This window comes from Arachis ipaensis, chromosome B6 (assembly GCF_059453495.1).
Source record: "Arachis ipaensis isolate K30076 ecotype BB chromosome B6, ASM5945349v1, whole genome shotgun sequence".
In the NCBI taxonomy this organism is placed as follows: Eukaryota; Viridiplantae; Streptophyta; class Magnoliopsida; order Fabales; family Fabaceae; genus Arachis; species Arachis ipaensis.
In genome coordinates this window covers 112,458,190-112,530,278 of record NC_142441.1, presented here as the reverse complement: position 1 = coordinate 112,530,278, position 72,089 = coordinate 112,458,190, and the positions used below count along the sequence as shown (strand labels likewise).

At 38.2% G+C, this 72,089-nt stretch overlaps 2 non-coding genes across 2 annotated transcripts; one reads left to right on the top strand and one right to left on the bottom strand.

The window, feature by feature from the left end:
- Positions 1–28,859: 28,859 nt before the first annotated feature.
- On the top strand, positions 28,860–28,967 carry LOC148562336 (small nucleolar RNA R71). Its single transcript, XR_015887553.1, has one exon. It is a non-coding gene; the product is annotated as a small nucleolar RNA R71 (small nucleolar RNA).
- A 13,122-nt stretch (positions 28,968–42,089) lies between these two features.
- Positions 42,090–42,193, bottom strand: LOC148562335 (small nucleolar RNA R71). Its single transcript, XR_015888218.1, has one exon. It is a non-coding gene; the product is annotated as a small nucleolar RNA R71 (small nucleolar RNA).
- Positions 42,194–72,089: the final 29,896 nt, after the last annotated feature.

The following is a 72,089-nucleotide window of genomic DNA, read 5'->3' as shown; positions in this document are numbered from 1 at the left end:
ATGTGATTTTTGAATAAAAACTAATAAAAATATAATAAAAAGTAACTAAAATATACTAAAAACTAAGTAAAAACAATGCCAAAAAGGGTATAAATTATCCGCTCATCACAACACCAAACTTAAATTGTTGCTTGTCCCCAAGCAATTGAAAACAAAATAGGATAAAAACAAGAGAATATACAATAAATTCCAAACTTATCAATGAAGATTAGCTTCAATTAGATGAGCGGGACTTGTAGCCTTTTTGGCTTCTGAACAGTTTTGGCATCTCACTTTATCCTTTGAAGTTCAGAATGATTGGCATCTATAGGAACTCAAAATTTAGATAGTGTTATTGATTCTCTTAGTTCAGTATGTTGATTCTTGAACACAGCTACTTTATGAGTCTTGGCTAGTATTACCACCGGATACATAAATGCCACAGACACATAACTGGGTGAACCTTTTCAGATTGTGACTCAGCTTTGCTAGAGTCCCCAGTTAGAGGTGCCTAGAGCTCTTAAGCACACTTTTTTTTGCTTTGGACCACGACTTTAACTGCTCAGTCTCAAACTTTTCACTTGACACCTTCACGCCACAAGCACATGGTTAGGGACAGCTTGATTTAGCCGCTTAGGCCAGGATTTTATTCCTTTGGGCCCTCCTATCCATTAATGCTCAAAGCCTTGGATCCTCTTTACCCTTGCCTTTTGGTTTGAAGGGCTATTGGCTTTTTCTGCTTGCTTTTTCTTTTTCTTTCTTTTTTTTTTATTTTTTCGCCAATTTTTTTTTGCAAGCTTTGTTTTCACTGCTTTTTCTTGCTTCAAGAATCAATTTTATGATTTTTCAGATTATCAATAACATTTCTCATTTTTCATTATTCTTTCAAGAGCCAACAATTTTAATATTCATAAACAATAAATTCAAAAATATGCACTATTCAAGCATTCATTTAGAAAACAAAAGGTATTGCCACCACATTAAAATAATTGAACTAATTTCAAGATAGAATTCAAAATCATGTACTTCTTGTTCTTTTGCAATTAAAACATTTTTCATTTAAGAAAGGTGAAGGGTTCATAGGACATTCATAGCTTTAAGATATAGACACTAATGATCATGTAATAAAGACACAAACATAGACAAAACATAAAGCATATATTTCGAAAAACAGAAGAATAAGAACAAGGAAATTAAAGAACGAGTCCACCTTACTGATGGCGGCTAGTTCTTCCTCTTGAAGATCTTATGGAGTGCTTGAGCTCCTCTATGTCTCTTCCTTGCCTTTGTTGCTCCTCCCTCATGGCTCTTTGGTCCTCTCTGATTTCATTAAGGATAATGGAGTGCTCTTGGTGCTCCATCCTTAGTTGCCCCATGTTGGAACTCAATTCTCCTAAAGAGGTATTGATTTGCTCCCAATAGTTTTATAGAGGAAAGTGCATCCCTTGAGGTATCTCAGGGATTTCTTGATAAGGAATTTCCTCATGCTCTTGTTAAGGTCCATGAGTGGGCTCTGTTGTTTGCTCCATCCTTTTCTTAGTGATGGGCTTGTCTTCTTTAATGAGAATGTCTTCCTCTATGACAATTCCAGCTGAATTGCATAGGGTACAGATGAGATGAGGGAAGGCTAACCTTGCCAAAGTAGAGGGCTTGTCCGCCACCTTATAGAGTTCTAGAGATATGATCTCATGAACTTCTACTTCTTCTCCATTCATGATGCTGTGGATCATGATAGCCCGGTCTATTGTAACTTCAGACCGGTTGCTAGTAGGAATGATAGAGCGTTTGATGAACTCCAACCATCCGCTAGCCACGGGTTTGAGGTCAAGCCTTCTTAGTTGAACCGGCTTACCTCTTGAGTCTCTCTTCCATTGAGCTCCTTCCACACAAATGTCCCTAAGGACTTGGTCCAACCTTTGATCAAAGTTGACCCTTCTAGTGAAAGGATGAGGATCTCATCTCATCATTGGCAAGTTAAATGCCAACCTTACATTTTCCGGACTAAAGTCCAAGTAATTCCCCCGAACCATTGTGAGCCAATTCTTTGGGTTCGGGTTCATACTTTGATCATGGTTCCTAGTGATCTATGCATTAGCATAGAAATCTTGAACCATTACGATTCTGATTTGTTGGATTGGGTTGGTGAGAGCTTTCCAACCTCTTCTTTGAATCTCACGTCGGATCTCCGGATATTCACCCTTTTTGAGCATGAAGGGGACTTCGGGAATCACTTTTTTCTTGGCCATAACTTCATAGAAGTGGTCTTGATGGGCCTTTAAGATGAATCTCTCCATCTCCCATGACTCAGAGGTGGAAGCAATTGCCTTCTCTTTCCTCTTTCTAGAGGTTTTTCCGACCTTAGGTGCCATTAATGGTTATAGAAAAATAGAAAAGCAGAGCTTTTTCCACACCAAACTTAAAAGGTTTGCTCGTCCTCGAGCAAAAGAAGAAAGAAAGGAGTAGAAGAAAAAGAAATAATGGAGATGGAGGGGGTGATGGTTTCGGCCAAGGGGAAAGAAGTGTTTGTGATGTGTGAAAGTGAAGGTAGTGAGGAGGGGTATTTATAGGGTAGGAGAGAGAGGGGATTCGGTCATGAAGGGGTGGGTTTGGGCGGGAAATGGTTTGAATTTGAATGGTGAGGTAGGTTGGGTTTATGATGGATGGATGTGAGTGGTGAAGAGGATTTGGGGAAGAGGGTAGGATTTGATAGGTGAAGAGTATTTGGGGAAGAGTTATTGATGGGGTTGGTCAAGGGTATTTGGGGAAGATTGTTATGGAAAGGTGTGAAGAGGAGAGAAGAAGAGGTGGGGTAGGTGGGGATCCTGTGGGGTCCATAGATCCTGAGGTGTCAAGGAATTCTGCTCCCTGCACCAATCTAGCGTTTAAACGTCTACTGTGTGCCAATCCTGGCGTTTAACGCCAACTTTGCTACCTTTCTTGGCGTTAAACGCCAGTCTGCTGCCCCTTTCTGGCATTTAACACCAGCCAGATGCCAGACACCCCTTTCTGGCGTTAAACGCCTAGAGTGCTGCCCATTCTGGCATTTAACGCCCAGAATGCTGCCAGGCTGGGTGTTAAACACCCATTCTGCTATCTTTACTGGCGTTTAAGTCTGTCCTCCAGGGTGTGCTATTTTTGATTCTGTTTTTCATTTTGCTTTAATTCTGCAGCTGTTTTTATGACTTCACATGATCATCAACCTAAAGAAAACATAACAATAAATAAATATAATTAAATAACATTGGGTTGCCTCCCAACAAGCACTTCTTTAATGTCAATAACTTGACAGTGAGCTCTTAAAGAGCTTCACAGAGACTCAGAGCTTGCTTGTGGCCTCCCAACACTAAATTTAGAAGTTGAGTGTGAGGGCTCTGTTTGACTCTGTATTGAGAGAAGCTTTTCATGCTTCCTCTCCATGGTTACAGAAGAAGATCATTGAGCCTTAAACACAAGGTAGTCCTCATTCAATTGAAGGACTAACTCTCCTCTGTCCATGATAAACCATTATTTTATGGTTTATATTATGTTTAATTGTGTGGTTTTATCAAATCTTTACCCACTTATTGGTGCACGAAATTACAATCACACTTTTGTAACTACGCACAACTAACCAGCAAGTGCACTAGGTCGTCCAAGTAATACCTTACGTGAGTAAGGGTCGATCCCACGGAGATTGTCGGCTTGAAGCAAGCTATGGTTATCTTGTAACTCTTAGTCAGGATATCAATAATTCTCAGATTTGATTGTAAAAAGTAAAAGAACATGAATAAATACTTGTTATGCAGTAATGAAGAACAGGTTGAGGTTTTGGAGATGCTTTGTCTTCTGAATCTCTGCTTTCCTACTATCTTCTTCTTCATGCACGCAAGGCTCCTTCCATGGCAAGCTTTACGTTGGGCATCACCGTTGTCAATGGCTACTTCCTGTCCTCTCAGTTAAAATGTTCAAAATGCGCTGTCACCGCACGGCTAATCATCTGTTGGTTCTCCATCATGTTGGAATAGGATCCATTGATCCTTTTGCGTCTATCACACGCCCAACAATCACGAGTCTGAAGCTCGTCACAGTCATCCCTTCCCAGATCCTACTCGGAATACCACAAACAAGGTTTAGACTTTTCAGATCTCAAGAATGACTGCCAATAATTCTAGCCTATACCACGAAGGTTTCAATCTTAGATTAGAAACCCAAGAGATACACATTCAAGCTTGATTGCATGTAGAACGGAAGTGGTTGTCAAGCACGTGTTCATAGGTGAGAATGATGATGAGTGTCACGGATCATCACATTCATCAGGTTGAAGTGCGAATGAATATCTTAGAATAGAAGCAAGCGTGATAGAATGGAAAACAGTAGTAATTGCATTAATTCATAGAAACACAGTAGAGCTCCTCACCCCCAACAATGGGGTTCAGAGACTCATGCCATAGATGATACAATATGAAATGTGTAAAGTGTCATGAGGTACAAGATGAATCACTAAAATTAGTTTTTATAGTAAACTAGTGACCTAGGGTTACAGAAAATGAGTAAGCTAGGGTGTTTAGTGTAAAAATCCACTTCCGGGGCCCACTTGGTGTGTACTTGGGCTGAGCATTTAAGCTTTCATGTGTAGAGACTTTTCTTGGAGTTAAACGCCAGCTTTTGTGCCAGTTTGGGCGTTTAACTCCAGCTTTTGTGCCAGTTCTGGAGTTAAACGCCATAATTCTTGAGCTGACTTGGAACGCCTATTTGGGCCATCAAATCTCAGGCAAAGTATAGACTATTATATATTGCCGGAAAGCCCAAGATGTCTAATTTCCAACGCAATTGAGAGCGCACCAATTGGGCTTCTGTAGCTCCAGAAAATCCACTTCAAGTGCAGGGAGGTCAGAATCCAATAGCATCTGCAGTCCTTTTTCAGCCTCTGAATCAGATTTTTGCTCAGGTCCCTCAATTTCAGCCAGAAAATACTTGAAATCACAGAAAAATACACAAACTCTTAGTAAAGTCCAGAAAAGTGATTTTTATTTAAAAACTAATAAAAACTAACTAAAATATACTAAAAACATACTAAAAATAATGCCAAAAAGCGTATAAATTATCCGCTCATCACAACACCAAACTTAAATTGTTGCTTGTCCCCAAGCAACTAAAAATCAAATAGGATAAAAAGAAGAGAATATACAATGAATTCCAAAAGCATCTATGAAGATCAGTATTAATTAGATGAACGGGGCTTTTAGCTTTTTGCCTCTAAATAGTTTTGGCATCTCACTTTATCCTTTGAAGTTCAGAATGATTGGCTTCTATAGGAACTCAGAATCCAGATAGTGTTATTGTTCTCCTAGTTAAGTATGTTGATTCTTGAACACAGCTACTTTATGAGTCTTGGTCGTGACCCAAACTATTTTGTTTTCCAGTATTATCACCGGATACAGAAATGCCACAGACACATAACTGGGTGAACCTTTTCAGATTGTGACTCAGCTTTGCTAGAGTCCCCAATTAGAGGTGTCCAGAGCTCTTAAGCACACTTTCTTTTTGCTTTGGACCACGACTTTAATCGCTCAGTCTCAAGTTTTCACTTGACACCTTCACGCCACAAGCACATGGTTAGGGACAGCTTGGTTTAGCCGCTTAGGCCAGAATTTTATTCCTATGGGCCCTCCTATCCACTGATGCTCAAAGCCTTGGATCCTTTTTATTTTACCCTTTCCTTTTGGTTTAAAGGGCTATTGGCTTTTTCTGCTTGCTTTTTATTTTTTTTCTTTTTTTTCGCATTTTTTCTTCTTTTCTTTTTTTTATTCACTACTTTTTCTTGCTTCAAGAATTATTTTTATGATTTTTCAGATCATCAATAACATTTCTCCTTTTCCATCATTCTTTCAAGAGCTAACAATTTTAACATTCATGGCCAAAAAATTCAAAAATATGCAATGTTCAAGCATTCATTCAGAAAAACAAAAAGTATTGCCACCACATCAAAATAATTAATCTGTTTTAAAATTTGAAATTCATGTACTTCTTTTTCTTTTGTAATTAAAAACACTTTTTATTTAAGAAAGGTGATGGATTCATTTTCATAGCTTTAAGGCATAGACACTTAGACACTAGTGATCATGTAATAAGACACAAACATAAATAAACATAAAGCATAAAAATTTGAAAAAAAGAAAATAAAGAACAAGGATATTAAAGAACGGGTCCACCTTAGTGATGACGGCTTGTTCTTCCTCTTGAAGATCATATGGAGTGCTTGAGCTCCTCAATATCTCCTCCTTGCCTTTATTGCTCCTCTCTCATAATTCTTTGGTCTTCTATAATTTCATGGAGGATAATGGGTTGCTTTTGTTGAGGTCCATGAGTGGGCTCTCTTGTTTGCTCCATCTTCTTTTTAGTGATGGGCTTTTGAGATGAATCTCTCCATTTCTCATGACTCGGAGTTAGAAGCCATTGCCTTCTCTTTCCTCTTCCTAGAGGTTTCTCCGGCCTTAGGTGCCATAAATGGGTATGGAAAAATGAAAAGCAACGCTTTTACCACACCAAACTTAGAAGGTTTGCTCGTCCTCAAGCAAAAGAAGATGGAAGAGAGTAGATAAAGAAAAAATAGAGGAAATGGAAAGGGGGTTAGTGTTTCAGCCAAGGGGGAGAAGTAGTGTTTAAGATGTGATAGGTGAGGGGTTTTTGGGGAAGAGGTATTGAAGTGATTGGTGAAAGGTATTTGGGGAAGAGTATTATGAAAATGTGTAAAGAACAGAGAGAGTGAGTTGAGGTTTATGGGGATCCTGTGGGGTCCACAGATCCTGAGGTGTCAAGGATTTCTCATCCCTGCACCAATTAGGTTTGCAAAACACCCTTTGCTGCCAATCCTGCCATTAAACGCCAGGTTACTGCCCAGTTCTGGCGTTTAACGCCAGCTTCTTGCCCTTTTCTGGCGTTAAATGCCAGTCTGGTGCCCATTTCTGGCGTTAAACGCCCAGAATGGTGCCAGACTGGGCGTTTAACGCCCATTCTGCTGCCCTTACTGGCGTTTAAATGCCAATAGGCTTCTCCTCCAAGGTGTGCTATTTTTTATTCTGTTTTTCAGTTTGTTTTTGCTTTTTCAATTGTTTTTGTGACTTCACATGATCATCAACCTACAGAAAACATAAAATACCAATGGAAAATAAATATATAATTAAAGAACATTGGGTTGCCTCCCAATAAGCACTTCTTTATTGTCTTTAGCTGGACCTTGACTTGAGCTTTATTCTAGTCTCAGTTTTGAGCATTCTTGCTCAAAATTGCTTTTAAGATAATGTTTGATTCTCTGTCCATTAACAATGAACTTTTTATCAGAGTCAAAATCCTAAAGCTCAACATATCCATATGGTGATACACCTGTAATCAGATATGGTCCCCTCCACCGGGATTTTAATTTTCCGGGGAATAATTTGAGCCTAGAGATAAACAACAGAACCTTCTGTCCTGGTTCAAAGACTCTAGATGATAGTTTCTTGTCATGCCACCTTTTTGCTTTCTCCTTATAAATTTTTGCATTTTCAAAAGCATTGAGTCTGAATTCCTCTAGCTCATTTAGCTGGAGCAGTCTTTTTTCTCCAGCTAACTTAGCATCCAGGTTTAGGAATCTGGTTGCCCAGTAGGCTTTATGTTCCAGTTCCACGGGCAGATGACAGGCCTTGCCATATACAAGCTGGTATGGAGAGGTTCCTATAGGAGTCTTGAATTCTGTTCTGTATGCCCACAGAGCATCATCCAAGCTTTTTGCCCAATCCTTTCTACGGGTAATTACAGTCCATTCCAGGATTCTTTTTAGTTCTCTATTAGAGACTTCAGCCTGCCCATTTGTCTGTGGATGATATGGAGTTGCTACTTTGTGGCTAATTCCATATCGGACCATAGTAGAGTAAAGCTGTTTATTGCAGAAATGAGTGCCCCCATCACTGATTAGTACTCTGGGAACACCAAATCTGATGAAAATATGTTTCTGGAGGAACTTCAGCACAGTCTTAGTATCATTAGTGGGTGTGGAAATTGCTTCTACCCATTTAGATACGTAGTCTACAGCCACCAGAATGTAAGTGTTTGAGTATGATGGTGGGAAAGGACCCATGAAGTCAATGCCCCATACATCAAACAACTCAATCTCTAAGATCCCTTGTTGAGGCATGGCGTAACCATGAGGCAAGTTACCAGCTCTTTGGCAACTGTCACAGTTATGCACAAACTCTCGGGCATCTTTATAGATAGTAGGCCAGTAGAAGCCACATTGGAGGACCTTAGTGGCTGTTCACTCACCTCCGAAATGTCCTCCATACTGTGATCCATGGCAATGCCACAGGATCTTATGTGCCTCCTCTCTAGGTACACATCTACGGATCATTCTGTCTGCACATCTCTTAAAGAGGTATGGCTCATCCCATAGGTAGTACTTTGCATCAGAAATTAGTTTTTTTCTTTGTACCCTGCTGTACTCATTGGGTATAAACCTCACGGCTTTATAATTTGCAATGTCTGTAAACCATGGTGCCTCCTGAATGGCAAAGAGTTGCTCATCCGGAAAGGTCTCGGAGATCTCAGTAGGAGGAAGGGACGCCCCTGCTACTGGTTCTATTCGGGACAGGTGATCAGCTACCTGGTTCTCTATCCCTTTTTTGTCTCTTATTTCTATATCAAACTCTTGCAGAAGCAACACCCATCTTATGAGCCTGGGTTTTGAATCCTGCTTTGTGAGTAGGCATTTAAGAGCAGCATGGTCAGTATACACAATCACTTTTGAACCTACTAAATAGGATCTAAACTTGTCAATGGCATAAACCACTGTAAGTAACTCTTTTTCTGTGGTTGTGTAATTCTTCTGTGCATCATTTAAAACATGGCTAGCATAGTAAATGACATGCAGAAGCTTGTTATGCCTCTGTCCCAACACTGCACCAATGGCATGGTCACTAGCATCACACATTAGTTCAAATGGTAGTGTCTAGTCTGGTGCAGAGATGACTGGTGCTGTTACCACCTTAGCTTTTAGGGTTTTAAATGCCTGCAGACACTCTGTGTCAAACAAAAATGGCGTGTCAGCAGCTAGCAGATTGCTCAGAGGTTTTGCAATTTTTGAAAAATCCTTTATAAACCTCCTGTAAAATTCTGCATGTCCCAGAAAGCTTCTGATTGCCTTAACATTGGCAGGTGGTGGTAATTTTTCAATTACCTCCACTTTAGCTTGATCCACTTCTATTCCCTTATTTGAAATTTTATGCCCAAGGACAATTCTCTCAGTCACCATAAAGTGACATTTTTCCCAGTTTAAAACTAGGTTGGTCTCTTGGCATCTTTTCAGAACAAGTGCTAAATGGTCAAGACAGGAGCTGAATGAGTCTCCAAATACTGAAAAGTCATCCATGAAGACTTCCAAAAATTTCTCTACTATATCAGAGAAGATAGAGAGCATGCACCTCTAAAAGGTTGCAGGTGCATTGCACAGACCAAAAGGCATCCTTCTGTAAGCAAATACGCCAGAGGGACATGTGAATGCTATTTTCTCTTGGTCCTGAGGATCTACTGCAATTTGGTTATAGCCTGAATAGCCATCCAAAAAGCAGTAATAGTCATGACTTGCTAGTCTTTCTAGCATCTGGTCTATGAATGGTATAGGAAAATGATCCTTTCTGGTGGCTGTATTGAGCCTTCTGTAGTCAATACACATATGCCACCCTATAACTGTTTTTGTAGGAACCAGTTCATTCTTTTCATTATGAACCACTGTCATGCCTCCCTTCTTGAGGATAACTTAGACAGGGCTCACCCAGGGGCTATCAGAAATAGGATAAATAATCCCATCCTCTAGTAACTTAGTGACCTCTTTCTGTACCACTTCCTTCATGGCTGGATTTAGCCGCCTCTGTGGTTGAACCACTGGCTTAGCATCATCCTCCAATAGGATCTTGTGCATGCATCTTGCTGGGCTAATGCCCTTAAGATCACTTACGGACCACCCAAGAGCTGTCTTGTGTGTCCTTAGCACTTGAATTAGTGCTTTCTCTTCCTGTGGATTTAAAGCAGAGCTTATGATCACTGGAAAAGTGTCACCCTCTCCCAGAAATGCATATTTCAGGGATGGTGGTAGTGGTTTGAGCTCTGGTTTAGGAGGTTTCTCCTCTTCCTGAGGGATTTTTAGAGGTTCTTTTATTTCCTCTGGTTCCTCCAAATTAGGCTGAACATCTTTAAAGATGTCTTCTAGCTCTGATTCAAGACTCTCAGTCATATTGATCTCTTCTACCAAAGAGTCAATAATATCAGTTCTCATGCAGTCATTTGATGTGTCTGGATGCTGCATAGCTTTGACAATATTTAACTTGAACTCATCCTCATTGACTCTCAGGGTCACTTCCCCTTTTTGTACATCAATAAGAGTTCGTCCAGTTGCTAGGAAAGGTCTTCCTAGAATAAGAGTTGCACTCTTGTGCTCCTCCATTTCCAGCACTACAAAGTCAGTGGGAAAGGCAAATGGCCCAACCTTGACAATCATGTCCTCAATTATGCCTGATGGATATTTAATGGAGCCATCAGCAAGTTGAAGACATATCCGGGTTGGTTTGACTTCTTCAGTCAAGCCAAGCTTTCTGATAGTGGATGCAAGTATTGGGTTGATACTTGCTCCAAGGTCACATAGAGCTGTCTTGGTGCAAGCACCCTCTAATGTGCACGGTATCATAAAGCTTCCTGGATCTGTAAGCTTCTCTGGTAATCTTTTCAGAATGATTGCACTGTATTCTTCAGTGAGAAAAACTTTTTCAGTTTCTCTCCAATCCTTCTTATGACTTAAGATCTCTTTCATGAACTTAACATAAGAGGGTATTTGCTCAAGTGCCTCTGCAAACTGGATCTTTATTTCAAGAGTCCTGAGATAGTCTGCAAAGCGGGCAAATTGTTTATCCTGTTCCGCTTGGCAGAGTTTCTGAGGATAAGGCATCTTGGCTTTATATTCTTCAACCTTAGTTGCTGCAGGTTTATTCCCTATAAAGGTGGTTGGAGAAGCCTTCTTAGAGGGGTTACTATCAGCACTTGTAGGTGTCTGATCCCTCATTGGCGTTTGAACGCCAGAGCTGGGCAGGGAATGGGCGTTTAACGCCAACTTTTCTCCCTTTTCTGGCGTTTGAACGCCAGAAATGGGCATTCATTGGGCGTTTAACGCTAGTCTTTTACCCTTTTCTTGCGTTTGAATGCCAGAATTATTCCTCTCTGGGCTCTTGCTGTCCTGAGAGGGATTTTGGGCAGTGGTTTGGTCATCCTCTGTCAGTTGTTCCTTTCTTGGCTTTCTGCTATTTTGAACTGATTTATTTAATGTCTTCCCACTCCTTAATTGGACAGCTTGGCATTCTTCTGTTATCTGTTTAGATAGATGCTGTCTTGTCTGATTCAATTGCGCTTCCATATTCTTGTTAGCCTTTTTAGTGTCTTGGAACATCTCTTTAATTTTTGCTAATTGTTTTGTCATAAGGAATAATTGCTGATTAAGTTCAACAATCTGTTCTTGAGGATTAGGATCAGTAGTTACTGTTCTAGCCTCTTCTTTTATAGAGGACTCACTGCTTGAGTACAGATGCTGATTTCTAGCAACCGTATCTATGAGTTCTTGAGCTTCTTCAATCATTTTCCTCATGTGTATAGATCCACCAGCTGAGTGGTCTAGAGACATCTGAGCTTTTTCTGTAAGCCCATAGTAGAAGATGTCTAACTGTACCCACTCTGAAAATATTTTAGAGGGGTATTTTCTCAGCATCCCTCTGTACCTCTCCCAGGCATTATAAAGGGATTCATTATCCTCTTGTCTAAAGCTTTGGATGTCCAGCCTTAGCTGTGTCATCCTTTTTGGAGGGTAAAATTGATTTAGGAATTTGTCTGATAACTGTCTCCATGTTTTTATGCTTGCTGTGGGTTGGTTATTTAACCACCTCTTAGCTTGATCTTTTACAGCAAAAGAAAACAGTAATAATCTGTAGACATCCTGATCCACTTTTTTATCACGTACTGTGTCAGTAATTTGTAAGAACTGTGCCAGCAACTCAGTAGGTTCTTCTTGTGGAAGACTAGAATATTGGCAATTTTGCTGCACCATGATAATGAGCTGAGGATTTAGCTTAAAACTGCTTGCTTTAATGGGAGGTATACAGATGCTACTCCCATATGCAGCTGTAATGGGGTTAGCATATGACCCCAGAGTCCTTCTGGACTGTTCACTTCCACTTAGGTCCATGATGGAGAAAGGGAGATGATATGAATTGCAATTAAATTATATTTTAAAAATTTTTTCTTTTTTTTTAAAAGTAGCCGAAAATAAAATAAAACAAAATAGATGGAAGATAATATAAAACTTTCGAAAATAATGAAATAAAAGCAAATTGAAAACTAAATTAATTAATTAATTAAAAAGATTTTGGAATTAGCAATTAGAAAGATATGATTGAAAATTATTTTGAAAAAGATATGATTGCAATTTATAAAAAAAAAAGATATGATTGAAAAGATATGATTGAAGAAATTAAAAAGATTTGATTTTTTTTTTTTGAAAAAGATTTGAAAAGATCAATTTTTGAAATTAGAATTTTAACTTGACTAAAAAAAAGAAATGATTTTGAAAATCTTTGACTAATTCAATGCAAAATTTCGAAATTTATGAGTAAAATAAGGGAAAGATATTTTTTTAATTTTTGAATTTTAATGAGGAAAGAGAAAAACAACAAAATAACACTAAACTTAGAAATTTTAGATCAAAACAAAGAGAACAAACAAGAAAACTTTGAATGTCAAGATGAACACCAAGAACACTTTGAAGATCAACATGAACACCAAGAACAAATTTTTGAAAAATTTTTAAGTAAATAAAAGCACACGGGACACCAAACTTAAAATTTTTAGAAAATAAAACACAAATTTTCGAAATTTTAAAGGAAAACACAAAGAGGACACCAAACATAGAATTTTTAAAGATCAAGAAGGAACTAAGAACATGCAAATTCGAAAAATTGAAAGAAAATAAAAGCATGCAATTGACACCAAACTTAAAATATGAAACTAAACTTAAATAAAAGACTCTAAACCAACAAAAATAAATTATTCCTAATCTAAGCAACAAAATAAACCATCAGTTGTCCAAACTCGAATAATCCCCGGCAACGGCGCCAAAAACTTGGTGTACGAAATTACAATCACACTTTTGTAACTCCGCACAACTAACCAGCAAGTGCACTGGGTTGTCCAAGTAATACCTTACGTGAGTAAGGGTCGATCCCACGGAGATTATCGGCTTGAAGCAAGCTACGGTTATCTTGTAACTCTTAGTCAGGATATCAATAATTCTCAGATTTTATTCTAAAAAGTAAAAGAACATGAATAAATACTTGTTATGCAGTAATGAAGAACAGGTTGGGGTTTTGGAGATGCTTTGTCTTCTGAATCTCTGCTTTCCTACTATCTTCTTCTTCATGCACGCAAGGCTCCTTCCATGGCAAGCTTTACGTTGGGCATCACCGTTGTCAATGGCTACTTCCTGTCCTCTCAGTGAAAATGTTCCAAATGCGCTGTCACCGCATGGCTAATCATCTGTCAGTTCTCGATCATGTTGGAATAGGGTCCATTGATCCTTTTGCGTCTGTCACACGCCCAACAATCGTGAGTTTGAAGCTCGTCACAGTCATCCCTTCCCAGATCCTACTCGGAATACCACAGATAAGGTTTAGACTTTCCAGATCTCAAAAATGACCGCCAATAATTCTAGCCTATACCACGAAGGTTTCAATCTTAGATTAGAAACCCAAGAGATACACATTCAAGCTTGATTGCACGTAGAACGGAAGTGGTTGTCAAGCACGCATTCATAGGTGAGAATGATGATGAGTGTCACGGATCATCACATTCATCATGTTGAAGTGCGAATGAATATCTTAGAATAGAAGCAAGCGTGATAGAATGGAAAACAGTAGTAATTGCATTAATTCATAGAAACACAACAGAGCTCCTCACCCCCAACAATGGGGTTCAGAGACTCATGCCATAGAAGATACAATATGAAACGTGTAAAGTGTCATGAGGTACAAGATGAATCACTAAAAGTAGTTTTTATAGTAAACTAGTGACTTAGGGTTACAGAAAATGAGTAAGCTAGGGTGTTTAGTGTAAAAATCCACTTCCGGGGCCCACTTGGTGTGTGCTTGGGTTGAGCATTGAAGCTTTCATGTGTAGAGACTTTTCTTGGAGTTAAACTCCAGCTTTTGTGCCAGTTTGGGCGTTTAACTCCAGCTTTTGTGCCAGTTCTGGAGTTAAACGCCAGAATTCTTGAGCTGAATTGGAACGCCTGTTTGGGCCATCAAATCTCGGGCAAAGTATGGACTATTATATATTGCTGGAAAGCCCAGGATGTCTACTTTCCAACGCAATTGAGAGAGCGCCAATGGGGCTTCTGAAGCTCCAGAAAATCCACTTCGAGTGCAGGGAGGTCAGAATCCAACAGCATCTGCAGTCCTTTTTCAGCCTCTGAATCATATTTTTGCTCAAGTCCCTCAATTTCAGCCAGAAAATACCTAAAATCACAGAAAAACACACAAAATCATAGTAAAGTCCAGAAAAGTGATTTTTATTTAAAAACTAATAAAAACATAATAAAAACTAACTAAAATATACTAAAAACATACTAAAAACAATGCCAAAAAGCGTATAAATTATCCGCTCATCACTTATTCATTAAATAAGCATGCATTTATAATTCCTTCCTAAAAATACTTTATGATTAAAAACTTGCTTCCTAGAGACTTTTAACTTTGTATTTTAATTCTCCTTTATTCCATTCGATGCTGTGATATGTGTGTTAAGTATTTCAGGCTCTATAGGGCATGAATGACTTGCAGATTGGAAAGGAAGCTTGCAAAAAAATGGAAGGAACACAAGAAATTAAAGAGATGACCAGCGAGAAGTGATGCGGGCGCATGGCTCACGCGACCGCGCGATATAGAGGAAATTACAGTAACGCGGACGCATGGCTCACGCGACCGCGCGGATTGGAAACTGCACCAATGACGCGAAGGCGTGGACGATGCGCACGCGTGGATAGGCAAAACGCTGGATGACGCGATCGCGTGACATGCGCGATCTGCAGAATCTGCAAAATTCGCTGGGGGCGATTTTGGACCCTGTTTCGACCCAGTTTTCGGCCCAGAAAAGTAGATTAGAGCCATGGAACATGCAGAGACCAAAGGACAACATTCATTCCATCTAGTTTTAGTTTTAGATCTGATTTTACCTCTCCTCTAAGTTTTCTCTCTACACATTCATAGTTCTTAGGATTTGATTTTATTGCATTTTGGATTGGAACATTGAGAAGAGTTATTACCTCCGTCAAGACTTCGTCATTCTAGTTTGTTTCCTTACTTGTCACTTACTCTTTCATGTTCCTTATTTACTCAGAGTTACTCTTGGATTATTTCTAGAATTTATTTATACAAGAATTATTTTTATTTTAATTGATCCTTTTGATTATTATTTATTATGTCTTTCAGTATTTCTCTTCCTTATTTTGTGAAATTTACATTCATAATGAGCGAGTAGTTCCATAACTTGATTGGGAGATGATTGAAAGGAGCCCTTGAGTTGGGTTACTCAAGAGAAAAATTGTAATTGGGTTTATTGTTGGATCACCCTCTAGTTATTGACACTAGTCCTTCCTAAGAGAGAGGATTAGAACTTGTGACTAGAAATAGCTTTCCAACTTGCTTGACTTCCTTCTACCTAGTACAGGGTATCTAAGCAGAATAACCTTCAATTATCAATTGATCTTTAGAGTACTGCAACAAGAATAGGGCTTCCAACTAATCTACTCCTAGTCAAGGCTTTTATTTAAAATTACATAATTTCTATAATTTAAATTCCTGTTTATCAACTCAAACCACTTTTGAAAACATCTGATTAATAAAATAGCACATCTTTCTGCAACTCGTTGGGAGACGACCTGGGATTCATACTCCCAGTATTTTGATTTTAATTTTAATTTTGTGACAACCCTTCTAAATTAATAAGTGGATTTTCGGTTGGTTAAGAATTGTACTTGCAACGTCAATTTTTGGCGCCGTTGCCGGGGAGTTGCAATAGAGTGCTAAGTTATTGATTGGAATTTATTTATTTGCATTTTATTTTATTTTGCTACTATGCGCTACATGTTTCTTTTGTTAAATGACGCATTCACTTCCTGATCCAAGCTTGCCAGTATTTGATCCTGAGATTGAAAGAAATATCTCACGAATAAGGCAAGCTCGGCGTCGGTTAGTCCTCTCCGAGGGCGAATCTGAAACGTCACTTGAGGAAGAAACAAGCTCCCTTTCTGCTGATTCAGTTGATTTACGTGCAGGTGACATGGCAGCACCTAGAAGAATTACTATCCAAGAGGCTGGAGCCCCTGATTTCACAATGCAACCATTTCAAGCGCATCACCCAGCAGTGGCTACAGACTTTGAAATAAAGACTGCACTGCTCAACTTGATGCTTAAGTTTCATGGCTTACCTGCTCAAGAGCCTATCAAGCACCTGAGGGATTTTCAAGCAGCCTGTTCTACTGTCAGGCGCGATGGTGCAGATGAAACTTCTATTCTATTGAAAGCTTTCCCATTCTCTCTTGAGGGAAAAGCAAGAGAGTGGTACTACACTCAACCCGCAGCAACCGTTTTTGACTGGGATACGCTTAGAAGAGAATTTTTGGAAAAATTCTTCCCAGCTGAAGTTACTGACAAACTGAGAAAAGACATTTCCATGATTGTTCAGGATGAATCCGAGACTCTCTATGAATACTGGGAGCGCTTCAACAACCTTCTAGAAGCATGCCCCCACTATATGATTGACAAGATAGTGTTGCTCGACTACGTCACACAAGGCATGAGGCCCCAAGATAAGACCACATTGGAAAGTGCTAGCAATGGGTCTATGAAAAAGTACAAGACCACTAATGAGGCATGGCAATTGATCAGCGACTTGGCTGAGTCTACAAGGAATTACAGGCAGAAACAAGGCCACTCAAAGGCTGTTGCAGAGGTATCTTCTAGCAAAGAAACTACTGCTCTGGCTCAGAGTATATGTGAAATGACCAACTTACTAAAGCAGATGCAGTTGAGTCAACAACAAGCACAGCAAAGTCAATAGTTAGTCCTACAGAGAGTGTGTGGGATCTGTGCTGATTACAGCCATTATACTGATGAATGTCCATAGCTCCAGCAGGAAGACAACACTGTGGCAGCCATTCATAACTTCTATGACTGCCCCAACCAAGGGTACAATCAAGGTGGCAGTTATAGCCATGGATGGCAGGACAACTCTAACCAGAATTGGAGGGACAATTCTAACCCGAATTGGAGGGACAATAATAACAGAGGAGGCAGAGACAATCAAGGATATCAGAGGTGGAATAATAACAACAACAGGCAGCAGAACCAGAACCAGCCTTACAGAGCACCTCACCTGAGGCAGTCCCAAGGACCACAACACAACCAACAACAAGTTCCGCAGATCACTCAACCTAATTCTTCTCCGAGTGACGATACTCTTCAATCCATTGCACAAGGACAAAGGAACATGGAAAGTTCACTTAATGGCCTAGCGTCCGCTATACAAGCTCTCATCTCTCAGCTGGCACCACCCAATACTTCAAACACTCAACAGGTAAGCTCCAGTGGAATTCCTTCTCAACCCTTACCCAATCAAAAGGGTGGCATCAATGCCATTACCCTAAGGTCCGGAACCACATTGCAAGAGAGGAATCAGGAGGAGCTAAACCCACCAAAACACACCTCAGCTAAAGAGGTAGTGGAAATAGAAGATATTGAGGAGGAAGAGGATATACAGGACACGGCTAAAGAAGAAGAAGCTCAATCACAGGATGAAGCACCAAAAGGTGTAGACACTGTAGAAAACGCCATTCCTATTCCATTTCCACAACTTGCAAGGAAGCCCAGGAAGCAGTTGGAACCTGATCCCAAGATGGTAGAAATATTCAAAAAGGTTGAGGTAACTGTTCCCCTTTTTGATGTTATTCAACAGGTACCTAAATACACAAAGTTTCTAAAAGATTTATGCATACATAAAGACAAAATTAATGAATTAGAAAATATTCCTTTAGGTAGTTCTATATCTGCTTTAATGGGAGGTTTACCTAAAAAGTGTAGTAACCCAGGTCCATGTATGGTTAATTGTACTATTGGTGGTGTAGTATTTTCTGACTGCATGTGTGATTTAGGAGCATGTGTGAGTATAATGCCTTTGTCTATATATGATGTTTTGAGGCTCCCTCCCTTAAAAAGGTCGGCAGCTCGTTTTGTGTTAGCAGATAAAAGATTTATTACAATGGCTGGAGTTACTGAAGATGTATTAGTGGGCATTAAGGGGCTCACTTTTCCCATTGATTTTTATAACCTGGAGATGCCCCAAAATGACTCAGAGAAGCCATCATCAATCCTACTCGGAAGACCTTTCCTGAAGACCTCGAAGTTCAAACTGGATGCTTTTTCAGAAACATACTCTTTTGAAATAGACGGCCGAGTGGTAAGCTTCAATCTGAATGGAATTATGAAGCACCCTCCAGAAGATCATTCTTTCCTCCAGTGTGACATCATAGATGAAACCGTAGCTGAAATTCACCTGGAGGAGTTAGAAGAAAAGTACATAGGACAAGGTCTGAGTGTGGGGACACTTTCTGAGGACAATGAAAGTACTTTACCATTGTCACCAACTCCAGACAATCCAGAGCCTGACCATGAGCAGAAGTTAGAATTAAAACCCCTCCATCCACACCTCAAATATGCTTACCTTGAGGACAAGTAGAAGTTTTCAGTTATCATTGCACGGGAACTCACTTCTCAACAAGAAGAGCAGTTACTTAGTGTGCTGAGGAGGCATAAGAAGGCAATTGGATGGAGTTTGGCAGACATAGTAGGCATCAACCCTCAAGTTTGTGAGCACAGAACATTTTTAGAAGAAGGAGCAAGGCCTGTTCATCAACCTCAGAGAAGACTGAATCCCACTATTTTGGAGGTTGTCAAAAAGGAAGTGACCAGACTACTGGAGGCAGATATCATCTATCCCATCTCAGACAGTGAATGGGTAAGCCCAGTATAAGTGGTGCCCAAGAAGTCTGGAGTCACTACAGTGAAGAATGAGCATGGAGAGCTCATAGCAACCAGAGTACAAAACGCTTGGAGGGTCTGCATTGATTACAGGCACCTAAACCAGGCCACTTGTAAGGATCACTATCCTCTTCCATTCATTGATCAAATGCTGGATCGCCTGTCAGGTAAATTGCATTATTGCTTTTTAGATGGTTACACAGGTTATTTCCAAATTCATATAGCTCCTGAAGATCAGGAAAAGACTACTTTTACCTATCCTTTTAGGACTTATGCTTATAAGAGAATGCCCTTTGGCTTGTGCAATGCACCAGCTACTTTCCAAAGGTGCATGATGAGTCTTTTCTCTGATCTTATTGAGGACTGTATGGAGGTTTTTATGGATGATTTTAGCGTTTATAGTGATTCTTTTAGCCTTTGCTTAGATAGTTTATCTAGAGTATTAGATAGATGTGTCAGTACAAACCTTGTATTAAATTTTGAAAAATGTCACTTTATGGTTAAACAAGGGATTGTACTAGGACATGTTGTATCTAATAGTGGCATTTCTGTAGATCCAGCAAAGGTGGATGTTATTTCTAGTTTGCCTTACCCCTCCTCTATGAGGGAAGTCCGTTCATTCCTTGGCCATGCAGTTTTTTACCGAAGATTCATTAAGGACTTCAGTAAGGTAGCACTTCCCTTATCCAGATTACTGCAGAAAGATATTGAGTTCGAGTTCAGTGAGGATTGCAAACAAGCGTTTGATAAATTGAAAACTGCCCTGACTCAAGCTCTAATTATGAGAGGACCCGACTGGAGCCAGCCATTCGAAATCATATGCGACGCCTCCTACCATGCAGTAGGAGCAGCGCTGGCTCAGCGTGAAGGTAAGGACCCCTTTGTAATTGCTTATGTGTCTAAAACTTTAGACACTGCTCAATCTAACTACACTACTACTGAGAAAGAGCTTCTTGCTATTGTTTTTGCTCTGGATAAATTCCGAGCCTATTTACTTGGTACTAAAGTAGTAGTGTACTCAGACCACGCAGCTCTAAAGTATATATTAGCTAAAAAGGAATCCAAACCAAGGCTTATACATTGGATACTGCTACTACAAGAATTTAATTTAGAAATAAAGAATAGGAGTGGAAACCAGAATTTAGTAGCAGACCACTTGAGTCGCCTTGAGCACACTAAGGATGACTCTACTCCTATAGTTGATAATTTCCCTTTTGATAACTTGCAAGCAGTATCTGAGGTAGTCCCTTGGTATGCACCTGTAGCTAATTATCTAGTTAGCCGCACTTTTTCTCCAAACTTTACTAAGCATCAAAGAGACAAGCTGAAAAGCGAGTCCAAATATTATATATGGGATGACCCATATTTATGGAGATGTGGCGCTAACCAGGTAATTAGAATGTGTGTGCCTCAATCAGAATTCCAGTCCATCTTAGAGGCCTGTCACTCATCTGAGAGTGGAGGACATTTTGGCCCTCAAAGAACAGCTAGAAAAATCTTAGACTGTAGATTCTGGTGGCCTACTCTTTTTAGAGACGCTGCTAAATTTTGTAAATCCTGTTTCCCATGCCAAAAATTTGGTAATATATCCAGGAAGGATGAGATGCCTCAACAAATTATGCTTTTCTGTGAAATTTTTGATGTTTGGGGCATTGACTTCATGGGTCCATTTCCAAATTCTAATAGTTATTTTTATATTTTGTTAGCTGTAGATTACATTTCTAAATGGGTGGAAGCCATTCCTACCCGCACTGATGATGCTAACACTGTTGTTTCCTTTGTGAGAAACCACATCATTTGTCGCTTTGGATCACCACGAGCAATCGTGAGCGATCAAGGCACCCATTTTTGTAACAGGAGACTAACAGGATTACTGAAGAAGCATGGGATAATTCATAAAGTAGCAACAGCCTACCATCCTCAGACTAATGGGCAAGCCGAGGTGTCAAACAGAGAGATAAAGCGTATATTGCAGAAGATAGTCAAACCTCATAGAAGAGACTGGAGCACCAGGCTACAAGATGCACTTTGGGCATACAGAACAGCATACAAGACACCCATTGGGATGAGTCCCTTTCGCTTAGTTTATGGAAAAGCCTGTCATCTCCCATTTGAAGTAGAGCACAAAGCCTTTTGGGCAGTAAAAGAGTGCAACATGGGATTTGAGAAAGCCGGAGCTAAAAGGAAGTTGCAATTGCAAGAATTGGAAAGCCTTCGCCTAGAAGCTTATGAGAACTCAAGGCTGTACAAGGAAAAGATGAAGGTTGTACATGATCAACACATCAAGAGGAAAGAGTTCCAACCTGGGGACTTAGTTCTCCTTTACAAATCTAGACTAAGGCTCATGCCAGGCAAGTTGAGATCAAGATGGGAAGGTCCATATAGAGTAGAGAAGGTTGAACCGTACGGAGTTTTTCACCTAAGTCACCCTTCAAACTCTGAACTCATCAAAGTTAATGGACATCGTTTGAAGCTATATCATGGCGAGAAGGTGACGAAAAACAAGGAGCTAGAAATCTTCCTCTTGGAGGATCCACTCACAGCAGAAGACTGAGCTAGTGGAGCGTCTAACTTACGGACGTTAAAGCAAAGTGCTAGGTGGGAGACAACCCACCATGGTATGATCGTTCCTTTCTTTATTCTTAGTTTTCTTTTTCCAATAACTCTTCTCTTTATTAGCACATTTAGTTTGCATCTGCATTTGCTTATTTTTAATTTTGTTTTTTAAAAAAAATTCAAATATTCGCAAACGACGCGACCGCATCGCTGACGCGACCGCATCGCCGACGCGTCCGCGTCGCATGTGGCTTAGAGAGAATAATTAGTCGAACAGAGAGTCACGCGGGAGCGTGGCTGGAGGCGTGCCTTTGGCGCAAATCATCCCACGCGACCGCGTGGGTGACGCGTCCGCGTCACCCACGCGGACGCGTGACTAGAAAATTGACGTAAGAAAGGGTGCACGACCGAAAGTTGTGCTAGAGTGGTGCTAGACTGGTGCTGAACGCACAAACCTTACCACGCGGACGCATGGCTCATGCGTCCGCATCATATCCCTATAGTCACCACTCACACGATCTCGTCGATCACGCGACCGCGTCGATCACGCGACCGCGTCACCCTAGATTTTGGAAAAAATAAGTTTTGAACAGAGAGTTGTGCGGACGCAAGGCTGCCCTCGCGCCAGTAGCACAAAACGAGTCATGCGTCCTCGTGACCAACGCGACCGCGTCAATTCATTTAAGCGAAAGTCGCGCGAACGCGTCTCCCACGCGTCCGCGTCGCCTGCGTCGCACAGCTTCTCCTAATTTGCCAAATATCTTATCTTTCCCTTCCCCAAATCCTACTTTTTCTTTTCCCCCTCATTATTTTCTTTCCTTCTCTTCCTCCTTCCTTCTTTCTCACTTTCTATTCTCTCTCTCATCACCATTAATAAGGTTTTTCTTTTCTTCCCCCTCCTTACTTTTCTATTCTTCTTAATTTATGTTCTCTTCTTCTTTTCTTTTTCTTTTTATCTTCATTATTCATGTTTTCTTTTTCTTTCTTTTTCTCTTTTAATTGGTGTTAGATATTTAGTAAGGGTCGTTATTATTCCTTATGTTTGCTTGTGGATTGTTGCAATATTGTTTGGCAATTATCTATCAATTTTTAAAGGGTTGCTTGCATGTTCAATTTCTTATTTTGAATAGCTTATCTACCATGCATGCTATGTGTTTCTGAAAAAGCCCGTATGGCATTGTGTACTATCTTTGGATTTCTTTTATTCTACTACTTTAAATGCCTGCTTTTCACAAAAATCCTTTTTATATTTTATTAATTTAATATAATTGTTATTACAAACAGGTTGTTAGTTTGAACTCTGTGGTAATTTAACATGGACATTAAATGCTTGATCTATGCTACTCATGTCTTTGTCTGCATGCCAATAAACACCTTGCATTTAATTGTTCTCCTATGCACTCCCTATATTTCTATTTATGATTTTTCACATGTAGTCATGACCATGTGTTAACATCATTTATCTTTTAATGTGCATTACTTACCACCTTTCCCATTCCCTTCCTTGCTCTACCCCTTAACATTTTGACATACTTTCTCTTTGTTCCCTTTCAGGATGGCCACCAAGAAAGGGAAGGAGAAAGCTACGCCCAAACCATCAGCAAGGAGAGGAACAAAACGAGCACTAGTGGCAGAGCCTTCTTCAACTGTAGTTAAACCCTCAACAAAAAGAATTAAGAGGATTATAAAGGTTGATGATAAAGATAAAGCCTTCCCAGCAAAGGACACTGCGCGATTTACCAATCGCTACTGTGAACAGATGTTCTCCATCCTGGCAGAAAGGAGCTACAACAACGAATTCCTTCTTATCCTCCCAAACCATATTGCTGATTTTGTTGAACCACAAATTGCACAGAGACAGTACAATTTCCTACAGAGACAGCCACGGCAGGTTAATCTTTCCTAGGTAGTCGAGTTCTACTCCAACTTCCACCTGCCGACCCTACAGTCTGTCTATGTCCGTCAGAAGCAAGTCCCCGTTACAGAAGAGGCCATTCAACGAACTTTAGATCTTCCCCTTACTCCAGAAGGACTGGACGCATTTCAAGAAGCTGCACTCAAGCGCCAGATGTACCAATTTGACTGGGACGCTGTTCTCAGAGTTATCGCCCTACCTGGCAGCAGATGGATCTACAGATACCATCGTTCCCGTCCTAAGGGAATATCGGCTTCTGCACTTACCTTGGAGGCTCGAGTATGGGCACAGATTATGTCCCATTACGTTTTTTCGAGCACTCACGAATCCTCCTTCACTGCAGACATGGCCGTTCTACTATGGTGCATCCTTACAGACCAGCCTCTGAACCTACCAAGACACATCCGGAGTGCTATGGGACACGTACAAATTGTGGGAAACTTACCTTTTCCCGCCTTAGTTTCAGATCTCGTCTCAGCAGCTGGAGTCTCCTACAGAGCTGGGGACACCAAAGCTATGCTTCCACGGGAAGATCAGTATGTCCCTAACGGGAAATACATCAGACCTCCAGCAGCCACTACAAGCCAGCCTACTGATCAGGCTGAAGAGATTCCTCCTTCAATACCAGAAGCACCTACAACAACTTAACTGCTCCATCAGATACTTGAAAGGTTGGATCGGCAGGAACACAAAGCAAAGCTAAGAGAGCGCCGTAACAAGCGCCGATTCACATACCTCAAGGAGCTACTTAAGGGAAAATACAGAGACTCAGACACCCCGGACTCCACTTCCTTTACCAGCACTAGGAGCCATGACGGTTCCGACTGTGGAGATACTGCTACCAGCCCACCTTTGTTCCTGACAGATGGTACCGAGGACGGTGCAAAGCCTTAAGTGTGGGGAGGTCGGTCAGTACCTGACTTCCAGAGGTAATTTGTCTTCCCTAACACCAATAAAATAGGATATTTAGTTAGTTTTTCTTTTGTAGAATAGGATAAATTGCATAGTAATAGGATAGTCGCATGCATGTTCTACTTGATTGAAAAGACAATAAGTTTCTTCTAAGACCCTATTTTTAGAACAAAATTTCACTAATTTTAATCTGAACATTTATGTTAAATCTGCTTGAAGTTGTATTTGGAACATGGTTTTTGAGCTAAAGAACACACAACCTGTGAGACTTTGAGCCTTTATACATGGTTACATTATTTAAACATAATTATTCTGTTCTTGTGTGTTTACTTCTCTATGATTGTAATCTGTATTTTGTTGCATCCTATATGTCCAATGTTTAATATATTTATATGTTTGCATATGATTGAGGCCATTATTTGTTTAGCTCACTTATCCCAAATTAAGCCTACCCTTTCAATTACCTTTGTTAGCCACTTTGAGCCTTTAAATCCCATCTGTTCTTTATTTTGCCACATTACTAGTCTTAAGCGGAAAAACAATTATACATCCTAATTGAATCTTTGGTTAGCTTAAGATAGAATTGTATATGTTAATTAAGTTTGGGAAATTGTGGGAACAAAAGATAATAAGAGAATGTGTCATGATGATATAATGGAAATTTGGGTACTTACTCATGTAAAATTATAAGAATTAAAAATCTATGTGCATTGATAAGCTATGTTTATTTTTATGTTCAAAAAAAATTTTAATAATTAAATAAGGGGACAAAATTACCCCAACGTTAAGTTAAGAATTCAAAGATCAATGCATGTATGATAAAATTAAAATGAAAGTTGATACATGAGTAAGGAATGTGAAAGAGAAATTTTGGGTAGCTAAGTATGAGATTTAAGTTATATAGAATGTACATATGTGTGGGTTAAAGCTTAGGTTAATTAAAGATTCAATTTATAAAGCTTACTTAACCATATGTGTATCCTTACCCTTACCTTGGCCCCATTACAACCTTGAAAAGACCTCATGATGTTTGCATTGGTATATTAAATGTTGTTGATTGGTTAGGTGAAGAACAAAAATTAGAAAGCATGATTAGAGAAGGATAGAGTAATCACCCTATACACTAGAGAGATTAGAGCATACATACATCATCAGTGAGGGTTCAACGCTTAAATTCTATGTTCCCTGCTTTCATGAGCTACCTTCTTGCATTTTTATATGTTCTTACTGTATAAGAATTGAATTAGTGGAATTTGATTTGTGATTGTCTTGAGAGCTTATTCACTTTTAACCAAGTGGAAAAAAAATCATATAATTGCATTGTATTGCATGAGTTTTACATGTTCCTACTCATTTATTTTATCTCCTTCAACTAAGCATGAGGACATGCTAATATCTAAGTGTGGGGAGGTTGATAAACCATTATTTTATTGTTTATATTGTGTTTAATTGTGTGGTTTTATCAAATCTTTACCCACTTATTCATTAAATAAGCATGCATTTATAATTCCTTCCTAAAAATACTTTATGATTAAAAACTTGCTTCCTAGAGACTTTTAACTTTGTATTTTAATTCTCCTTTATTCCATTCGATGCTGTGATATGTGTGTTAAGTATTTCAAGCTCTATAGGGCATGAATGACTTGGAGATTGGAAAGGAAGCTTGCAAAAAAATGGAAGGAACACAAGAAATTAAGGAGATGACCAACGAGAAGTGATGCGGGCGCATGGCTCACGCGAAAGCGCGATATAGAGGAAATTACAGTGACGCGGACGCATGGCTCACGCGACCGCGCGGATTGGAAACTGCACCAGTGACGCGAAGGCGTGGACGACGTGCACGCGTGGATAGGCAAAACGCTGGATGACGCGAACACCTGGATGACGCGATTGAGTGACATGTGCGATCTGCAGAATCTGTAGAATTTGCTGGGGGCGATTTTGGGCCCTGTTTCGACCCAGTTTTCGGCCTAGAAAAGCATATTAGAGCCAGAGAACATGCAGAGACCAAAGGACAACATTCATTCCATCTAGTTTTTGTTTTAGATCTGATTTTACCTCTCCTCTAGGTTTTCTCTCTACACATTCATAGTTCTTAGGATTTGATTTTATTGCTTTTTGGATTAGAACATTAAGAAGAGTTATTACCTCCGTCAAGACTTCGTCATTCTAGTTTGTTTCCTTACTAGTCACTTACTCTTTCATGTTCCTTATTTACTCAGAGTTACTCTTGGATTATTTCTAGAATTTATTTATACAAGAATTATTTTTATTTTAATTGATCCTTTTGATTATTATTTTTTATGTCTTTCAGTATTTCTCTTCCTTATTTTGTGAAATTTACATTCATAATGAGCGAGTAGTTCCATAATTTGATTGGGAGATGATTGAAAGGAGCCCTTGAGTTGGGTTACTCAAGAGAAAAATTGTAATTGGATTTATTGTTAGATCGCCCTCTAGTTATTGACACTAGTCCTTCCCAAGGGAGAGGATTAGGACTTGTGACTAGAAATAGCTTTCCGACTTGCTTGACTTCCCTCTACTTAGTAAAGGGTAACTAAGCAGAATAACCTTCAATTATCAATTGATCTTTAGAGTACTCCAACAAGAATAGGGCTTCCAACTAATCTACTCCCAGTCAAGGCTTTTATTTAAAATTACATAATTTTTCTAATTTAAATTCTTGTTTATCAACTCAAACCACTTTTGAAAACATCTGATTTATAAAATAGCACATCTTTCTGAAACTCGTTGGGAGACGACTTGGGATTCATACTCCAAGTATTTTGATTTTAATTTTAATTTTGTGACAACCCTTCTAAATTGATAATTGGATTTTCGGTTGGTTAAGAACTGTACTTGCAATGTATCTCTTATAATAATTTCTTAACTCGCCAATTTCTGCCACGTCAGTCCACATCAATCATAGCTCTTGCTGTGGCTAGGAAGGGTCTTCCAAGGATGATGGATTCATCCTCATCCTTCCTAGTGTCTAGGATTATGAAGTCAGCAGGGACGTAAAAGCCTTCAACCTTCACTAAGACATCCTCTACAAGTCCATAAGCCTGTTTCCTTGAATTGTCTGCCATCTCTAGTGAGATTCTTACAGCTTGTACCTCAAAGATCCCCAGTTTCTCCATTACAGAGAGTGGCATGAGGTTTATACTTGAACCAAAGTCACACAGAGCCTTCTTAAAGGTCATGGTGCCTATGATGCAAGGTATTAAGAACTTTTCGGGATCTGATTTCTTCTGAGGTAATTTCTGTTGAACCAAGTTATTCAGTTCATTGATGAGAAATGGAGGTTCATCCTCCCAAGTCTCATTACCAAATAACTTGGCATTCAGCTTTATGATTGCTCATAGATACTGAGCAACTTGCTCTTCAATAATATCTTCATCCTCTTCAAAGGAAGAATACTCATCAGAGCTCATGAATGGCAACAGTAAGTTCAGTGGAATCTCTATGGTCTCTGTATGAGCCTCAGATTCCTTTGGTTCCTCAATAGGGAACTCCTTAGTGGCCAGTGGACGTCTATTGAGGTCTTCCTCAGTGGAAATCACTGCCTTTCCCTCCTCTACAGGTTCGGCCATGTTGGACGTGTTGATGGCCTTGCACTCTCTTTTTCGATTCTCTTCTGTATTGCTTGGGAGAGTACTAGGAGGGATTTCAATAACTCTTTTACTCAGCTGACCCACTTGTGTCTCCAAATTTCTAATGGAGGACCTTGTTTCAGTCATGAAACTGTGAGTGGTCTTACTTAGATCAGAGATTATGGTTGCTAAGTCAGAGAGGCTCTGCTTAGAATTCTCTGTCTGTTGCTCAGAAGATGATGGAAAAGGTTTGCTATTGCTAAACCTATTTCTCCCACCATTATTATTATTGAGGCCTTGATTAGGCTTCTGCTGATCCTTCCATGAGAAATTAGGATGATTTCTCCATGAAGGATTATAGGTGTTTCCAGAGAATTCTCCCATGTAATTCACCTCTTCCATTGCAGGATTCTCAGGGTCATAAGCTTCTTCTTCAGAGGAAGCTTCTTTAGTACTGCCGGATGCAGCTTGCATTCCAGTCAGACTCTGAGAGATCATATTGACGTGCTGAGTCAATATTTTATTCTGATCCAATATGGCATTCAGAGTATCAATCTCAAGAACTCCTTTCTTCTGAGTTGACCCATTATTCATAGGATTTCTTTCAGAAGTATACATGAACTGGTTATTTACAACCATCTCAATGAGTTCCTGGGCTTCTGCAGGCGTCTTCTTCAGATGAAGAGATCCACCAGCAGAGTGGTCCAATGACATCTTGGATAATTCAGACAGACCATCATAGAATATACATAAAATGCTCCATTCTGAAAGCATGTCAAAAGGACACCTTCTGATCAATTGCTTGTATCTTTCCCAAGCTTCATAGAGGGATTCACCTTCCTTCTGTCTGAAGGTTTGGACTTCCACTCTAAGCTTGCTCAATTTTTGAGGTGGAAAGAATTTGGCCAAGAAAGCATTGACCAACTTTTCCAAAGAGTTTAGGCTTTCTTTAGGTTGTGAGTCCAACCATGTCCTAGCTCTGTCTTTTACAGCAAAGGGAAAAAGCATAAGTCTGTAGACCTCAGGATTAACCCCATTGGTCTTAACAGTGTCACAGATTTACAAGAATTCAGCTAAAAACTGATGAGGATCTTCCAATGGAAGTCCATAAAACTTATAATTCTGCTACATTAGAGAAACTAATTGAGGCTTAAGCTCAAAGTTGTTTGCTCTAATTGCAGGAATTGAGATGCTTCTTCCATAGAAGTCAGAAGTGGGTGCAGTAAAGTCACCATGCATCTTCCTTGCATCTCTACCATTGTTGTTATTTTCGGCTGCCATGTCTCCTTCTTTTTCGAAAATTTCTGTTAGGTCCTCTCTAGAGTGTTGTGCTTTAGCTTCTCTTAGCTTCCTCTTCAGATTTCTTTCAGGTTCAGGATCAGCTTCAACAAGAATGTTCTTATCCTTGCTCTTGCTCATATGAAAAAGAAGAGAACAGAAAAGAATAGGAATCCTCTATGTCATAGTATAGATATTCCTTTATGTGAGTAGAAGAATAGAAGAAATAGAATGAAGAAGGGAGAAGAAGAATTCGAACACAGAGAGAGGGAGAGGGTTCGAATTATAAGAAGAAGAGAAGTGTTAGTAATCAAATAAATAAATAGAAAGAGATGAGGGAGGAAGGAAATTCGAAAGTTAATTAAAAGAAAAGAAAGATATTTTTATTTTTATTTTAATTATTGGTTAGTATTCAAAAATATTAAAAGAAATAAAATAAAACTAAAACTTAAAACAATTAGTTAATTAAAAAGAATTTTGAAAAAAAAGGTTAGTTATTTTCGAAAATTAAGTAGTTAGGTGATTTTGAAAAAGATAAGAAATAGTAAAACAATCAAAAAGTCAAGTAGTTAATTGAAAAAGATTTGAAAATCAATTTTGAAAAGATAAGAAGTTAGAAAAAGATTTAAAATTAAGTTTTGAAAAAGATATGATTGGAAAAAAAGATTTGAAAAGGAAATTATAGTTGATTACTTGACTAACAAGAGACTAAAAGATATGATTCTAGAATTTAAGGATTGAACATTTCTTAATAGGCAAGTAACAACTTGAAACTTTTTGACTCAAAACATTAATTGTTAGCATTAATTTCGAAAATATGAAATAAAAATAAGAAAAAGATTTTGAAAATTAATTTTGAAATTTTCGATAATATTTAGAAGAAAAATGAAAAAGATTTGATTTTTGAAAAATATTTGAAAAGATAAAAATTTTTAAATTGAAATTTTGACTTGACTAATAAGAAACAACTAAATTTTAAAAATTTTTGACCAAATCAACTCAAAATTTTGAAATTTATTAGTAAAATAAGGGGAAGATATTATTTTTTATTTTTGAATTTTTAATGAGGAGAGAGAAAAATACCTAACAAACACAAGATATAAGAAATTAAAATAAAAACAACTAATGCATGCAAGAACACCTTGAATGTCAAGATGAACACCATGAACACTTTGAAGATCATGATGAACATCAAGAACATATTTTTAAAAATTTTTAAACTTTGGACACTATGAACTCGAAAATGCATAAGAAAAACAAGACACAAAACAATAAAAATCAAAGATCAAACAAAGAAAATCATCAAGAACAACTTGAAGATCAAGAAAGAACACATGCATAAATTTTCAAAAATTTAGAAAATTAAAAAGATGCAATTGACACCAAACTTAAAAGTTGACACAAGACTCAAACAAGAAACACAAAATATTTTTGGTTTTTTTTATGATTTTATTAAAATTTTTTGTAATTTCTTTCAAAAATTATTTTGGAAAAAGAAAATAAAGGGATACAAAATTTTTAATAAGAATTCCAGGAATCATGCAATGTTAGTCTAAAGTTTCGGTCCAAAAGAATTAGACATGGCCAATGGCCAGCCAAGCTTTAAGTGAAAGCTTCGGTCCAAAAGATTTAGACATGGCCAAATAGCCATCCAAGCTTTAGCAGAGCATTACATACAACAGCCAAATTGATCGGAACCAAAAGGCTCTTGCAAAGATAAGTGGAAACCTCAGTCCAAAAGATTAGATATGGCTAAATAGCCAGCCAGGCTTCAACATATCTTATGAAACTCTAGAATTCGTTCTTAAAAATTCTGAAGAACATATTTAAATAATTTTTTTGAATTTTTCGAAAACTATATATTTTTTTGTAAATTTTATTTCGAAAAGAAAATTAAAAAGCTTAAACATAAAATAAAATTACCTAATCTAAGCAACAAGATGAACCGTCAGTTGTCCAAACTTGAACAATCCCTGGCAACGGCGCCAAAAACTTGGTGGACGGAAATTGTGATTCACACTTTTCACAACTCCGCACAACTAACCAGCAAGTGCACTGGGTTGTCCAAGTAATAAACCTTACGTGAGTAAGGGTCGATCCCACGGAGATTGTCAGCTTGAAGCAAGCTATGATCATCTTGTAAATCTCAGTCAGGCGGATTCAATTGGTTATGAGATTTTGATAATTAAAATATAAATAAAACATAAAATAAGATAGAGTTACTTATGTAATTCACTGGTGGGAATTTCAGATAAGCGTCTGGAGATGCTTTGTTGCTTCTGAACCTCTGCTTTCCTATTGCCTTCTTCCAACCATGCGTTACTTCCTTCCATGGCAAGCTGTAAGATCCTCTCAGTGAAAATGGTCCTCTACGGTTTCTGCATGGCTAATCAAATGTCGAATTTCTCGTTTCGGATGAAAAATACCAGGTACAGCTACCGCATGGCTAATTATCTGTTGGTTCCTGCTAGCATCGGAATAGGATCCATTGATCCTTTTGCACACTGTCACTGCGCCCAACATTCACAGTTTTGAAGCTTGTCACAGTCATCCCTTCCCGGATCCTACTCGGAATACCACAGACAAGGTTTAGACTTTCCGGATCCCAGAAATGCTGCCAATAATTCTAGCCTATACCACGAAGATACTAATCTCACGGACTCGGTCCGTGTATTAGATATCCAAGAGAATATACTCTAACTGTCGTCCAATGACTACGTTGAACATCATGTAGACCGCTTTGTGGTTGTAAGACCCAGAGCTTTTAAAAGAGAGCTATCATGAGCTAATTTCAAATTCAGTATTTCTGTAGCCTTAATTTCAGAAATTATTTTTATTAAAGATAACTAAGGCAAGGTTTGATTTATTGAATTTGAAATAAGTTATAATTATTATTATCCAATTTTACAATTATTGGATTATTTTCTATATTTTAATTATAAAGTTGATAGTTATGAAATAATAAGGATTTTATATGATTTGGATTAGATAAGTAATATTTTAAATATTAATACTGCTATTTTGGAAAATAAAAAAATTAAGTATATTATTTCTAATTATTTGATTTGGGCATTTTATTGAAAGTAATTTGTAAAATTGATGAGCAAATAGTATTTTCTATGTACTAATAGTGTTGGATTTAATTTGGATTTCAATTACTAAATTATTTCCAATTTTATTTGAAATTACCAAAGTACCCTTAATCCTTAGTTTCAAAAACATGAAACCCTAATAGCCACCGAGCCTTTCCCCCCAAACACCCAGCAGTGGCAGCACACACACTCAAAGTTTTCTTTTTCTCTGAAAGAATGAAAAAGAAAGAAGAATGGGGGTAAGGGGAAAGGGGCCGTGGAATAAGGGAGAAGGAGAGGAAGACTCGCGCCGGCGTGCTGGTCTCACCGCCGCCATCGCGCCGCCGTCCTACTCAACGTTGCCATCCCATCTTTCCACGCCGTCGTGCTACGCCTTGAGGGCTGTCACGCAAGGGAAGAGAGAAGAGAGTGTGCCGACGTGTCCTGCTGTCGACCCACGTCTCGCCGTCGCACCACCGTCCCCGTGCCGCTGTCATTCGGTCCATCCACGAGTCGCCGAACCAGGCTGAGAGAAAGGGAGACGCGCGAAGGAGAGAACGGATCTGAGGCCGAGCTGAGGTCCAACCACCGCGTCGGAGTCCTATCGAGTTGCCGTCGTACGCGCCATGACCTGCAGCCGCGCCGTTGCCAGTCGTGCTTACTCTGCCGCCATGAAGCCCAGCTGCTGTTGGGAACCTTGTCGCCGCTCATGGGGTGCGCCGGTAAGCCTCTGCCACCAGAAAACATCACTTCTGCTGCGTCGCCAGAGTTCTGGCCGCCGGAAAGACCTCGCTGCCGTAGTGGTTGTGGTCCACTGTATGGCCGCCGGAGAAAACCGCCTTGGCCGCTGAAACCACCGCCGGTAAGGGTCTTTGCAGTTGGTTCTCAATCCTTCCTGTTCCTGGGTCTCATGGTCATGACGTTGTTATGCAGTCACGGTTATCATGATCGGAAGTCGTCACCGCTGCCGCTTGAGGTGGCTGCCGCCGAACCTGTTCGGAGGCTGCCACTGTTCTGGTTCAGCCGTTCCTCTTTTGGTTCGGTAAGCATTTTCGATTTTAAAGCCCTTTAGTTACTATTCTGTTATCATACGCTGAGGTTTGTGGCGTTAATTGCTATACGATTGAGTTTCGGTTCTTGTATGTTACGATTAGAGTTGTTGAGATTGTTGCGAAAGTGGCTTGGAACCGAGGTTTTGGCTGCCGGGATTTTGATTGTTGATTTCGGGTCGAGGCGGAAAGGATTATGTGATGCGTTTGGGCTATGCTTTTGCGTTTTGAGGTAGGGGTGCTTTCCAAAAACTATATTCTTGTATATTGGAATTATTACATATGGGTACTGATGTGAGGATGTGTATTTGGTGATTGTATCAGTCCTATGTATTGTTTGGTTGTTTTGTATGATTATGGGTGTTTATTTGACTCGACTGTTGTGTGGCTTTGTGAAACAAAATGCTTTTGAAATTGATTCTTTTAAAGCTTTGAGATCGAGTTGAATCCGTTGGAAATTGATTTGAATCGAATGGATTTTCTTGAGAATGTGTAAAACAGAATACACTATTGATTCCAGCCTAGCTGGCTTTAAATGATCTGGTTTTTGATAAATGATTGTTGCTGAATCGTTTCTTTAAAGCTTTAGAAATGAGTTTATTCGGCTGATAATGAGTTGATTTTGAAACGGTTTTCTGGAAATATGGTATTGAGGTTGACTGTTGAATTTTGGCTTGCCTTTGAATTGATTTTGGATTTTTGGGCTGTTGGAAAAGGATTGTGGAATGGTTTGGTTGGAACCCAAATCAGGTGGCAAAGTCCAAATTTTAGGGGAGATGCTGTCGAAATTTCTATAAAATCCGAGTCTTTACTGAAATGTTGTTTGGAGAAATGATGATTTAAAGACTTCTACTATTTTATTTGAATTATCAAGAAAAGGATGATTCATGCTTTTGAAATGAATTACTAAAGAGGAAATTCTAATTTAGTCTTGCTTCTTAAGAAAAGCATTGTATCTCCTTTGGGAGGAAGTTATTTAGATGAAATTTATGTTTTAAAGCTGTTTTAAGTGTGACAAGGGCTATGCCTTTGAATTTGACTTGAGGATTTCAATTAGAGGAGTTTCAATGACTTTGAAAGAACCCGAATGTCTATTGACAAGTTTCATTTTGAAATGTTTTGAGAAAGGTTTTAAGTACTCTTTGAATTCTAAATTCTTGCAAGACTAAAACAATTTTGAACAGTTGAAACGTTCTAGAATTTATCATAGGAGTTGAAGCTGGTTTTGCCTAAGTAAAGGAAACGGCTTGAAAGAAGTAAATGATTACGTGACTCGGTTTTGCTTAGATCCTATTTTATTACTCAAATCGAAAATCCAAGGTTTTAATGATTTTAAATGAATTTGGCGAAATGAGTTATGCTATTCTCCCCTAAGGACTTGGGACCTTGCCGAGAAACTTTGTTATAAAATCCCATTGTTGGATGGATGATTTTGAATGTTTCAAAATGAATCTTTAACTTTTTATGGTTATGGAAGTTTTGAAAAGAGGATGCCGAGAGTAGCATGGTTTTAAAAGGGGAATTTACCTTGAGTAAAAGTGGCTTATGAGCCTGAGATGATTTGAGAAATGAGATCTTTAAAGCCAAGGCTGAAAAGAGTTGGAACTTGATTTCAAAGTGAAATGATTTGGGAAAAAGTGATTTATGTCTTAAATGCCGATTTTATGAATTGATGATGTTGAAGGTGGAAGTGCCATTTTGTTGTGAGCCGGAATGGCTGTGTATGATTATAAATATTGGTTGGTTCTGGATTGAACCGTGAGCCGGAATGGCTGTGTATGATATGAATATTGGCTGGTTCTGGACTGAACTGTGAGCCGGATGGCTGAGATGGATGTTGATCCATGGAAGAGATTGAATGCATGTATATGCTGAATCATTGATAAATGTGAATGTTGCACTTCCACTATCGGAGATGAGGGTTTCCTTGGAAGGAAGCAGTGGCTAGCCACCACGTGCTCCAGGTTGAGACTCGAAGCTCTTTTGACCTTATGTCGTAAGTGTGGCCGGGCACTGTGAAAGTCCCGGATGAGCTCGCCCCCGTAAATATTCACCAGTGAGGGTGATGGATATGGATCATGATTATGATCAAGTTTATGATGAGTATAACTCGAGTTGGGGATGCGCGACAGAGGGACAGTCCAATGGTTAGCTACCAGGACTTGTCGGGTTAGCTTTATAACCGACAGATGATATCATCAGCCACTAGGGACAGGCATGCATCATATGCATCTATGTGACATTGCTTGGGCGTGCATATCATACTTGGTTTGCCTGTGTGATTAATTGCTAATTGTTCTACTTGTAATAACTGTTTGTTTGTGCTTGCATCTTCCTATTTGTGTTTGCTACTGGGACTCTGTTGAACTGTGGTGATTGGTTGATAGTTGAATTGTTTGGGCCTAGGGCCGTCGTTGGAATGAGATGAACCGAGGGTTGATTTCGGTTTTGTGTTTCTGGTTTGGAACAAAATATGAAAGGCTATTTTGTTTCAGCATAGATAAATCGTTTTGAAAGGCTTTTGAGTTTTTGAGAATTGAATGGTTCCTCTTTCAGAAAAGATTTCCGACTTTACTTTTATTGTAAACCATTGTTTTTGAAAAGAGGCATAAGACAGTTATTAGTCACTGGTACGGTTTATCTTCATGTATCCTATTACAGTAATTCCCAAAAAACCCTCTACTGAGAACCCTTTCGAGGATGATGTTCTCACCCCCCCTACATTTTTCCCCTTTCAGGATATGGCGCAGAAGGTATGAAGAGTTCATTTAGTTGTTATTGAGATGCTCTGTATTGCTTTAGTATATTTTTGTTCCCTCGCCTTTATCTTGATACATTCTGTAAGAGGGATAGGAATTGTATTGGGTAATGGTTGTAATATTATATATATATATATATATGGATGTACTCTTTATGAGTTTTTGTAAGTTGTATGGTATCTATGGATGTATATTATCGGATGAAAGTATTTTTGGGAGCAGTATTGCGGTTTAAAGTTTCAAACAGGCTCATATTTTAGTATTAAATAGCATCAGTGTTGTCGTCATGTCCGAGTTATCAAAGTTGCGCAGCCGGAAGCGTGAGCTTTGGTAGCTAGGGTGTTACAGTGGTTGACAGGCACGCGGATCTTGGCTAAGCGAGTAACGAAGATTGGGTGATTGTCACGGGTCACCCCTTCATTCTGACTTAACTGAATTAAGTACGAGAGTATATATTGGAGAAGAAGTAGGCGTGAATTGAAAGAAAAACAATAGTACTTGCATTAATTCATGAAGAACAGCAGAGCTCCACACCTTAATCTATGGGGTGTAGAAACTCCACCATAGAAAATACATAAGTGAAAAAGGTCTAGGCATGGCCGTGAGGCCAGCCCCCAAACGTGAACAATGGTCTATGATAGAATAAGAGCGAAAAGTCTTCTAATACAATAGTAAGAAGTGTTATTATACTAAACTAGCTACTAGGGATTACAGAAAATGAGTAACTAAGTGCATATAGTGCAGAAATCCACTTCCGGGGCCTACTTGGTGTGTTCTTGGGCTGAGCATTGAAGCTTTTTCTTGCATAGGCTGTTCCTGGAGTTAAACGCCAGCTTTGGTGCCAGTTTGGGCGTTTAGCTCCAATTCTGGTGCCAGTTTGGGCGTTTTATGCCAAGATGTTTTAGGCTGGATTTGGACGCCAGTTTGGGCCATTAAATCTCAGAAAAAGTATGAACTATTATATATTTTTGGAAAGCCCAAGATGCCTACTTTCCAATGCAAGAGGGTCAGAATCCAACAGCATCTGCAGTCCTTTTTCAGCCTCTGAATCAGATTTTTGCTCAGGTCCCTCAATTTCAGCTAGAAAATACCTGAAATTACAGAAAAATACATAAACTCATAGTAAAATCCAGAAATATAATTTTTGAATAAAAACTAATAAAAAATAACTAAAACATACTAAAAACTAAGTAAAAACAATGCCAAAAAGGGTATAAATTATCTGCTCATCAAACCCCTTTTTCTTTATGTTTACCATATTAGTCTTATACTTTATTCATAAATAACCCTTTTGTCCTTGTACTCATAATTATTTGTTTTATCATGCTCTTTTTTTTAAAATGACTGTTTTACTCCTAGACCTCATAACTAAGTAGCTTCACTCTTATATTTTTCAAAATTATCAATTTGCCTTTTCTATCTCCTAACTTACTATTTTGACCTGAAACTTTTTATTAATGAAGGTTTTATCCTTCCTAGCCTATTTTACCATTTTAACCCCAAATTTTTTATCCTTATCCTAGAGATTTGTCATTTTTATACTTTTATCCCTAGACTTTACTACCTTTGTTAATTATGCCCGAAACTTTATTTTATTTACACTTTAGGTCCAAATCTTTTATAATTTCATTTTTATCCCTAAGCCTTCTATGTCCATATTTTTAAACCCAATATTTTACTAATTACAATTTTAACCCACTTTTATCCCAAGTTACATATTGATCCAAAGTTAATGCATCATACTTTTTTCATAGAGTTAAAGATTACGTTTATGTCTCTTTTAGACTCTTTTAGTCACTTTTATTCTAGTCCCTGAATTATTTTATGTTTTCAACCTCTTTAAGCATTCTATGAAATATTTTACTTGCTCTTTATCATTCAAAACTTAGAATTTGTCCCAAGAGCTTTTGTGCCATTTGGCCACCTTCATCATCACATAAATTCATCAAACTTTCATAACAAGTATTAATAGAATGTTTCAAATATTCATTCATGTATCAAGCAATATCATAAACAATCAAAATCATTTATCATCACCGAAATGCCATCAAGCATCAATAGAAACACTTTATTCACATAAGAGGTCTTCTAACTAGTCCTAACCTTCTTTTGCTAGTCTCCTCAAATCACTTTCTTAGTACTTCTAGTCTCCAAAATATCATAAATGCAAACAACACATCATTTAATTAGGAGTAGACCTCATGGCCGAATCCATAGGGAGAGGAAAGGGAATGAATTCTCGCCATCTTAAGCTTGAGTATTGCTGTGTGAATTTCTTAAGGTTCCTAGGGCACGATACATAAGTGAAACATGGTTTAGACAAGAGGAACACAATCTCATGCTTCTTGGAACCATATAGCCGAACATGTTGTGAAAGAAAAGGAAGACTTTCTTACCCTTTTGACGTTAGATTTTTTATGTCTAGTCACTCTTTTGGAAGCTCCTAATGTTGGTTTTTTTTACAAGAAATGAATAACCATAATCTCTTCATGGAACAGTATGATGACCGAATTGAGATGATGAGAAGTGAAGGTATTCTCTTCACTTACGTTGAGGATCTTGAAGGAAAATCAATAGAATGAGAGAGGTAGTCCTAGCTTGTTGGTTGCTTGAGAGGTGGTTGATGCCAGGGCATTTTGGCCAGTTTCACTGACCTTTTCTTTACTATTTTTAGGGTAGTTTCATGCATTTCCTTAGAAAATAAGATAGTTTTGGGTAGATATTCACTTACATCTTGATTCAAGCATAAATTGTGCACTTTACATGATTTCATGAGGATTTTGCATGAATTTAATGACAAATTGGATGTTGTACTTCCCATGACTTGGACTAGAACTTTGATGCACTCTATTGCTTGATTTCAGGACAAAGGAAGCAAGAAAGAACCACGTTAGCAGCCACGTTAATCTAATTAACGTAACTCCTAACGTGGAATGGGAGTAACTTGCAAAGTTAATGAGAAAAGTAATCGCCAATAACGCTCTCGAAGCCATCATTGCCCACGTTAAGAGTCACGTTAACTAAGTTAACGTGAACTCTAACGTGGAGAAAAGGAAATGGAGCCAACGTTAGTGACACTTACCTTTGTCACTAACATTGGGCCAAGCTCATAAGTGGCCACGTTAGTTACCACGTTAACTTAGTTAACGTGGCTGCTAATGTTAAGAAGCAAAAGAGAAGCCAACGTTAGTGACATTTAACTTTGTCACTAACGTTGGCCAAGCCTCCACAAGCCACGTTAACTTCCACGTTAACTTCGTTAACGTGGAAGCCAACGTGAGAAAGTAAATGATCGCCAACGTTAGTGACACCTAACTTTGTCACTAACGTTGGAATGAACCACACAAGCCACAATGAGCCACATTAACTTAGTTAACGTGGAAGCTAACGTGAAGAAGAAAGATGATGAGCCAACGTTAGTGACATTCACCTTTGTCACTAACGTTGGAGATGGCTAGCATTGCTACGTTAGAGGCCACGTTAACCTAGTTAACGTGGACTCTAACGTGGGAGATAGGGGCACATTGGAACGTTAGTGACAAAGTTAAGTGTCACTAACGTTCTTGAAGGTTGGCAAGTTAACGTTAAGAGCCATGTTAACTAAGTTAACGTGGACTCTAACGTAAGAAAGGGGGAGGCTTCTCAACGTTATTGGGAAAGGTAAGTCCCAATAACGTGTGCGAAGGACCAAGAGGCAATGTTAGTGGCAACGTTTGTGCCACTAACGTTGAGGTTAACGTGGCTCTAACTTGGGTCAGGAACGTTAGTGAAAAAGGTGATTGTCACTAACGTTCTTGAACCCACAATTTCACTTAACGTTAACACCACTAACGTCCTGAGCTAAAGTCTCTGCCCACTTCACACTTTCTCTCTGCAAGTAAAACTAAGCCCAATGAAGAAGATAACTGCTTCAAACTCAAGATCCAAAGGCCCATACCCATGACTTGAAGAGCCAACTAGAAGATCAGAAGAGTAGTATATATAGGAGTAGCTTTGAATTAAAATGAGAGTTGGAAATTATAGGGAGCCTCTTGGCATAGAACTACTCTCTGTATTTTACTTTCTCTGCACTTATAGTTTCATCATGTATTCTCCATCTTTGTTTTCATTTTCCAGAGCTATGAACAACTAAACCCCTTTCATTGGGTTAGGGAGCTCTGTTGTAATTTGATGGATCAATACTAGTTTTCATTATTCTTCTTCTATCTTTTCTCTTGATTTTACTTGAAAGCTTTCGATCTTCATCCAATTGGGTAGTTATCTTGGAAAAGAAGCTATTCAAACTTGGATCTCTTCTGAACCTTGAAAGAGGAATGAAGAGATCATGCTAGAAATGCTTTCTCATGCTGGACCAAATTGGGTTTGGATGGATATGTGACTATAATCCTCTCAACACTTGATTTGGGAAATGCATGTGGTATAATCAGTGACCATACTTCATCTTTTCTCATGAGCAATTGACCAAAGAATTGGCTATTGATCAAGATTTGAGAGATTGAATTACAAGAAATTATAATTCGATCACTTAAGATTGCCAATGAGATCAATGAGTGCATTGATTGAGGAAGAGATGAAAATGAAATTGATCCGGAGAATGCAACATCTCCTGAGCCCAATGAACTTCCCATTTCTAATCTTACCCATTCTCTTTAATTTCTGTCATTTACTTTTATGAGCAATTACCCCATTCCCATTTAAGATTCTGCAATTTACTTTCCATCATCTACATTCAGCTCTTTATTTCTAGCATTTACTTTTCTGTTATTTACTTTCCCGCCATTTAATTTTCTATAATTCTCAACTCAAATTTTGATTCACTCAACTAGAACATTCCTCTAATTAAAGTTGCTTGATCAATCAATCCCTGTGGGATTCGACCTCACTCTATTGTGAGTTTTTACTTGACGACAAATTCGGTACACTTGCCGAAGGAAATTTGTTATGAGACAAGTTTTCCATGCATCAAGTTTATGGCGCCGTTGCCGGGGATTGATTATGCATCAACAATGATTAAATTGGAAGATAACTAGATTGAGCATTTTTGTTTTGTTTGATTTAATTTTCTGTTTGAGTAATTCACTTTCAGTTCTGGTTAATTTCTTCCCTTCCCCCTACTTTTTCAATTTTCTTTGTTATTTACAATTCAGTTCACTAACCCATTAATTGTTTGATATATTGCATCACTCACACTAACAGTAACTCTAACAGAATACTTTCTGCATTTATTTTCCTTGCTTGTGCTTTGTTGGTTGTATGACAGGGAGAAGAAGCGGGGCTTCAACTTCCTTTGATTCTGAACCTGAGAGAACCCTCTTTAGATTAAGGAGGGAAGCAAGAGGAAAAAGAGTGGTTGGTGCTGAGGAAGAGGATGAATACTTTGAACCAAACATGGAAGAAAACATGGAAGACCATCGTGAGGAAGAGGCTCACAACCATGGCGGAGGAGGTCGAGCAAATCATGCTAGGGAGGATAGAAGAGTTTTAGGCTCTTACATCAATCCAAACCCAGGAAACTGTGGAAGTAGCATTCAAAATCCAACCATCCATGCCAACAATTTTGAACTAAAACCACAGCTTATCACCCTTGTTCAGAACAACTGTTCATTCGGAGGGAGTGTCCAAGAAGACCCCAATCAACATCTAACCACCTTCCTGAGAATATGTGACACAGTAAAGTCTAATGGTGTTCATCCTGACGCCTATAGACTGCTCTTATTTCCATTCTCACTCAAGGATAAGGCAGCCAAGTGGCTGGAGTCTTTCCCGAAGGAGAGTTTGACAACTTGGGAAGATGTGGTGAACAAATTCTTAGCACGATTCTACCCCCCTCAACGAATCAATAGGCTGAGAGCTGAGGTCCAAACTTTCAGGCAACAAGATGGTGAGACTCTTTATGAAGCATGGGAGAGGTTTAAGGACCGGACAAGGAGGTGTCCACCTAACATGTTCAACGAATAGGTGCAGCTGCACATTTTCTATGAAGGCCTGTCATATGAATCAAAGAAGGCTGTAGACCATTCATCAGGAGGATCTTTGAACAAGAAGAAGACTATTGAGGAAGCCATAGATGTCATTGAAACAGTAGCAGAGAATGACTATTTCTATGCTTCTGAAAGAGGCAACACGAGAGGAGTGATGGAGCTAAACAATGTAGATGCTCTGCTGGCTCAGAACAAGCTCATTGTCAAGCAGCTGGCTGACCTAACCAAGAAGATGGAGAGGAACCAAGTAGCAGTAATCACCACTTCATCAACAACCCAAGAAGGAGTGAATGAAGAAGCAGAGGGAAGTCAGGAGCAAGTCAACTACATTGGGAATTCACCTAGGCAAAACCATGATCCATACTCCAAGATCTACAACCCTGGCTGGAGGAATCACCCAAACTTTGGGTGGGGAAATCAACAAGACCAAGGCCTTGATCAAAGACGCCCAAATCCCAATAATGCAGCCCATCAACATTTCACATCTAGACCATATCAACACCCCCATAACAACACCTCTCCACATTCATATCAAAACCAAAATAACTTACCTCATCCTTCCACCTCTAATCCCAATCTACCATCATTTGATGATAGACTCTCAAGGATTGAGAATCTACTTGAAGGCATAGGCAAAGAGATTCAAGACAGTAAAGCGTTCTGAGAAGAAGTGATGTCCAATATGCAGAACCAGGATGCTGCCATCAAGAAACTTGAGACACAAATTGGCTACTTATTCAAGCAAATCCCCAGCCACAACCTTCGCAGTAATACTAACTCAACCAAAAGGGAGGAGTGTCAGGCTATCACCCTTCGGAGTGGGAAGAAAATGAAGAAAATCCCCCAGAAACCACAAGAAAAGGACTCAAATAAAGAGGAAGAAGAGTAGGACGAAGCTCGAGTTCCCACTTTGAGTTCACAAAAAGGGGAAGGAGTGCTGAAGCCAGACGTCCCAAGAGTCCCATACCCTCAGCAATTAAAGAAGAAGGGAGATGACAATCAGTTTTCGAGATTTTTGGAAATCTTCAAGAAACTGCAAATCAACATACCCTTTGCTGAAGCAATAGAACAAATGTCACTCTACGCCAAGTTCTTGAAGGAGCTCATGACTAAGAAGAGAAGCTGGAAGAACAACGAGACTGTGATACTAACCGAAGAATGTAGTGCTATCATTCAGCACAAACTGCCCCAAAAATTGAAGGATCCTGGGAGTTTTCAGATCCCTTGTATTATAGGAGAAATCACAGTGGAGAAAGCTCTTTGTGACTTAGGAGCCAGCATCAATTTGATGTCAGTAGCTATGATGAGGAAGATGAAGATAGAGGAGGCTAAACCAACAAAAATAGCCTTACAGTTGGCAGACAGATCGTTCAAGTTCCCTCATGGCGTAGTAGAGGATTTGCTGGTGAAAGTGGGAGACTTCATATTCCTGGCAGATTTCGTAGTGCTGGACATGCAGGAGGAAGCCAAGACCTCCATTATCCTGGGAAGGCCGTTCTTGGCCACTGTTGGAGCTGTCATTGATGTCCAAAAAGGTGATCTCACCCTGAGATTACACAATGAAAAGATGACAATCAATGTGTTCAAGGCCATGAGTTACCCACAAGAACAACTGGGGGAATGTATGAGGTTGGACTCACTTGAAGAGGAAGTGCAGGAGAGTTTTGAAGAAGAAGATTATGAAGAGCCCGAAAGAATAATAGAGGAAGAGTGTACATCAAGTGAAGAGGTTTCAACAACAGAAATTGGCATACCAGGTGCACCAAAGGAAGAGAACGAAAAGTCAGAAGCACCTAAATTTGAACTCAAAGCACTGCCACCCACTCTCAAATATGCATACTTAGGAGAAAATGAAAATTACCCAGTGATCATAAGCTCATGCCTCAGCAAAGATCAAGAGGATGAACGGATCAAAGTACTGCGACAGCACAAGGATGCCATTGGTTGGACACTTGCTGACCTAACGGGGATAAGTTCGGCCATATGCATGCACAAGATACTACTGGAAGATGATGCCAAACCATCCATTCAATCCCAAAAAAGGTTGAACCCAATCATGAAGGAAGTGGTACAGAAGGAAGTTATGAAGTTATGGAAAGGGGGGTAATCTACCCAATTTCAGACAGCCCCTGGGTTAGTCCCGTGCATGTCGTCCCAAAAAAGGGAGGAATTATCGTGGTTCCCAATGAGAAGAACGAACTAATTCCTACAAGGACAGTCACAGAATGGCGGATGTGCATATACTACAAGAAGCTCAATGAGGCTACATGAAAAGATCATTTCCCCCTTCCATTCATGGATCAGATGTTGGAAAGACTTGCAGGGCACGCATATTATTGTTTTCTCGACGGTTATTCAGGATATAACCAAATAGTGGTTGATCCCAGGGATCAAGAGAAAACCTCATTCACTTGCCCATATGGAGTGTTTGCCTACAGGCGCATGCCATTTGGGCTATGTAATGCACTTGCGACTTTCCAACACTGCATGCTTTCTATCTTTTCAGATATGATAGAAAAATTCATTGAAGTTTTTATGGATGATTTCTCAGTATTCAGAGATTCCTTCCCTAGTTGCCTACATCACCTCGCCTTGGTATTGAAAAGATGCCAAGAGACCAATCTGGTCTTAAACTGGGAGAAATGTCACTTTATGGTGACAGGAGGAATAGTCCTTGGTCACAAAGTTTCTAACCAAGGCATTGAGGTTGACAGAGCTAAAGTAGAACTTATTGAAAAACTACCTCTACCCAGTGATGTCAGGGCAATTAGGAGCTTTTTGGGGCATGCTGGTTTTTACAGAAGGTTTATTAAAGATTTTTCAAAGATAGCCAAGCCCTTAAGCAATCTCCTTGTATCTGATACACCATTTATCTTTGATGAAACATGCATGTTAGCCTTTGAAAATTTGAAAATGAGGTTGTCCTCTGCTCCTATCATTTTTCCACCTGATTAGAATTTACCATTTGAATTGATGTGTGATGCATCTGATTTTGCAGTTGGGGCAGTGTTAGGACAAAGGAAAGACAACTTAGTCCATGTGATATACTATGCTAGCAAAGTCCTCAATGATACTCAAAGAAATTATACCACTACTGAAAAGGAGTTACTAGCAATAGTTTTTGTATTTGACAAGTTTAGATCATACCTCATTGGTACTAAAGTGATTGTTTTTACAGATCACACAGCACTTAAATATTTGTTTGCCAAGCAAGAATCAAAACCAAGACTAATAAGATGGATCTTATTGCTGCAGGAATTCAATATTAAAATCAGAGACAAGAAAGGAGTAGAGAATAAGGTAGCAGATCACCTATCCAGGATTCCTCATGATAAAGGTGGAGCACATGATACAAGTGTGAATGAGCTCTTCCCTGATGAGTAGTTGATGACAGTTCACAAAGCACCATGGTTCGCAGACATTGCCAACTTCAAGGCAACTAGGGCCTTACCTCCAGAGATCAATAAACATCAAAAAAGGAAGCTCATGAATGATGCAAAATACTTTGTCTGGGATGAGCCATATCTCTTCAAGAAGTGTTCAGATGGAATCCTTAGGAGATGTGTTTCGGAAGAAGAAGGACGAGAGGTCCTATGGAATTGCCACGGCTCATGCTATGGAGGCCACTTTGGAGGGGACAGAACTGCAGCAAAGGTGTTACAAAGCGGATTCTTTTGGCCCACCCTTTTCAAGGATGCCAAAGAACTAGTAAAGAGCTGCAATGAATGCCAAAGATCTGGAAACTTGCCCAAAAGAAATGAGATGCCACAAAATTTCATCTTGGAACTGGAATTGTTTGATGTGTGGGGAATCAATTTCATGGGACCATTCCCAACCTCATATGCAAACAAGTACATCTTGGTAGCAGTGGATTACGTTTCCAAGTGGGTAGAGGCTATTGCAACCCCAACGAATGATAACAGGGTGGTCATGAACTTCCTCAGGAAGAATATCTTTAGCCAGTTTGGAGTCCCACGAGCACTCATCAGTGATGGAGGGAGCCATTTTTGTAACAGACCACTAGAAGCTCTTCTCCTACGATATGGGGTAAAACACAAGGTAGCCACACCTTACCATCCCCAAACAAGTGGACAAACTGAGATATCCAACAGAGAGCTAAAGAGGATTCTGGAAAAGACTGTGGGTGCATCCAGAAAGGATTGGTCGAAGAAGCTGGATGATGCTCTTTGGGCATACAAAACAGCATTCAAAACACCACTTGGAATGTCCCCATATCAACTAGTGTATGGGAAAGCTTGTCATTTACCACTGGAGCTGGAACACAAAGCTCTCTGGGCTATCAAGATACTAAATTTTGACAGCATTGCTGCTGGTGCAAAGAGGATCTTGCAGCTGCAAGAGATGGAGGAATTCAGGTCACAAGCCTATGAAAACACCAAGATGTATAAAGAGAAGGCAAAGAGAAGACATGACCTGCATCTTGCACCCAGGAGTTTCGAAAAGGGGCAGCGAGTACTCCTTTACAATTCCAAATTGAGACTGTTCCCAGGAAAACTCAAATCAAGGTGGTCCAGCCCTTTTCTTGTCACAAAAGTTTCGCCATATGGACACATCGAAATCATGGATGAAGGTTCAGAGAGGACTTTTACAGTGAACGGACAAAGACTCAAGCATTATCTGGGCAACATGGGAGAAAACCCCAGAGTACAGTATCATCTCAGGTAAAGGAGGAATCGTCGAGCTAGCGACGGTAAAAGAGTGCTCTGTTGGGAGGCAACCCAACCTCAGGTAGTTTTCTTTTCAGCTTTATTTCAATAAAGGTCACAAGCTGTTTCCCCTGTATTGCGAGGAGCTAAGTTTGGTGTTCCACACCAACACAATCTAAGAGTGAAAGTGTAATTCTAAGTTTGGTGTTCCACCAAAGGATATTAGTTAGAATCACACCCCACTCCCAAAGAACATTGCCAGCTCCAACCAGTCAAGAGAAACCACTTAGATGTAGTTAGACTTTAGGTAATCATTGTTTTGTTAATAACAAGATATGAGGTTCTCTGCATATATGCAATGTTTTGCACTGGGCAAGGAACTAAGTTTGGTGTTCACACACCAAATTAAAGTCAGAAGTCACAAGCATACATGCAAGCTAACTATTTCTCAAGTGCTTTGGGAACAAGCAACTTCCAATAACTTTACAGGAATCTTATGAGGAAATGGTGCACTTTCACCCAAGGAAGTGAAGTAGCAAGGACTAGGATGATGACAAAAAAAGAGGGCAACTAGAAATCATCACCCAAAGGTTGTATTGTTACTTAATTCCATTGTACTTAGAATGTTGAAAATTGGAAGTCCGAATGCACTTTTGATCAATAGTGACTCATTAATTGGAACCTTTTTCAGTTCTGTCTTTTAAGTTTTTAGTTGAATAGGTCTATGTTTGCTAGTTTTTATGTCACTGCATCCTTACTTTGCTTACTTGTATGCTTGTCCCTTTAAATCAAATAAAAAGAGAATGAGTGTTTACAAAAGACCAGAGTGGAGCTCATACTATGGAGTAAGTTCATGAGTTTATGGTATGATCATAAGTTAGCTAAGATGGTTCAACCACAAGGTGGGAAGACAACTATCTGTCATGAATACTATGCTTTGAACACACCCTATGAGACTAACTAAATAACAAGATCCTAATAAGAAAAAGGGGAAAAGAAAAATGAAAGTGGAAAAAAATAAATAAAAGTAAAAGAGTAAGCAATAAGGCTAGGCACCAATGGTTTTAATCTTGAGGCATGTGTCTGTGGTGTTCCTGTGTGAGGGATTTACTTGGATGAATAAGCTCTTAGGGGTGCCTTATCACTTGGTAACTTAGGTTAACTAACTCGGGATTATCAGCTGAAAGTCCACTATCAAGAGTAACCCTCACTACAGAGCATTTAGTAACCCAAAGAGGTGCTGGACACCAAGGTCTCAAGAAAAGAAAATAAATAAACCATATGCCTGTGGTGTGTATGTATGGGGGAGAGACTTGAGGAAGTAAGTCCTTAGGGGTGCTTCAACACCTAGCACCTTGAACCAACTGGTTCGGGAGTGTTGGCTAAAAGCTTATTTTAAAGAGTTGCCCCCTTACAGAGCACTTAGCTTAAGAACACAAATAAGCCCTGAAATGACAACAAAAGGATCAATGAATAAAAGTCTCATGGGATGCAATCACAGTGAGTATTCTAGGACATGATAAAGGTCTGAAAGCCAGGAATGAACCTAAGTTGCTATGCATGAAACCACCATAAAATCAGGGACATGACCTCCACAAGAATGACTCATTTATCTTGGCATTCCATTCATCATTCTCTTGTTCCAGTACTTGCTTAGGGACAAGCAAGCTTTAAGTTTGGTGATGTGATGCCAGGGCATTTTGGCCAGTTTCACTGACCTTTTCTTTACTGTTTTTAGGGTAGTTTCATGCATTTCCTTAGAAAATAAGCTAGTTTTGGGTAGATATTCACTTACATCTTGATTCAAGCATACATTGTGCACTTTACATGATTTCATGAGGATTTTGCATGAATTTAATGACAAATTGGATGTTGTACTTCCCATGACTTGGACTAGAACTTTGATGCACTCTATTGCTTGATTTCAGGACAAAGGAAGCAAGGAAGAACCACGTTAGCAGCCACATTAATCTAATTAACGTAACTCCTAACGTGGAATGGGAGTAACTTGCAAAGTTAATGAGAAAAGTAATCGCCAATAACGCTCTCGAAGCCATCATTGCCCACGTTAAGAGTCACGTTAACTAAGTTAACGTGAACTCTAATGTGGAGGAAAGGAAATGGAGCCAACGTTAGTGACACTTACCTTTGTCACTAACATTGGGCCAAGCTCATAAGTGGCCACGTTAGTTGCCACGTTAACTTAGTTAACGTAGCTGCTAACGTTAAGAAGCAAAAGAGAAGCCAATGTTAGTGACATTTAACTTTGTCACTAACGTTGGCCAAGCCTCCACAAGCCACGTTAACTTCCACGTTAACTTCGTTAACGTGGAAGCTAACGTGGAGAAAGTAAATGATCGCCAACGTTAGTGACACCTAACTTTGTCACTAACGTTGGAATGAACCACACAAGCCACAACGAGCAACGTTAACTTCGTTAACGTGGAAGCTAACGTGAAGAAGAAAGATGATGAGCCAACGTTAGTGACATTCACCTTTGTCACTAACGTTGGAGATGGCTAGCATTGCTACGTTAGAGGCCACGTTAACCTAGTTAACGTGGACTCTAACGTGGGAGATAGGAGCACATTGGAACGTTAGTGACAAAGGTAAGTGTCACTAACGTTCTCGAAGGTTGGCAAGTTAACGTTAAGAGCCACGTTAACTAAGTTAACGTGGACTCTAACGTAAGAAAGGGGGAGGCTTCTCAATGTTATTGGGAAAGGTAAGTCCCAATAACGTGTGCGAAGGACCAAGAGGCAACGTTAGTGGCAACGTTTGTGCCACTAACATTGAGGTTAACATGGCTCTAACTTGGGTCAGGAACGTTAGTGAAAAAGGTGATTATCACTAACGTTCTCGAAGAGTAGTATATATAGGAGTAGCTTTGAATTAAAATGAGAGTTGGAAATTATAGGGAGCCTCTTGGCATAGAACTACTCTCTGTATTTTACTTTCTCTGCACTTCTAGTTTCATCATGTATTCTCCATCTTTGTTTTAATTTTCCAGAGCTATGAACAACTAAACCCCTTTCATTGGGTTAGGGAGCTCTGTTGTAATTTGATGGATCAATACTAGTTTTCATTATTCTTCTTCTATCTTTTCTCTTGATTTTACTTGAAAGCTTTCGATCTTCATCTAATTGGGTAGTTATCTTGGAAAAGAAGCTATTCAAACTTGGATCTCTTTTGAACCTTGAAAGAGGAATGAAGAGATCATGCTAGAAATGCTTTCTCATGCTGGACCAAATTGGGTTTGGATGGATATGTGACTATAATCCTCTCAACACTTGATTTGGGAAATGCATGTGGTATAATCAGTGACCATACTTCATCTCTTCTCATTAGCAATTGACCAAGGAATTGGCTATTGATCAAGATTTGAGAGATTGAATTACAAGAAATTGTAATTTGATCACTTAAGATTGCCAAGGAGATCAATGAGTGCATTGATTGAGGAAGAGATGAAAATGAAATTGATCTGGAGAATGCAACATCTCTTGAGCCCAATGAACTTCCCATTTCTGATCTTACCCATTCTCTTTAATTTCTTTCATTTACTTTTATGAGCAATTACCCCATTCCCATTTAAGATTCTGCAATTTACTTTCCGTCATCTATATTCAGCTCTTTATTTCTAGCATTTACTTTTCTGTTATTTACTTTCCCGCCATTTAATTTTCTGCAATTCTCAACTTAAATTCTGATTTGCTCAACTAGAACATTCCTCTAATTAAAGTTGCTTGATCAATCAATCCCTGTGGGATTCGACCTCACTCTATTGTGAGTTTTTACTTGACGACAAATTTGGTACACTTGCCGAAGGAAATTTGTTATGAGACAAGTTTTCCGTGCATCAGTGGTGGAATGCAATTGAGATTGGAAGGGAAGATTGTATGAGTGTGAAGTTAATTTTCTTTCTTTTTTTCTCGATTTTGGTTTGGCTACCTTCTTCTCTTTTTCTCTCTAATTCTTTTTCCTTTTCTTTTTCTCATTTGGTAACTAATTATTTGGTAAATAATGGAAGTGAAAATATTTAGTAAGAAAGGGGGTATACACATTGAAACTTATGGAGTGATAAGGTTAATTTTAATTCTCTTCTCTCTTTCCTAGTTTTGTGCTTATCTACTAATTACCTTGTTTAATTAATAAGGTTAAAATTTAATTATGAGAGAGAGAGAGAGAGAGAGAGAGAGAGTTAGTTCGGCTATGGTGAAGAGAGAAGAGTGAAAACTTTTGTGTTTAGATGATGTAATTTGGATAGGTTCACTCATGATCATGATAGGTTAATTCACCACATGGTGAGGATTATTTTATGAGAGGGGGGATGAATATAGACAAAGAGAACTTGTGGCTGAGGTTACTCCTTAAAAGATAATTACTAAAGTGGTAATAATGCATGAGCATCTTTAGTTATTTTTAGTTATTATTTCTTTAAATAAAAGTAGTGATCTATTATTTTTATTAGGATTTTCATGCTTTTAATCAATGTTTCTTAGAATTTCTTTTCTCGAATTAAGTTTGAGATTTTCTTTGCTTTAATTAAGATTTTTGGTGCTTTGATCAATGCCTCTTGGAGTTGCTTTTACTTTGATAAGTGTAGAAAATGAGTGAAGGATCACAAAAAACAAAAGAGGAGGCTTAGGACACACTTGAAGCCAACGAGACGCTTTGGAACAAAGGAGACGCTTTGAAGGACATATTTTGAGGCTCAATTTGAGCCTGGAATCATTTGTCATCCAACGTGGTGCACGTGGCATCCAATGGCAATGATGTGTACGCATACTACATTGTACGCACAAATAGAGCTAAAAAGAGAAATCATGTGTATGCATGCTACATGCGTACGCACGTTTTGGTATGAAAAGGGGAGTTGCGCGTATGCATCCCTCATGTGTATGCCAAATGGTGATATAAGGAAAATCATGCGTACGCATCACCCATGCATTCGCATGACCCCCAGTTTGTGTCCCACGCCAGTTTTGTGGTGTCCAACAGCTGATGCAAAACAGAAAGTTATTTTGGGCCAAAATTGAAGCATAGATGCAGGCGTCCCACGTTCCTCAATTGGCGTGGCACGACAAACTTAAATAGAGGTCAAATTGGGCCATTCTTGGAGTAAAAATTGTGCTGTCCAACGTGGTTTACATGCTCTTCCATGGCTAACTCTTAGTCCAAGCCCCAGGCTCCAATTTCTTCATTCATTCTTCAATTTTCCAAGCTTCCAAAGTGAATCAAGCCCATGAAATCAAGCAAAATTTAGTTTTGAATTTAATGTAATTGAATTTAAATTTTCATTTGAGTTTGTAGTAGGTTATAAATAGAGGTGAAAAGAGCACAAGAAAGACATAATCAGAGGGTAGAGGAATCCACACTCCACTCTTCTCCCTCTCTTCTTTTTTACTAGATTTTAGCTTTTGTTTTATGGTCTCAGCTATGAGGCACTAATTCTCCTTTGTTGAGGAGAAGGAGCTCTGTTTATCTCTAATGGATTAATTGTTCTTTCATCTTTATCTTTAATTACTGAATTATTATTTTTTTGGGGAGAATTTTCATTCTTCATTCAAAGGATTCAAATTCATTGGAAGATGGTTTGAATCTGAGTTGAATTTTATGATCAATTGGAAAATTGAATAATAGGAATTGAGCTTGAAGATCCTCTCTCTCTCAATCCTTCTGATTTTTGAATTTAGATTTGATGTGTGATAGTGAATCAACTAAATTCAGATCTTAAGATTCTCTGGCTCCAAATCAGAGAATGCACTTCATCTCTTCTCATAAGCAATTGATCAACGATTTGGTAATTAATTAAGTTAAGAGAAATTGAATCACCAAAGAATTGGGATTCAATTACCTATGATTTGCCTGAGATTAATAATTACATGATTGAGATTAGAGGTGAACTCATTAATCTGGAGGATTTATCATCTCTGATCCTTAACATTTTATCTTATCTTTAATTTCTATTTCTAGTTCTTTACATTCTTGTCATTTATTTTCAGTTATTTACTTTAATGCCAAATTCTTTAGTTTTATGTTTCTTGATTAATCATCATTCCAATATCAATTGTCTAATTAGAATAATCAATTAGTCATTGTTTGCTTAATCTGTTGATCCTCGTGGGAACGATAATCCACTCACCATAGTATTACTTGATGTGACTTGGTGCACTTGCCGGTAGTTTTACGAAAAATAATTTGTATAATCTATATCATGTTTTTGGCACTGTTTCCAGGGATTAATTGTCATTGACAAACTACCGGTTAATTGATTACCTAGATTAGACACTTTTTATTTTTGTTCTACTCATTTAATTGCTTTTAATTCTTTATTTTTTTTGTTAGTTAACTATTTGTTTTATTGCCTCACTAGAAATTTCCTCAATTGTGACAAGGGGATTCCAATTTTTTTTATCTCGGTGATTGTATTTCTACAGAGTATTTTAAAGGAAGAATGGAGTTTACATCACCTTTTGGTCAAGCAAATTTTATGGGATACTTCCCACCACCACAAAATAATTCATGCTACTATCCTAATTGTGGTTGAAAATGTCAAGAACAAGGAAGGATGGAGTATAAGCAAGTAAACCATATGGGATATTTTTCAAGGTCACAAAATGATTCACATTACTATGATATGAGCAACCATCCGAATGATGGCTGGAAAAATCATGATCAAAGAGATTTCAATGTTCCATATGCCATTCATCAAGAACCATCGTCTCTTGATCGTGCCTTGGACAAGCTACAATAAACACTAGATGCATTTATGCAAAATTATTCAACCTCACCTCCTAATTTTTCGTTTCAAAATCCTTCATCACTTGACTTTGCCTTACCACAAAAATCCTTTCAAAATTCACAAAATGAATTTTATTCCTTTCTAAACCCACAAAATTCACTTCATACTTCACAATACTCCTTTCACAATCCACAAAAACTCATTTCAATACCCACAAAATTCCTTCCATATCCCCCAAAACAACTCACCACAGCACATACATATTTACAAAACCATTCCAACCCTTCATCTCTTGAACTAATATTAGAACAACTTTCTCAAGCTATCACTTTATTTACCCAAAAAGTCAATAGTTTTCTTCAAGAGTCCATAAAAAATAGTAAAATCCAGGAATCTTCGAGAAAGGACCTAGAAGTGCAAATGAGACAGATGGCACAACATCTTACTGAGAAACCAACCAATGTCTTTCCTAGACCAAGGGAAGAATACAAGGCCATAAGCTTGAAGAGTGGAGCAGTGCTTAGCAAGAAGAATAGAGATCAAACTAAAGCTACAAAAGAGGAGTTAGAAGTGCAAGAGCAAGACAAAGTGGCCGCTGTACCAAGTAAAATTCCAATGAAAAAGGTGGTTGTGGAGGCATACAAGCCTAGGATTCTATATCCTCAGCGGCTACCAAAAGAAACAATGCAAAATTATGCAAAAAAAATGGAGGAAAACAACCAAGAAACTCTACACTCCAATGAATCAGAGAATTGCATGGTGGTTGATTTAATTGAACTATCAATCAAAGAAGTTTTTGATGAAGGGGACACTCTAACCATTACACAGTACCCAAGTCCTGAAACCGACGAGGTGAAGACAATCAAAGAAAGTACTCAAATAAGGATTGTGACCAATAAATAAAAGACAATATCTATGAAAAAGAGAAGGTCAAAAAAAAGTAATCTAACCCCTCCCCCAACAAGCAAGTGGAATAAAGCTAGTAACAATAAAAGAAAGCTTGTTAGGAGGATAGCAAATCAGGGGGCATCAATTTTCTCCTCTTCTCCCTTGAAGTCATTCCTCTTAACCAATTGAAAAAAGAGAAAGAAAATTCAAGAATCACACTTTAAGCTAATGATATTAAAAGAGTGCTTGTTGGGAGACAACCTAACCATAATATCCTTTGATTTCTTGTTATTTTTGTTTTCATTAATTTTCTATTTTCATTGCTAAAATGATACATACAAGGAAAGAATGTTTCTTTCAGAATCACAGCTTCTGGTCCGCGAAATTTAAACTCACACAACTGAACTGGCAAGTGCACCGAGTCATCCAAGTAATATCTCAGGTGAGTGAGGGTCAAATCCCATGAGGATTGTCGGATTGAGCAAGCTGTGGTTATTCTGCAGATCTTAGTCAGGCGAATAGAAAGGAAGTTTTGATTGTTGTAAACGCATAAACAGACAATAACATAAGCGATAAATGGATAGGATAAAGACAGTAATTAGCAGTTGATTAAGGCTTCAGAGGTGCTTCTTCTTCGGGATTAACACGTCATACTCTCTACTTCAATTATGAATGATTCCTTCAATGGCAAGACTGTAAGTGATTAAGCCATGGGTCGTGGTCATTAATCTCCTCAGGTCCAGACCAAACATCCGAACGGACTAGATCAATCTGGGAGACGGTGAAGCGCGCCCGCAAGTCAATCCCTTTGTTGATCCTACTCAAAACGCCACAGACAAAGTCAGATCTTCCGAATCAGAGACTGCTGCTTTTATGGTTCTAGCCCTTAGAGCAACAGGAACCTCAATTGCCCCTGACTAATGAGGTTATATGTCACATACCCTAATTAATCCAGATAATTCTATTAAAACCCGTGATGCATCCTCAAGCTATAGCTCAATACTATCCGGGTTAGGACTCGTAAGGAACTCATGTAGAATCGAGATTCATAAGGATGAAGAACGACAATGCATCATAGAATAGAATTATACATTCATTGGAATAGAAAAGTAATTGTATTAATCCATAGGAATCAGCAGAGCTCCTAACCTTAACCTAGGAGGTTTAGTTGCTCATACTGTACAGAGAATAAACTATGTGAAGTTCGAAAGTGGTGGAGAAGATCCTAAACAATGGTGATCTCCCCTTAATTATACTAATGACTAGACTTAAAAAGAAACTAATAATAATTAGAAATTACAATAATGAAATAAGCTAAGCTAAAGGTGCGAAAATCCACTTTTGGGGCCCACTTGGTGAGTATTTGGGCTTAGCTTGGCTTCTAACTCCTGTCTCCTTGGGGTGTTAAACGCAAGAAAGGGAGTAGTTTGGGCGTTCAATGCCCGTTTTGGGCCTTCATTTCCAAAGCAAAGTATAGACCATTATATATTTCGGGAAAGCTTTGGAAGTTAGCATTCCAACGCCATGGAGAACACTTCATTTGGACTTCTGTAGCTCCAGAAATGCTCGTTTGAATTCACGGAGGTCAGGATCTGACAGCATCTATTGTCCTTTCTTTGCCTCTGAATCAGACTTTGCCAAAACTTGCCAAAATCACCCAAAATTCACCTAAAATCATAAGAAAAATACAAAAGCTCAAAGTAGCATCCAAAAAGTGAATTTTGCAATAAAACCTACTAAAACATAATAAAACTTAGCAAAACATACTGAAAACACTAAGAAAATAATACCAAAAAGCGTATAAAATATCCGCTCATTAGAATACCAAACTTAAACTGTTGCTTGTCTTCAAGCAACCAAAAACAAGTACGACCAAAAAGAAGAGGAAGATACAATAAGTTTTAAAGTTTTTCAACGAAGCTCAGTTCCAAATGATGAGCGGGGCTAACAGCTCTTTACTTCTGAAGAGTTTTGGCATTTCACTTTCCTTTGAAGTTCAGAAACATTGTTATCTCTTGGAACTAGAATCCAGATGATATTATTGATTCTCTTAGATTAGCTCTTCTTGATTCTTGAACACAACTTCTTTTGGTACTTTGCACCTTTTTAGCCTAGTCGTGACTCTAAGCATTTTGTTTTCCCGTATTACCACCAGATACATAAATGACACATGCACTTAACTGGGGAAACCCATTGGATAGAAGGTCACCACATCAGTGGTGCCCAGAGTTCTTAAGCATACTCTTTTTGCTTTGGATCACGACTTTAACTGCTCAGTCTCAAGCTTTTCACTTGACACTTTCACACCACAAGCATTTAGTTAGGTAAAGCAGCTCATTTGAACTTTTTTGGTCGAATTTTTTATGGGCACTAATAAACCATTATTTTATGGTTTATATTGTGTTTAATTGTGTGGTTTTATCAAATCTTTACCCACTTATTCATATGATTAGCATGTATTTACAATTCCTTTCCAAAATCACTCCATGGCTGAAAACTTGCTTCTTAGAGACCTTTAATTATGTATTTTAATTCTCTTTTATCCCATTCGATGTCGTGATCCATGTGTCAAGTGTTTCAGGCTTCATAGGGCATGAATGACTTGCAAATTGGAGAGGAGGCTTGCAAAAATGGAAGGAACACAAGAAACTAAGGAGATGACCAACGAGCAATGACGCGAACGCGCGAAATGGAGAATTCGCAGCAACGCGGACGCGTGCCTGACACAAACGCGTGGATTGGAGTCTGCACGAGTGCGAACGCGTGACAAGGAAAATCACTGACTAACGCGGACGCGTGGACGACGCGTACGCGTGAACTGCGCGATTTGCAAAAATAACAGAATACGCTGGGGGCGATTTCGGGCCGCTTTTTGGCCCCGTTTTCGGCCCAGAAACACAGACTAAACCTAGGGAACATGCAGAAACTCAACAGGCATCCACTGACATTCAGATTCATCACATTAGGATTGCTCTTAGTTTCAGATCTGAATCTAGATTAGTGTTACATTGATAGTTTATGCTTTTGCTTGGATTTTTGGATGCTGAGAGTCATTACCTCCGTTGAAGACATTATTTTAGTTTGTTTACTTATTCCCTTATTTTTAATTAGTTACTCATTGACTCTGTTTAGATAATTATGTTAGGTTTTGAATTTATCAATATATAGAGTTATTTTTATTTTAATTAATTTTAATTCTCTATTTTGTTTTAATTAATTATGTCTTCTCATATTTTTATGATTATTAATTTCATGTCAATGGAGTAGAATTTCTACTTTACAGGGGGGTTGATTAAGAGGTGATACTTGAGTTGGAATGCTCAAGTGCTTGGTTAAACTGGACGTTGTTAGCTAATTCCATACCTACTAACACTAGACCTCCCCAAGGGAGAGGGCTAGGATCTGAGAGTAAGAGTTAGTTCAATCACCATACTTTCCCTTATTTAGTAAGGGGTAATCGAGTGAGAACAACAACCTTTTTACACCACACTTGAGAAGATTCCAACAAGGATAGAAGTTCCACTTAATTATTCCCCCAGTCAAGACCTTTTATTTAGATTACTAATAATCATTCTCAACTTTATTTTTATTGTTTTAATTCTTAAGCATTTTAATTACTCATTATCAAAACTCAATTTTTCTGAAAACCCCTAGTTAATAAAATAGCAATATTTCCTGCAACTCGTTGGGAGACGACCTGGGACTCATACTCCCAGTATTTTATTTTTAAAATTTGTGACAACCCTTTTTAAATTAGTGAGGCAGATCTTAGCCGGTTAAGAGCTATACGTGCAACGCTGTCTCTTAATTGAAATCTCTAAATTGGTTAACTTCTACCACGCATCAATTTTTGGCGCCATTGCCGGGGAGTTGCAACAGTGTACTAAATTATTAATTAGTGTATATATTTTATTTTTATTTGCATATTTTATTTTTATTTTTGTTACCATGAGCTACATGTCTTTCTCATTGAATGACGCATTCATTGCCTGATCCGAGTTTAGTCCCATTTGATCCCGAAATTGAAAGAACTCTTTCACATATTAGACGAACTCGACGTCAGTTAGCCTCTGAGGGTGGTGAAGTGGTTATTATCAATTCACCAGTCTCATCTGAGGGCGAATCTGAACTGCCATCTGAGAGCGAAACAAGCTCATTTACTACTGATCCAGTTGATTTACGTGCAGGAAACATGGCAGCACCTAGGAGGATTACTCTCCAGGAGGCAGAAGCCCCAGATTTTACACTGCAGCCGTATCAAGTGCATCACCCGACTGTAGCTGCAGATTTTGAACTAAAAATCGCACTGATCAACTTGATGCCCAAGTTTCATGGCTTACCTGCTCAAGAGCCTATCAAGCACCTTAGGGATTTTTAGACAGTCTGTTCTACTGTTAGGCGTCATGGTGCAGATAAAACTTCCATTCTGTTAACCGCTTCCCATTTTCTCTTGAGGGAAAGGTAAGGGAGTGGTACTACTCCCAACCTGAAGCAACTGTTACCAACTGGGATACACTCAGGAGAGAATTTTTGGAAAAATACTTTCCAGCTGAAGTCACAGATAGACTGAGAAAAGAGATCTTCTACATTTTTCAAGGTGAATCAGACACTCTCTATGAATATTGGGAGCGCTTCAACAATCTCCTGGATATATGTCCCCATCACATGATTGGTAAACTAGTATTGATAAGCTATTTCACTCAAGGCATGAACCCCCAGGTTAAGACTACACTGGAAGGTGCCAGTAATGGTTCTCTGAAAAAGTACAAAACTGCAGATGAAGCATGGCAGCTGATCAGCGACTTAGCTGAGTCCACCAGAAATCACAGACAGAGGCGCAATCCCAAAGCTGTTGCAGAGATTTCCACTAGGAAAGAGACTACTGCTCTCACCCAGAGTATATGTGAAATGACCAACATACTCAAGCATCCTCCAGAAGATCATTCTATCTTCCAATGCGACATTATTGATGAAACTGTAGCTGAAGTTCACCAGGAAGAATTAGAAGAAAAGTATATGGAGCAAGGTCCAAGTGTGGGGATACTTTCTGAAAACAATGAGAAGACTTTACCATTATCACCAGTCTTGGATGATCCAGAGCCTAGCTATGAGCAGAAATTAGAATTAAAGCTCCTTCCTCCACACTTCAAGTATGCTTACCTTGAGGACAAGCAGAAGTTTCCAGTCATCATTGCAAAGGAAATTACTTCTCAACAGGAAGAACAACTACTCAGTGTGCTTAGAAAACATAAGAAAGCAATTGGATGGAGCTTGGCGGATATAGTAGGCATTAGTCCTCAAGTTTGTGAACACAGAATATTCTTAGAAGAGGGAGCCAAGCCTGTCCGTCAGCCTCAAAGAAGATTGAATCCCACCATCTTAGAAGTTGTCAAGAAAGAAGTAACCAGACTACTTGAGGCAGATATTATTTACCCCATCTCAGACAGTGAATGGGTCAGTCCAGTACAAGTGGTGCCCAAGAAGTCTGGAGTCACAACAATAAGAAATGAGCACGGAGAGCTCTTGACAACTAGAGTGCAGAATTCATGGAGAGTTTGTATTGACTATAGACGTCTCAACCAAGCCACTCGTGAAGATCATTACCCCTTGCCATTCATTGATCAGATGCTTGATCGCCTGTCAGGTAAATCGCATTACTGCTTCTTAGATGATTATACAGGCTACTTTCAAATTCATATAGCTCCTGAAGATCAGGAAAAGACTACTTTTACATGTCCTTTTGGGACTTATGCTTATAAGAGAATGCCCTTTGGTTTATGCAATGCACCTGCTACTTTCCAAAGATGCATGATGAGTCTTTTCTCTGATCTTATTGAGAACTGTATGGAAGTTTTTATGGGTGATTTTAGCATATATGGTGCTTCATTTAGCCTTTGCTTGGATATTTTATCTAGAGTGTTAGACAGATGTGTTAGTACAAACCTTGTATTAAATTTTGAAAAATGTCACTTTATGGTCAAACAAGGAATTGTACTAGGACATGTTGTGTCTAATACTGGCATTTTTGTAGATCCAGCAAAGGTGGATGTTATTTCTAGTTTACCTTACCCCTCCTCCGTGAGGGAAGTCCGTTCGTTCCTTGGCCACACAGGTTTTTTACATGAGATTCATTAAGGACTTCAGTAAGGTAGCATTACCTTTATCCAGATTGCTGCAGAAGGAAATTGAGTTTGAGTTCAGTGAAAGCTTTATGCAAGCGTTTGATAAGATGAAGACCGCCCTGACTCAAGCTCCAATTGTGAGAGGACCAGACTGGAGCCAACCATTTGAAATTATGTGTGATGCTTCCAACCATGCAGTAGGAGCGGTGCTGGCTCAGCGCGAAGGTAAGGACCCTTTTGTAATTGCTTATGCATCTAAGACTTTAGATGCTTATCAGTCTAATTACACTACTACTGAAAAAGAGCTTCTTGCTATTGTTTTTGCTCTGGATAAATTCTGAGCCTATTTACTTGGTACTAAGGTAGTAGTGTACTCAGACCATGTAGCTCTAAAATATTTATTAGCTAAAAAGGAGTCCAAACCAAGGCTAATACATTGGATACTGCTGTTACAAGAATTTGATTTAGAAATTAAGGACAGGAGTGGTAACCAGAATTTAGTGGCAGACCACCTGAGTCACCTTGAGCACATTAAGGGTGACTCCACTCCTATAAATGATAATTTCCCATTTGATAGCTTACAAGTAGTATCCGAAGTAGTTCCTTGGTATGAACCTATAGCTAATTATCTAGTTAGCCACACTTTTCCTCCAAATTTTACTAAGCACCAGAGAGACAAGCTGAAAAGCGAGTCCAAATATTATATATGGGACGACCCATATTTATGGAGGTGTGGTACTGACCAGGTAATTAGACAGTGTGTGCCTCAATCAGAATTTCAGTCTATTTTAGAGGCCTGCCACTCATCTGAGAGTGGAGGACATTTTGGCCCTCAAAGAACAGCTAGAAAAATTCTAGACTGTGGATTCTGGTGGCCTACTCTTTTTAAAGATGCTGCTGAATTTTGTAAATCTTGTTCCCCATGCCAAAGGTTTAGTAATATATCCAAGAGGGATGAGATGCCTCAACATCTTATGCTTTTCTATGAAATTTTTTATGTTTGGGGTATTGACTTCATGGGTTCGTTTCCAAATTCTAATGGTTATTTTTATATACTGTTAGTCGTGGATTATATTTCTAAGTGGGTGAAAGCAATTCCTACCCGTACTGATGATGCTAACACTGTTGTTTCGTTTGTTGGAAACCATATTATCTGTCGCTTTGGATCACTACGAGCAATCGTGAGCGATCAAGGCATCCATTTTTGTAACAGGAGACTAACAGGATTACTGAAAAAGCATGGGATAATTCACAAAGTAGCCACAACTTATCATCCCCAGACCAATGGGTAAGCAGAAGTCTCTAACAGAAAGATTAAACGTATTCTAGAGAAGATAGTAAAACCTCATAGGAAGGACTGGAGTGCCAGGCTACAAGATGCACTCTGGGCATATAGAACAGCGTACAAGACACCTATTGGGATGAGCCCTTTCCGCTTGGTATATGGAAAGGCTTGCCACCTCCCCGTAGAGGTGGAACACAAGGCTTTCTGGGCTATAAGGGAATACAACATGAATCTTACGAAAGCTGGTGCTGAAAGAAAGCTACAACTAGCAGAACTAGAGAACCTCCGCCTAGAAGCATATGACAACTCCAAGCGTTATAAGGAGAAAATGAAGGCCGTCCATGACAAGCACATTAAAAGGAAAGAATTCAGACCAGGGGAGTTAGTCCTACTATATAACTCCAGACTGAGGCTCATGCCAGGTAAATTGAGATCAAGATGGAAAGGTCCATACAGAGTAGAGAAGGTAGAGCCATACGGAGTTTTCCACCTGTGTTATCTTACTAGCTCCAAATTTCTAAAGGTCAATAGACATCGCCTAAAGCTTTATCATGGTGAGAAAATGAAGAATCAAAAGGAACTAGAGATCTTCCTCTTGGAATACCCACCAAGAGAAGCAGAATGAGCCTAAAGAGCGTCCAACTTAAGGACGTAAAAGCAAAGTGCTAGGTGGGAGACAACCCACCATGGTATGATCGTTCCGTTTCAGTCTTAGTTTTATTTTTACTCTATTTTTATGATGTTAATGACTCTTCTCATCATCCCTGCATATAGCTGCATATAGTCTGCATGAGCATTCTGCATATTTAAAAAAAAAAACGCATGCGACGCGGCAGTGTCGCTGACGCATCCGCGTCACCAAGGCGTATTGAAGAAAAGAGAATTGGACAGAGAGTCACGCGAAAGCGTGGCTGGAGGCGTGCCTTAGGCACAAATATGCCCACGCGTCTGCGTCACCCATGCGACCGCGTCATTTTAAAAATAAGCCTCCCACGCGTCCGCGTCACCCACGCGAACGCGTGACCTTAAAAATCGACGTAAAAAGGGTGTATGGCAGCAAGTTGCGATGGAGTGGGGCTGGAATGATGCTAGAAGCACCAGCCCTATCACGCGATCGTGTGACCCATGCGGCCACATCATCCTCCAGAAATAGACATCCACGCGATCGCGTGAACCACGCGATCGCGTCACCCAAATATTTTGGCAAAATAAGTTTGAGACAGAGAGTTGCGCGAACGCATCGCTGCCCTCGCGCCAATCGCACATTTCAGGTCACGCGACCGCGTGACCCATGCGTCCGCATCACCTGTATTTATCGCACATCACGCGACCGCGTCACCTACGCGTCCGCGTCACATTCGGCGCACAAAATATCTTGATCAGCCAAAATATCTTATCTTTTCTTCCCCAAATCCTAATTTTTCTTTTCCTCTATTATTTCTTTCTTCCCTCTTCTTCCTTCTTACTTCTTTCCCACTTTCTACTTCTTCTTTTCACCATCATTATCAAGGTTTTTATTTTCCTCTTCCCCTCTTTCCTTTCCCATTATTATTCTTATTTTTATTATGTTTTCTTCTTCTTTTTCTTTTTAGTTTCTTTATATATATTTTCTTTTTCTTTTACCTTCTTTCTTTTTATTCCTTTTAATTGGTGTTGAAAATCTATTTAGGTCTTTATTTTCTATATTTTGCTTGTGGATTATCATGGACTTGTTTGACAATTATATATTACTTTTCAAAAAGGGTTGCTTGCATGACTAAATTTACTACTTCCAATAACATATTCAACATGCATGCCAAGTGTTTGTGAAAATGCCCGTATGGCATTTCACATTATTTTTACTCATTCTACACTACTACTTTAATGCCTGTTTTTCACAAAAATCCTTTTATATTTTATTAATTTCATATAATTGTCAATACAAATAGATTGCCAGTTTGAAAGACTTGGTAATCTAACTTGGACATTGAATGCTTGATCTATGCTACTCATGCCTTTGCCAGCATGCCAATAAACATCTTGCATTTAATTGGCACCACATGCACTTGCTATGTTTTCTTTGATGAACTTTTCACATATAGTCTAGATCATGTGTTAATGACATCCCTCCTTACAGTGCATTGATTACCACCCATAATGTTCGCTCCCTTGCTCGAACCCTTCGCTTTACATCTCACTTTCTCTTTCCTTTTTCAGGATGGCCACCAAGAAAGGTAAAGAGAAAGCTACTCCCAAACCACCAGCAAGGAGAGGTACAAAAAGAGCATTAGTGGCAGAGCCATCTTCAACAGCAGTAAAGCCCTCAACAAAAAGAATCAAGAGGATCATCAAGGTCAACGAAAAAGAAAAAGCCTTCCCAGCAAAGGACACTGCGCGGTTTTCTAACCGCTACTGTGAGCAGATGTTCCCCATCCTGGCAGAGAGAAATTACAACAATGAATACCTTCTCATCCTCCCGACCCGCATTGCTGAATTTGTTGAGCCGCAAATTGAACAAAGACAATGGGAATTCCTACGGAGACAGCCACGGCAGGTTAATCTCTCATGGGTAGTAGAATTCTACTCCAACTTTTACATGCCAACCATGCAGTCTGTCTATGTCCGTCAGAAGCAAGTCCCCATAACTGAAGAGGCCATTCAACAAGCTTTAGATCTTTCCCCTGCTTCAGAAGGATTGGACGCATTCCAAGAAGCCTCACTCAAGCGCCAGACATACCAATTTAACTGGGACACCGTTCTCAGAGTTATAGCACAACCTGGTAGCAGATGGATCTACGGATACCATCGATCCGGACCAAAACGGGTATCGGCTTTAGCACTTACCTTGGAGGCTCGAGTATGGGCACAGATCATGTCCCATTATGTATTTCTGAGCACTCACGAGTCCTCCTTCACTGCAGAATGGCTGTTTTACTCTGGTGTATTCTTACAGACCAGCCTCTAAACTTACCAAGACACATCCGGAATACAATGGGATACGTACAAATTGCGGGCAACTTACCTTTTTTCGCCTTTGTTTCAGATCTTGTCTCGGCAGCCGGAGTCTCCTACAGAGCTGGGGACACCAAAGTCATACTCCCACGGGATGATCAGTACATCCCTAACGGGAAATATATCAGACCACCACCAGCCACTACAAGCCAGCCTACAGAACCGGCTGAAGACATTCCTCCTTCAACACCACAAGCACCTACAACAAACCAATTGCTCCATCAGATACTTGAAAAGTTGGATTGGCATGAACACAAAGCAAAGCTAAGAGAGCGCCGTAACAAGCACCGATTCACATACCTCAAGGAGCTACTTATAGGAAACTACAAAGACCCAGACACCCCAGACTCTACTTCATTTACCAGCACAGGGAGCCATGCGATCCCGATGGTGGAGATGCTGCTACCAGCCCCCCTTTGTTCCTGACAGATGGCACCGAGGAAGTGCAAAGCCTTAAGTGTGGGGAGGTCGGTCAGTACCTGACTTCTGGAGGTAACTTCTTTTCCTTAAACACCAGTAAAATAGGATATTTAGTTAATTTTTCTTTTGTAGAATAGGATAGATTGCATAGAAATAGGTTATTCACATGCATGTTCTACTTGATTGAAAATAATAAGTTTCTTCTAAGACCCTTTTTTTTGAAAAATTTCACTAATTTAAATCAAAACCTTTGTGTAAACTTGTTTGAAGTTGTATTTGGAACATAGTTTAAAGCTAGAACACACAACCTGTGAGAATTTGAGCTTAATTATATGGTTACATTATTTAACCATAAATATTTTATTCTTGTGTGTTTACTTCTCTATGATTGTGATCTTTATTTTGTTTCATCCTATATGTCCAATGTTTAATATGTTATATGCATGCGTATGATTGAGGCCATTATTTGTTTAGCTCATTTATCCCAAATGAGCCTACCCTTTAAATTACCTTTGTCAGCCACTTTGAGCCTTTTTATCCCATTTGTTCTATATTTTACCACATTACTAGCCTTAAGCGAAAAAATAATTAAATATTCCAATTGAATCTTTGGTTAGCTTAAGATAGGAATTGTGTATTAATTGAGTATGGGAAGATTATGGGAATAACGGTTAATAAGGGGATGCTTCATGATAAAATAATGGGAATTTGGGTACCTACTCATGTGAAACTATAAAAATTAAAATCCATGTGCATTGATAAGCTATATTTATTTTCATGTTCAAAAAAATATTTAAATAAATATAAGGGGACAAAATTACCCCGATTCTAAGTTAAGTTATGTTCAAAGATCAATGCATGTGTAAAAAAAACTAAAAGAAAGTTGATGCATGAGTATGTAATGCAAAAGTGAAAACTATGGGTAGCTAGGTATGATTCTAAAGTTATATAGAGTATATGTATGTTAGGTAAAAGCTTAGGTTAATTAAAGATTCAATTTATAAAGCTCACTTAGCCTTAGACATATACCCTCACCTTTACCTTGACCCCATTACAACCTTGAAAAGACCTCATGATGTTTGCATTAGTATGTTAAATATTGTTGATTGGTTAGGTGAAGAACAAATTTTAGAAAGCATGGCTAGAGAAGAGTAGAGTGATTACCCTATACACTTGAGTGATTATAGTGCACATACACTACCAGTAAGGGTTCAGTGCTTAATTCTATATTCCCTGCTTTCATGAGCTGTCTTCTTACAATGTTACCTATATTTACTATATGGATTGAGTTAGTGAAATCTAATTTATAATTGTCTTGAAGAGCTTATTTACTTTTAACCAAGTAGACAAGGATCATATAATTGCATTTATATATACTAGCGGCTCAACAGGCACTAACGTGCCTGTTCAGCCGCTTTTCTATTATTTTTAAGAAATTAATATTATCTTTTTGTTAATATATTATTCATTTTTTAAATTTATTAGATAAGTATTTTTTATTTTAATGTTAATGTGACTTTATTTATATTATATTTTATTAAAATTAAAATTATTATAAACTAAAATATTATTCAAAAAATAATGACAATAACATTATTCTGATTCAAAAAAGTATATATAAATCAAAATACATGTTAGTTATTTACAAAAGATAATTTTTACTTAAATATCATGAATATTCATATTTGTCTTCATCTTTTTTAAGTGGTAGGCCAAAATATAAATCTAAATACAAAGAGTTCTTTATTTTTTTATAAATAGTAAAAAATAGAATAAATGAGAATGCTTATTTTTTTCGTTTTAAATATCAAAATATAAGAATAATTAATAAATAAAATAGGAGATTATAAAAATTGTGTATCCGACAAAAATATTTCGTAATTCATCATACATCTTCTTATCAATAACTTCTTTAGCCTTAGAAAACTGGCAGATTTATTGACCATAAAAATAAATATATAAACCCTTCAAGATTATTCAATTAAAAATGATGTGTAATAAAATCAAAATAAAAATTTAGAAACATTATTTACAAATTAACTATTTATAAACGTTATTAAGTTTAATTATTTATTTTTAATTCGTATTTAATTTGAAGCCGAGATAAAAATTTATATTTAAAGCACTCTCTATCTTCATGCATAATTTCAATTGTTAAAAATATTTTTTTTAATTTTATATTTAATTTTTTAATTATCTTTAATTTTATTATTTTTTTAAAATTATTAATTTATATTTTTATTATATCCCTTACTATATCAAACATTATTCTTTCTCTTGCTATTATTTTCTATACACATACCTGTATGTCATTGTTCTCCTTTCTCGTTTTTTCTTTTTCCTTCCATATTCTCTTCACCCGACCGTCCGTAATTAATTATCACCAAGTATTATTATTGCAAATTTTAATTTTGTCTATCACTTTGATTTATAACCATCTAGTCCGTTAACTTTTATGAGTTGTTGAAGTTTCGCTAAAAAAAGTAAGACATAAAGTATTTAATTTTATATTTAATTTTTAAAATTTTTTTAATTTTTTAAATATTTTATTTTTCTTTTTTAATTTTATATTTAATTTTTTAAATATTTTTAATTTCATTATTTTTCTAAATTATTAACTTATAATTTTTATTATATCCCCTTACTATATCAAACACTATTCTTTCTCTTATTATTATTCTCTATACACATACCTATCATTGTCTAATCGCTGTTATTAACTTATTATATTACTTTGTTCTTTCTCATTTTTTTCTTCTCCTTCCACCGTCTCTTCACCCCACCGTAATTACTTATCAGTATTTATATGTTACATCTTTTATATGTTAATCAAATAACCAGAGCCATATGCCAAACAAATGATATTATAGAAGTCAACATAAATTATATTTTTGTAATATAATTCATTTATTTTAGTTTAATTTAAAAATAAATATTCATGTACTCAAATTTTAAATATAATACTCTGTATAATTAATAATTTAAAAATTAAAAAATAATATTATCACATATGAAGTAATTTAAAAATCCTTAAATTTAACAAAATATTAGACTTTTTCAATTTATCATTGATAGATACAGACATATTTAAAAAAAATACATATAATATGAAAAAAATTAGTTCTTCCTTGGTAAGACAAAAAGATAGAACACTATCTTTTGTATGTGAAATATTGAGAACAAATTAAAAAAAAAAGTAAAAGAACCATGAAAATATTAATTAGATAAGTAAATTAAAGAGAAAAAAATATAGGTAGAAGTTATACGTGAACATAATAACTGCAATAAAACTAAATAAAATTTGTAACGATGGATGTGATGAAATCGATAGCGTTGAAGGTAAAAAAATAATGGCAGCAAGAGAAATATAACAAAGTGTATTAGAAGGTAAAAAAAAACCAGTAAAATAGATGAAATTATAAAAAAAATAAAAAAGATATATTTTTTATGATTAAAAAAAATTCTAATAGAATAATTAGAATGAGGCTAAACTACTGGATAGACTATCAGAGTACTCACAGGTATACTTAAAACAACACTATACAAACAAAGACCAATATAGAATTAAACAAAACATAATTTAAATGAATACCTCCGAATATAATAAGATCTATACAAAAAAACTATTTATCACCACTGATTAAACACTTGTTGGCTTCTAATTATTTTTTTTTATTTCATATATGGCCACAAAAATAAATCTTTTGACATCGTCTTTACCTAGTTTAAGATGTCAAAAAAACTCATTTAAATAATTGTGCGGTACATAGAAGAGTTCATAAGATAAAGAATAATCAGGCCAAAATAAAAAAAAAGAGGGATCGTGGGAGTAAAGAATTGAATAGAAGTTACGCGTGAGTTTTTGTAACTGTTAGTAAAATAAGTAACTGTATAATATTTTTGAATTATGTTAATAGGGTTAAAATAGGAAATAGAAAATTGGACACCAAACCTCTATGTTTTGGCATTATATATTGTTATAGATATATATTGTATGAGTTTTACATGTCCCTACTCATTTACTTTATCTCCTTCAACTAAGCACGAGGACATGCTAATGTTTAAGTGTGGGGAGGTTGATAAACCATTATTTTATGGTTTATATTGTGTTTAATTGTGTGATTTTATCAAATCTTTACCCACTTATTCATATGATTAGCATGTATTTACAATTCCTTTCCAAAATCACTCCATGGCTGAAAACTTACTTCCTAGAGACCTTTAATTATGTATTTTAATTCTCCTTTATCCCATCCGATACCGTGATCCGTGTGTCAAGTGTTTCAGGATTCATAGGGCATGAATGACTTGGAAATTGGAGAGGAGGCTTGCAAAAATAGAAGGAACACAAGAAACTAAGGAGATAACCAGCGAGCAATGACGTGAGCACATGGCCCACGCGAACGCGCAAAATGGAGAATTCGCAGCGACGCGGACGCGTGCCTAACGCAAACGCGTGGATTGGAGTCTGCACGAGTGACACGAACGCGTGAACCACGCGAACGCGTGACAAGGAAAATCACTGACTGACGCGAACGCGTGGACGACGCGTACGCGTGACCTGCGTGATCTACAAAAATAACAGAATACACTGGGGGCAATTTCGGGCCACTTTTTGACCCATTTTTCGGCCCAGAAACATAGACTAAACCTAGGAAACATGCAGAAACTCAACAGGCATCCACTGACATTTAGATTCATCACATTAGGATTGCTCTTAGTTTCAGATCTGAATCTAGATTAGTGTTACATTGATAGTTTATGCTTTTGCTTGGATTTTTGGATGCTGAGAGTCATTACCTCCATTGAAGATATTATTTTAGTTTGTTTCCTTATTCCCTTATTTTAATTAGTTACTCATTGACTCTGTTCAGATAATTATGTTGCATTTTGAATTTATCAATATATAGAGTTATTTTTATTTTAATTAATTTTAATTCTCTATTTTGTTTTAATTAATTATGTCTTCTCATATTTTTATGATTATTAATTTCATGTCAATGGAGTAGAATTTCTACTTGACATGGGGGTTGATTAAGAGGTGATACTTGAGTTGGAATGCTCAAGTGCTTGGTTAAACTGGACGTTGTTAGCTAATTTCATACCTACTAACACTAGACCTCCCCAAGGGAGAGGGCTAGGATCTGAGGGTAAGAGTTAGTTCAATCATCATACTTTCCCTTATTTAGTAAGGGGTAATCGAGTGAGAACAACAACCTTTTTACACCACACGTGAGAAGATCCCAACAAAGATAGAAGTTTCACTTAATTATTCCCCCAGTCAAGACCTTTTATTTAGAGTACTAATAATCATTCTCAAGTTTATTTTTATTGTTTTAATTCTTAAGCATTTTAATTACTCATTATCAAAACTCAATTTTTCTGAAAACCCCTAGTTAATAAAATAGCACTCTTTCCTGCAACTCGTTGGGAGACGACCTAGGACTCATACTCCCAGTATTTTATTTCTAAAATTTGTGACAACCCTTTTTAAATTGGTGAGGTAGATCTTAGCCGGTTAAGAGCTATACGTGCAACGCTGTCTCTTAATTGAAATCTCTAAATTGGTTAACTTCTGCCACGCATCAGGCACTCCTAACCATTGATGCTCAAAGCCTTGGATCCTTGCTCTTTTGATTTTTCTTTTATGAGCATTCTTTTTTTTTCTGCTGCTTTTTCTTGCTTCAAGAAACAATGTTTTTTATTTTTCAAAAAGTCAATAATATTTCTCTAAATCCTTTGTTCTTTCTAGAGTCATTATTCTGAATTCCAATATCAATTATGCACTGTTAAGTCATACGTTCAGAAGGTAAATGCAAGGTCACCACATCAAAATAATTGGAGTGATTCCTGATAAGCTTAAAATTCATGCATCTCACTATTTTTTTTCAAATATTTTTTTTAAGCATGATGATGATACAATGGATATCTTATCACACAAATAAAATAGAAAATAAAACTAGAAGACAGACAAACAACTGGATGTGATCATGAACTTGGAAAAGAAAAAGCAGCCAATAAACAAAAGTAAATGAAGTGTTTAAGCTCCTTTATCTCACGCCATTGCCTCTGCTGCTCCTTGACGATCGGATTTTTCTATCGGTAAAGAAATATAAAAATATGATCGCGTTATAGATATAGCTTCTAAACCAACAGAAAATCCTTTCGTACAAACGTTTTGGTTGTCACAAGTAACAAACCCCTTTAAAATTGATAACTGAAGTATTTAAACCTCGGGTCATCTTCTCAAGGAACTGCAGGGAGGTGTTCTTATTATTGATTATGAGTTTTGTAAATTGGGGGTTTTGAAAGTAAGGAACAAGTAATTTGAATGACAAGTAAAATAAATAAATAACTCTAAAATAAACTCTTGGCAAGGTATGAAAATTCGGAAGTCCTATCCTAGTTACTCCTATGAGAATGGAAGTGATGCCAGGGCATCTTGGCCAGTTTCACTGACCTTTTCTTTACTGTTTTTAGGTTAGTTTCATGCATTTCTTTAGGAAATAAGCTAGTTTTGGGTAAATATTCACTTATGCCTTGACTCAAGCATACATTGTTCATTTTACATGATTTCATGAGGATTTTACATGAGTTTAGTGACAAATATTATGTTGCATTACTCATGACTTGGACTAGAGCTTTGATGCACTTTGTTGCTTGATTTCAGGACCAAAAAGGAGCAAGAAAAGGGGAGGTAACATGCAAAGATTAATGAGAAAAGTGATTGCCAATAACACTCTCA